The sequence below is a fragment of the Acanthochromis polyacanthus genome, chromosome 18 (genome assembly GCF_021347895.1).
Source record: "Acanthochromis polyacanthus isolate Apoly-LR-REF ecotype Palm Island chromosome 18, KAUST_Apoly_ChrSc, whole genome shotgun sequence".
NCBI classification, from domain to species: Eukaryota; Metazoa; Chordata; class Actinopteri; family Pomacentridae; genus Acanthochromis; species Acanthochromis polyacanthus.
Genome location: NC_067130.1, coordinates 30613904 through 30685388, shown reverse-complemented (window position 1 = coordinate 30685388; position 71485 = coordinate 30613904). Strand labels below are relative to the sequence as shown.

General features: G+C 40.2%; 6 protein-coding genes across 7 annotated transcripts in view; 1 reads left to right on the top strand and 5 right to left on the bottom strand.

Moving 5' to 3' along the window:
• Positions 1 to 1202, bottom strand: part of LOC127530869 (zinc-binding protein A33-like) — a 1389-nt gene extending 187 nt beyond the window's left edge. The window contains exon 1 of the mRNA XM_051938639.1: positions 1 to 1202. This exon is cut by the window's left edge and continues 187 nt beyond it. Within this exon, the coding sequence (XP_051794599.1) occupies positions 1 to 1202 (1202 nt within the window).
• A 5660-nt stretch (positions 1203 to 6862) lies between these two features.
• On the bottom strand, positions 6863 to 8251 carry LOC127530863 (nuclear factor 7, brain-like). The gene has a single exon (XM_051938632.1). The coding sequence runs from the start codon at positions 8249 to 8251 to the stop codon at positions 6863 to 6865; it is 1389 nt and encodes a 462-aa protein (XP_051794592.1).
• Positions 8252 to 11259: 3008 nt separating this feature from the next.
• LOC127530867 (nuclear factor 7, brain-like) lies at positions 11260 to 12648 on the bottom strand. Its single transcript, XM_051938636.1, has one exon. It carries the CDS (start codon positions 12646 to 12648, stop codon positions 11260 to 11262), a length of 1389 nt encoding a protein of 462 aa, XP_051794596.1.
• A 3010-nt stretch (positions 12649 to 15658) lies between these two features.
• LOC127530866 (E3 ubiquitin-protein ligase TRIM35-like) lies at positions 15659 to 17051 on the bottom strand. Its single transcript, XM_051938635.1, has one exon. It carries the CDS (start codon positions 17045 to 17047, stop codon positions 15659 to 15661), a length of 1389 nt encoding a protein of 462 aa, XP_051794595.1. The 5' UTR covers positions 17048 to 17051.
• Positions 17052 to 19916: 2865 nt separating this feature from the next.
• Positions 19917 to 21436, bottom strand: LOC127530865 (nuclear factor 7, brain-like). Its single transcript, XM_051938634.1, has one exon. The coding sequence runs from the start codon at positions 21434 to 21436 to the stop codon at positions 20048 to 20050; it is 1389 nt and encodes a 462-aa protein (XP_051794594.1). The 3' UTR covers positions 19917 to 20047.
• A 34509-nt stretch (positions 21437 to 55945) lies between these two features.
• Positions 55946 to 65127, top strand: spp1 (secreted phosphoprotein 1). 2 transcript variants are annotated; one of them, XM_022220887.2, is made up of 8 exons: positions 55946 to 56072; positions 60413 to 60484; positions 60577 to 60621; positions 60703 to 60777; positions 62047 to 62109; positions 62217 to 62351; positions 62592 to 62942; positions 63890 to 65127. In XM_022220887.2, exons 2-8 carry the CDS (start codon positions 60431 to 60433, stop codon positions 64304 to 64306), a joined length of 1140 nt encoding a protein of 379 aa, XP_022076579.2. In that variant the 5' UTR covers positions 55946 to 56072; positions 60413 to 60430; the 3' UTR covers positions 64307 to 65127. The 2 variants fall into 2 exon arrangements, with proteins under 2 accessions (XP_022076579.2, XP_022076580.2); XM_022220888.2 differs by having other exon boundaries at positions 62592 to 62936; positions 63890 to 64802.
• The last annotated feature ends 6358 nt before the right edge of the window (positions 65128 to 71485 follow it).

Genomic DNA, 71485 nt, shown 5'->3' with positions numbered 1-71485 from the left:
AACTTCTTCTTTACTGAGAGATAAGTGGGAGGAGCTGGTGGTGACCATGAAGAGTATTTACCTTCATAGAACGCTACTCTCCAAAATCCAGACTCTATCATTGCCTTCCTCTGGACAGACTCTTGTAAAACACCGAGTGACCACCATGAACTGTCTCCAATGTCGACATCCCAGCTGTGAGTCCCTGAGTTGAAGCCTTCAGAGCTCAGAACAAAGACACGAGGATAAAACCTCTCTGGATTATCAGGAAACTGCTGTTTATCTCCAAATCTCACACTGGTCAGACCTTCAGACAGGATGAGTTTTGGATGTGCAGTGTTTGGGTCCAGAATGAGAGGAGTGTAGGAGACCATGTCCTTCATGTTGTTCCAGATGTTGAAGCTCAGGTTGCCCACATGTTTGGCCTGGTCTATCAGAGCTCCTGGGTGAAGCTGTGGATCCTCCATCAGGAGGCAGCTCTGGACTCTTTCTGCTGCAGTCTTGTAGTTCAGCAGGAATGAGACGTCTTCAGCTCTCAGCTGCTCCTCTGTGGCTCTGACTGTGTCTGAAAGATCTGCTATCTTTCTGCTCAGAGCCTCCATCTTCTCCTTCATCATCCCAGTCTTCTGCTCCTCTTCCTCCCTCAGTGCAGCCATCCTGGCCTCCTCCTCCTTTATCAGAAACTGGTGAAGCTTCTCAAACTGCTCCTTAATCTGCCTCTCTGTGTGTCGGGCCTGGACCTTAATGTGTTCTGCTGTTTGATCAAACTTCACTTTGACTTTTTCAGAATCCTCCAACTTCTCCTTTAAGAGCTTCAGAGTTTCCTGAAGTTCCTTCTTGTGTTCTTTTACAACTTCATTGATGGGCCTGAATCTGTGGTTGGAGTGTATTTCTGAATCTCTGCAGATGAGACACACTGGCTGCTGGTGGTCCAGACAGAAGAGTTTGAGTTTCTCAGAGTGCAAACTGCAGAGAGACTCTGAAGATCTCTGAGCTCTCTGCTGCCGGAAGGACTCACACAGATTCTTTAAAACCAAACTAACAGGTGGTTCTTCTCTTGAACATCTTGTATTACAAACTGGACAGTCGTGTGTTGGTTTCTGTCTCCACCAGGTCTTCAGACAGTCTCTACAGAAGCTGTGGCTACAAGACAGAACAACAGGCTCTGTGAAGATGTCGTGACAGATGGGGCAGCAGAGATCCTCCTCTGATGTGGAAGCCATTTATTGTGTGAGTGAAGCTGAAAACACAGCAGACACAGAGTCCAGTGAGTCTCTAAGTTCAGTGAAACCTGCTCTGACTCTGAGTGGTGTTTTTGATCAGACTCACCTTCAGTTTGTGGAGTTTCATCAGCTGGAAGCAGCAGAGTTGTAGCTGGATTCAGTGTGAGGCAGCTGCAGCTCTGATGGTCTGAGGAAGAATCACAAAGTGTTTGCTGGTTTGTCTCAGGTGATCCAGGTGAGGGGTGGAGCTTCAACTGACCTTTGCCTTTGCTTCGCCTGTATCTCTGGGGTGTGTTTTTTTCCCAAAGAAATGATTCACATCCAAACAGGAAATGTCAGCTGATGCCATTTAAGTTGTCAAACTAATGCTGTTGGTTGGTGATGGAGACTTGTTCTGGTTTTGTGTTCAACAGTGTGAAATTAAAGGTCTGATCTGCATGGTGTCTTTGGGTTTTAATTTTGTTTTTTTCTCTTTTTTCCCCCCGAAGCAGAAAGATCGTATTGTTATGCTTAGAAATGTGTTTTTCATCTCCATGTCTTCTGAATTTTATCATTGTATCTCCCTCTGTTCATTTATTTGTACTTCCTACGTCTTTTTTCTGTTACTTCCCATTTTATTTTGAAATTATCTTTGTGTGTTGCCGGTGTTTTCATTTTACCCTTTTGTCTCTTTCCTTCCATTTTTTTTGGCCTCATTACTGTCATCTCAGTCTTGTCTCCTTAATTAGTTATCTGTGTTTACAGCCCTGTGTCTTCCACTGTCTTTGGTCTTTTGGTTCAGTTTGGGGGCAAAAACTTTGAGGTGAGGTTTAATTTCTGATTTGTCAAACTTGACAAAGTTCAAGTTAGGAGACATAAACCATAAACCAGACCGTCATCTAGATTCTCGAAGACAAAGGTTTGAGTCCCAGTCTCAGAATTCAGTTTCATTTTCTGTCATCTACTTTGGTTTTCATTTACTTTTTGGTTCAGTTTAGGCACCAAAACTACAAGGTTCAGTTTAAGAAAATAACACATTTTGATCAACACTTTGGATGTTAGAAGTTTTGTTCATGTTCAGAAAGGTGTCATGGTTTGGGTTAAAAAAATGACTTTTTCGACTTCCCCTTTCAAGCTTCTACTATGTTTTCTGGGTTACCATGGTGACCAGTCCTGCCTCATCTAAAACGATTGGTTGGCTGAAAAGAGGCGACAGTGAAGCAGTAAAATATGTGAAATGTTTTGTTGTTGAAGGAACTTTTAATAATGAAAAAAGGGGCTCCAGGTTAATTTTAAATTTTTTAGTAGATGTAAGCGTAGGCCTAACAGACACTATACATCTGTATTTAGACTTTATTTTATGAACTTACTTTTTTAAATCTCAATTTTCTTGATTTTATGTACATAGCAGTACTTTTCTATGCAACATATTTATCATAAAATATGTGTTGTTTATAATTAGTTGTCATGTTTGACAGTGGAAAAAAACACTGCATTAAAATAAGAATGAGAAAATTTCAAAAGAAACCTTTAATTTTCCAATGCAACTTCTGCCAGTTGATATGTTCCTCTACAACGACACACAAGTTTTATTTTACATGAGTTCATTTTCACATTTCAAACCTCCATCAGTTCTTTTCACATCTGAAACAAACTTCCAGAAAACTGCAGATCTGCTGGAACTCTCGGCTCCTTTAAATCAAGGATAAAAACTTATTATTTAGTGTTGCCTTTGCTTAATGACTGTCTTAATACCAGCACTGAAGTGTCACTTTTAAAGAAATTTTATTTTATTTCTCTTTTTATATTAGTTTTAATTTTATTTTTTTATTGTCATAACATTTCATGTTAATTTTATTGCTTAAAGTATGTTTTATTTCTATGATTTTAATACATGTTTTCGTTGTATACCTTTGAAATCATCTTTGTAATTTATTTCTTTTCCAATGTGTAGCACTTTGAATTGTCTTGTGTATAAATTGTGCTTTATCAATAAACTTACCTTGCCTTTAATGTCTGAGCTTTTACTTTGAAAATGTAGCATACGTCACAGAATTCTGTTTCCTCCCTGTAAATACAAGTGTTTATGGTGAACTACAGAATTGAGACTTTTTTCTTATTTCTTTTTAAATCAAAATCGATAAAATAAGATGTGAAACTGAAGCAAAAATGTGACAACAGCTCATCTGAAGTCTTTTCTTTGTCGTTTTTATTATCTGACACACAGAGTTATCCAGAAGTCCATGGAAAGAGCTGGTTACATGATTGTCGTGTATATATAAGCCATTCATTGTGTGAGTGAAGCTGAAAACACAGCAGAGTCCAGTGAGTCTCTACGTTCAGTGAAACCTGCTCTGACTCTGAGTGGTGTTTTTGCTCAGACTCACCTTCAGTTTGTGGAGTTTCAGCAGCTGGAAGCAGCAGTGTTGTAGCTGGATTCACTGTGAGGCAGCTGCAGCTGTGATGGTCTGAGGAAGAATCACAAAGTGTTTGCTGGTTTGTCTCAGGTGATCCAGTTGAGAGGCGGAGCTTCAACTGACCTTTGCCTTTGGTTCGCCTGTAACTCTGGAATGTCTTCACTTCAACGAAATGAATCATATCCAGTGGCGGTTTTTTCACGGAGGCCAAGGGAAGCCTGGCTTCCGCAAAAAATATGCAAGAAAGAAAAAATATAAATAATCTTCACCACTATGTATTTTATATTTTATATTTTTGTCATTCCTTGTTGTCAAAACACGACATCAGGCATTTCTGCTTTGTGAGCAGCAAAACAGCGCCCCTCTTGTCGAGCTCTTTTTCTGCATTACACTACGTCTCTCATGCCCTCTGCGCTGTCTGTCTGTTCAGAGGCCAGCTTCGCCTTGCCTCCCTTGGAGAAAAACAGCCCGTATTAGCCAATCAGATTGAAGCAAGGCTCATCGCTTAATGGTCGATGCATCATTAAAAAAACATAAGGGAGGCCAGATCAAATCTGGCTTCCAACCAATCACAAACTGTGATGAACAATACCCACACTAATGCAGCTGTCCCGCCAGGCGCCAGCAAGCCCACACAGCAAGTATAGCCATCAAGCTAGCCAGAGAATGGATGGTGACAGGGATGTTGAGTTTCTTGTAAAAAATGACTTCACAAAACTTCCTTTTGAAGTTCAAATACAAGTCAAAAGGGACGGTAGGCCAACTCCAAAGCTCAATCTAACTAAGTGTAGAGCTAATGGAAAAGCTCGCTCTTTTTGTGAAGCTAACTATGCCAGAAACGAGTGGCTAACGGCAAGTGCCAAGCTTAACCGGCTTTTCTGCTGGCCATGTCTACCGGCTCCCTGAACAACCCCTGGAGCACCACAGGATTCGTGGATCTTGCCAAACTCGCACGGGCACACAGGCACAGCACCGCGGCGCGTCATATTGACACCTGATGTGACACTCGCTGACTGTCTCTCACACAAGCTGTCCTCTCGTTAACCTCGTTTTTTCACTGAAATGAATGAGAAGTCGGTAGAATAAAGGTACTGTAACAGTAGGCCGATTTGTTTACATGAAAATAACAGTTAAAACACAGAATCTAATTTGTTGTTCACACTGGCTTCCTCGATAATTTTGGTCACGGGCCGCCACTGATCATATCTAAACAAGAAATCTCAGCTGATTTCACTACGTTGTTAAACTTGTTGTGTCGGTTGGTGATGGAGACTTGTTCTGGTTTTGTGTTCAACAGTCTGAAAGTAAAGGTCTGATCTACACGGTGTCTTTGGGTTTTGGTTGTTTTTTCTATTTTTCCCGCCGAAGCAGAAAGATTTTGTTGCTAAGCTTAGAAATGTGTTTTTCTTCTCCATGTCTTCTGAATTTTATGGTTATATCTCCCTCTGTTCATTTATTTGTACTTCCTACAGCCACTTTCTGTTCCTTCCTGTTTGATTTTGAAAGTAGCTTTGTGCGTTGCCTGTGTTTTTACTTTCCCTTTTTGTCCGTTACTTTCCATTTTCCATCACTTCAGTCTTGTCTCCTTAACTAGTTATCTGTGTTTATAGATCTACGTCTTCCACTGTCTCTGGTCAGTCCAATTCTCCTGCCTGGTTCTCCTGTTCCTCGTCTACTTTTGCATCTGTTTTAGTTTCCTTTCACATCCCCCAAGGGAGAAAACAAAACCAGTCTCCACAAAATTAAGTTTCTCCACAACTGGACGGCATTCTGAATTACATTTTGATGGGATTGCAGTTTTGTTTAGAAGTAAGCATAACGTGTAACCTGTGATGTGCTGGGAAGGCAGACCGTTTTCCCGTTTACACTCAATTTTTGGTTCAGTTTAGGTAAAAAACTTTGAGGTGAGGTTTCATTTCAGATCTGTCAAACCTGATAAGTTCAAATAAGGAGGCATAAACCAGCAACCACACTGTCACCTAGAAAACAAAGGTCTGAGTCCCAGTCTCAGAATTCAGTTTGGTTTTCCATCGTCTCTTCACTCACTTTTTGGTTCAGTTTAGCCACCAAAACTACGAGGTTCAGTTTTGGAAAATAACACATTTTGTTGAACACTTTGGATGTGAGAAGTTTGGCTAATGTTCAGAAAGGTGTCACGGTTTGGGTTAAAAGAAAAACAGCTAATTTTTACGAGATCTTTCAAGCTTCTGCTGTGTTTTCTGGGTTACCATGGTGACAAGTCCTGCCCCATTTAAGTATGATTGGTTGGCTGAAAAGGAGCAACAGTGAAGCAGTAAAATATGTGAAATATTTTGTTGCTGGAGGAACTTCTGATAATGGAAAAGGAGTTCCTGGATTTTAATTCTATTTTTTTCGTTGATTTAAGTGTAGGCCTAATAGACTCTGTACATCTACATTTAGACTGTATTTTACTAATTTTACTCATTAAATCTCAGTTTTCTTGATATTATGCACATAGTTATACTTATCTATGCAACGCACATACAGCACAATATGTGTTGTTTATAATATGTTAACATGTTTGGTACTAAAAATAATCACTGCACTAAAATAAGAGCTCAAAAACTTCAGAAGAAACCTTTAATTTTCCAGTGCAGCTTCTGCCAATTGACATATTCTGCTACAGCTATACACGACGTATAATTTACTTCACTTTCGAGTTCATTTTCACGTCTCAAACACCAATCAGTTCTTTTCACATCTGCAACAAACTTCCAGAAAACTGCAGGTCTGCTGAAACTCTCCGCTCTTTTAAATCAAGAATAACGACTCATTTATTCATCTTAAACATGATGTCCACCTCAAAACCTAGATGCCAACCTGAAACAATGACATCCACCTTAAATCGAGATGTTGACCTTGAACCAAGACGTCCACCTGGAAACCAAAACGTCCATCTTAAAAGCAACATGTCGACGTTAAAACCCAGACATCAATCTCAAAACAAGACGTCCACCTTAAACAGAATACGTTTTTATTGACTCAAGAATTTCAATAAAACTGAATTTAAACATTGAGAACTTGTCATAAGTGCAATAGAAGATTAATAATTACTGATGGGAAACTTTATAAGATTTGTAGAACAGTTTGTTGGACTATTTGTGGTCATTCTATATAAAAATCAACAAAATCTGACAAAGTTCCCCCCAATTCTGAAAATATTCACACTGTGAAGGTAAAATATTGTTTTTACAGAAAGAAGTAAAACAGAGAAACATTTGAATCTATTGATCCTGTTGATCTCTAACTGATCTGTTCTACTGCCACAGAGACTTTTACTGGTAAAATCTTCACTGTTTTCATGGTGTACATGTACGGAAACATCCTCTCAGTGAAAGTGTGATTGAAGGTGTGTATGTGTGTTTTAGTATCAAGATCAGAGAACGACAGTTTTCCTCTGTTACAGTCCAGATTCACTCTGATCCTCTGGAGCTTCTTCTGGACTGAGAGATCAGTGGGGGGAGCTGGTGGTGAGTCTGAATAGTATTTACCTTCATAGAACACTATTCTCCATAATCCAGACTCTATCTTTGCCTTCCTCTGGACAGACTCTTGTAAAACACCTAGTGACCACTTTGAACTGTCTCCGATGTCGACATCCCAGCTGTGAGTCCCTGAGTTGAAGCCTTCAGAGTTCAGAACACTGATGAAAAAATCAAACCTCTCTGGATTATCAGGAAGCTGCTGTTCATCTCCTCTTGTGACACTGGTCAGATCATCAGACAGGATGAGGTACGGACTTGCAGTGTTTGGGTCCAGAATGAGAGGAGTGTAGGAGACCATGTCCTTCATGTTGTTCCAGATGTTGAAGCTCAGGTTGCCCACATGTTTGGCCTGGTCTATCAGAGCTCCTGGGTGAAGCTGTGGATCCTCCATCAGGAGGCAGCTCTGGACTCTTTCTGCTGCAGTCTTGTAGTTCAGCAGGAATGAGACGTCTTCAGCTCTCAGCTGCTCCTCTGTGGCTCTGACTGTGTCTGAAAGATCTGCTATCTTTCTGCTCAGAGCCTCCATCTTCTCCTTCATCATCCCAGTCTTCTGCTCCTCTTCCTCCCTCAGTGCAGCCATCCTGGCCTCCTCCTCCTTTTTCAGAAACTGGTGAAGCTTCTCAAACTGCTCCTTAATCTGCCTCTCTGTGTGTCGGGCCTGGACCTTAATGTGTTCTGCTGTTTGATCAAACTTCACTTTGACTTTTTCAGAAACCTTCAGCTTCTCCTTTAAGGGCTTCAGAGTTTCCTGAAGTTCCTTCTTGTGTTCTTTTACAGCTTCACTGATGGGCCTGAATCTGTGGTTGGAGTGTATTTCTGAATCTCTGCAGACGACACACACTGGCTGCTGGTGGTCCAGACAGAAGAGTTTGAGTTTCTCAGAGTGCAAACTGCAGAGAGACTCTGAAGATCTCTGAGCTCTCTGCTGCCGGAAGGACTCACACAGATTCTTCAAAACCAAACTAACAGGTGGTTCTTCTCTTGAACATCTTGTACTACAAACTGGACAGTCGTGTGTTGGTTTCTGTCTCCACCAGGTCTTCAGACAGTCTCTACAGAAGCTGTGGCTACATGACAGAACAACAGGCTCTGTGAAGATGTCATGACAGATGGGACAGCAGAGATCCTCCTCTGATGTGGAAGCCATTTATTGTGTGAGTGAAGCTGAAAACACAGCAGACACAGAGTCCAGTGAGTCTCTAAGTTCAGTGAAACCTGCTCTGACTCTGAGTGGTGTTTTTGATCAGACTCACCTTCAGTTTGTGGAGTTTCAGCAGCTGGAAGCAGCAGAGTTGTAGCTGGATTCACTGTGAGGCAGCTGCAGCTCTGATGGTCTGATGAAGAATCACAAAGTGTTTGCTGGTTTGTCTCAGGTGAGCCAGGTGAGGGGTGGAGCTTCAACAGACCGTTTGCTTTGCTTCGCCTGTATCTCTGGAATGTCTTCACTTCAACGAAATGAATCATGTCTCAACAGGAAATCTCAGCTGATGCCACTAAGTTGTCAAGCGCGTGTCGGTTGGTGATGGAGACTTGTTCTGGTTTTGTGTTCAACAGTCTGAAAGTAAAGGTCTGATCTACACGGTGTCTTTGGGTTTTGGTTGTTTTTTCTATTTTTCCTGAAGAAGCAGAAAGATTTTGTTGCTAAGCTTAGAAATGTGTTTTTCTTCTCCATGTCTTCTGAATTTTATGGTTATATCTCCTTCTGTTCATTTATTTGTACTTCCTACAGCCACTTTCTGTTCCTTCCTGTTTTATTTTGAAAGTACCTTTGTGCGTTGCCTGTGTTTTTACTTTCCCTTTTGTCCGTTACTTTCCATTTTCCATCACTTCAGTCTTGTCTCCTTAACTAGTTATCTGTGTTTATAGATCTACGTCTTCCACTGTCTCTGGTCAGTCCAATTCTCCTGCCTGGTTCTCCTGTTCCTCGTCTACTTTTGCATCTGTTTTAGTTTCCTTTCACATCCCCCAAGGGAGAAAACAAAACCAGTCTCCACAAAATTAAGTTTCTCCACAACTGGACGGCATTCTGAATTACATTTTGATGGGATTGCAGTTTTGTTTAGAAGTAAGCATAATGTGTAACCTGTGATGTGGGAAGGCAGACCGTTTTCCCGTTTACACTAAATTTTTGGTTCAGTTTAGGTACAAAAATTTAGAGGTGAGGTTAATTTCAGATCTGTCAAACCTGATAAGTTCAAATAAGGAGGCATAAACCAGCAACCACACTGTCACCAAGAAAACAAAGGTCTGAGTCCCATTCTCAGAATTCAGTTTGGTTTTCCATCGTCTCTTCACTCACTTTTTGGTTCAGTTTAGCCACCAAAACTACGAGGTTCAGTTTTGGAAAATAACACATTTTGTTGAACACTTTGGATGTGAGAAGTTTGGCTAATGTTCAGAAAGGTGTCACGGTTTGGGTTAAAAGAAAAACAGCTAATTTTTACGAGATCTTTCAAGCTTCTGCTGTGTTTTCTGGGTTACCATGGTGACAAGTCCTGCCCCATTTAAGTATGATTGGTTGGCTGAAAAGGAGCAACAGTGAAGCAGTAAAATATGTGAAATATTTTGTTGCTGGAGGAACTTCTGATAATAGAAAAGGAGTTCCTGGATTTAAATTCTACTTTTTTCGTTGATTTAAGTGTAGGCCTAATAGACTCTGTACATCTACATTTAGACTGTATTTACTAATTTTACTCATTAAATCTCAGTTTTCTTGATATTATGCACATAGCAATACTTATCTATGCAACGCACATACAGCACAATATGTGTTGTTTATAATATGTTAACATGTTTGGCACTAAAAATAATCACTGCACTAAAATAAGAGCTCGAAAATTTTAGAAGAAACCTTTAATTTTCCAGTGCAGCTTCTGCCAGTTGACTTATTCTGTTACAGCTATACACGACGTATAATTTACTTCACTTTCGAGTTCATTTTCACGTCTCAAACACCAATCAGTTCTTTTCACATCTGCAACAAACTTCCAGAAAACTGCAGGTCTGCTGAAACTCTCCGCTCTTTTAAATCAAGAATAACGACTTATTTATTTATTTACTGTTGTCTATGATTAATGACTGTCTTAAAACCATCACTGCATTGTCACTTTTAAATACTTTTTTAATCTCTCTTTTTGTCTTAGTTTTAATTACTTTGTTTTTATGATCATAAAATTTCATATTGATTTTATTGCTTAAATTATGTTTTTTTCTATGATTTTAATGCATGCTTTTAATGTCTACCTTTGAAATCATCTTTGGAATTCATATCTTTACCGTTGTAAATCACTTTGAATTGCCTTGTGTGTGAACTGTGCAATAAAAATAAACTTATCTTCTCTTCAATGTCTCTGAGCTTTTACTTTGAAAGTGTAGCATACTTCACAGAATTCTGTTTCCTCCCTGTAAATACAAGTGATTATCATGAGCAATAGATTTGAGACTTTTTCTGTTTTCTTTGTAAATCAAAATCAACGAAATAAGATGTGAACCTGATGCGAAAACAAGACGACAGCTCATCTGAAGTCTTTTCTTCATCACCTTTTATTATCTGACACACACCGTTGTCCAGAACTCCACAGAAAGAGCAGGTTACATGAGATACATCATTAAAGACAGGTTCAGCTCTTCAATCTGCAGCATTACAAAAAAAACAGAACACCCAGGTGTCCACCTTAAAATGCAGACGTCCATCTTAAACATGATGTCCCCCTTAAAATCTAGATGCCAACCTGAAACAATGACATCCACCTTAAACCCAGATGTTGACCTTGAACCAAGACGTCCACCTGGAAACCAAAACGTCCATCTTAAAAGCAACATGTCGACGTTAAAACCCAGACATCAACCTCAAAACAAGACGTCCACCTTAAACAGAATACGTTTTTATTGACTCAAGAATTTCAATAAAACTGAATTTAAACATTGAGAACTTGTCATAAATGCAACAGAAGATTAATAATTACTGATGGGAAACTTTATAAGATTTGTAGAACAGTTTGTTGGACTATTTGTGGTCATTCTATATAAAAATCAACAAAATCTGACAAAGTTCCCTTCAATTCTGAAAATATTCACACTATGAAGGTAAAATATTGTTTTTACAGAAAGAAGTAAAACAGAGAAACATTTTGAATCTATTGATCCTCTTGATCTCTAACTGATCTGTTCTACTGCCACAGAGACTTTTACTGGTAAAATCTTCACTGTTTTCATGGTGCTCATGATCGGAAACATCCTCTCAGTGAAAGTGTGATTGAAGGTGTGTATGTGTGTTTTAGTATCAAGATCAGAGAACGACAGTTTTCCTCTGTTACAGTCCAGATTCACTCTGATCCTCTGGAGCTTTTTCTGGACTGAGAGATCAGTGGGGGGAGCTGGTGGTGAGTCTGAATAGTATTTACCTACATGGTAAATTATTCTCCATAATCCAGACTCTATCATTGCCTTCCTCTCGACAGACTCTTGAAAAACACCTAGTGACCACTTTGAACTGTCTCCGATGTCGACATCCCAGCTGTGAGTCCCTGAGTTGAAGCCTTCAGAGCTCAGAACACTGATGAAAAAATCAAACCTCTCTGGATTATCAGGAAGCTGCTGTTTATCTCCTCTTGTGACACTGGTCAGATCATCAGACAGGATGAGGTACGGACTTGCAGTGTTTGGGTCCAGAATGAGAGGAGTGTAGGAGACCATGTCCTTCATGTTGTTCCAGATGTTGAAGCTCAGGTTGCCCACATGTTTGGCCTGGTCTATCAGAGCTCCTGGGTGAAGCTGTGGATCCTCCATCAGGAGGCAGCTCTGGACTCTCTCTGCTGCAGTCTTGTAGTTCAGCAGGAATGAGACGTCTTCAGCTCTCAGCTGCTCCTCTGTGGCTCTGACTGTGTCTGAAAGATCTGCTATCTCTCTGCTCAGAGCCTCCATCTTCTCCTTCATCATCCCAGTCTTCTGCTCCTCTTCCTCCCTCAGTGCAGCCATCCTGGCCTCCTCCTCCTTTATCAGAAACTGGTGAAGCTTCTCAAACTGCTCCTTAATCTGCCTCTCTGTGTGTCGGGCCTGGACCTTAATGTGTTCTGCTGTTTGATCAAACTTCACTTTGACTTTTTCAGAAACCTTCAGCTTCTCCTTTAAGGGCTTCAGAGTTTCCTGAAGTTCCTTCTTGTGTTTTTTTACAGCTTCATTGATGGGCCTGAATCTGTGGTTGGAGTGTAGTTCTGAATCTCTGCAGATGAGACACACTGGCTGCTGGTGGTCCAGACAGAAGAGTTTGAGTTTCTCAGAGTGCAAACTGCAGAGAGACTCTGAAGATCTCTGAGCTCTCTGCTGCCGGAAGGACTCACACAGATTCTTCAAAACCAAACTAACAGGCGGTTCTTCTCTTGAACATCTTGTACTACAAACTGGACAGTCGTGTGTTGGTTTCTGTCTCCACCAGGTCTTCAGACAGTCTCTACAGAAGCTGTGGCTACATGACAGAACAGCAGGCTCTGTGAAGATGTCGTGACAGATGGGACAGCAGAGATCCTCCTCTGATGTGGAATCCATTTATTGTGTGAGTGAAGCTGAAAACACAGCAGACACAGAGTCCAGTGAGTCTCTAAGTTGAGTGAAACCTGCTCTGACTCTGAGTGGTGTTTTTGATCAGACTCACCTTCAGTTTGTGGAGTTTCATCAGCTGGAAGCAGCAGTGTTGTAGCTGGATTCAGTGTGAGGCAGCTGCAGCTCTGATGGTCTGAGGAAGAATCACAAAGTGTTTGCTGGTTTGTCTCAGGTGAGCCAGGTGAGGGGCGGAGCTTCAACAGACCGTTTGCTTTGCTTCGCCTGTATCTCTGGAATGTCTTCACTTCAACGAAATAAATCATGTCTCAACAGGAAATCTCAGCTGATGCCACTAAGTTGTCAAGCGCGTGTTGGTTGGTGATGGAGACTTGTTCTGGTTTTGTGTTCAACAGTCTGAAAGTAAAGGTCTGATCTCCACGGTGTCTTTGGGTTTTGGTTGTTTTTTCTATTTTTCCTGAAGAAGCAGAAAGATTTTGTTGCTAAGCTTAGAAATGTGTTTTTCTTCTCCATGTCTTCTGAATTTTATGGTTATATCTCCTTCTGTTCATTTATTTGTACTTCCTACAGCCACTTTCTGTTCCTTCCAGTTTTATTTTGAAAGTACCTTTGTGCGTTGCCTGTGTTTTTACTTTCCCTTTTTGTCCGTTACTTTCCATTTTCCATCACTTCAGTCTTGTCTCCTTAACTAGTTATCTGTGTTTATAGATCTACGTCTTCCACTGTCTCTGGTCAGTCCAATTCTCCTTCCTGGTTCTCCTGTTCCTCGTCTACTTTTGCATCTGTTTTAGTTTCCTTTCACATCCCCCAAGGGAGAAAACAAAACCAGTCTTCACAAATTAAGTTTCTCCACAACTGGACGGCATTCTGAATTACATTTTGATGGGATTGCAGTTTTGTTTAGAAGTAAGCATAATGTGTAACCTGTGATGTGGGAAGGCAGACCGTTTTCCCGTTTACACTAAATTTTTGGTTCAGTTTAGGTACAAAAATTTAGAGGTGAGGTTTCATTTCAGATCTGTCAAACCTGATAAGTTCAAATAAGGAGGCATAAACCAGCAACCACACTGTCACCAAGAAAACAAAGGTCTGAGTCCCAGTCTCAGAATTCAGTTTGGTTTTCCATCGCCTCTTCACTCACTTTGTGGTTCAGTTTAGCCACCAAAACTACGAGGTTCAGTTTTGGAAAATAACACATTTTGTTGAACACTTTGGATGTGAGAAGTTTGGCTAATGTTCAGAAAGGTGTCACGGTTTGGGTTAAAAGAAAAACAGCTAATTTTTACGAGATCTTTCAAGCTTCTGCTGTGTTTTCTGGGTTACCATGGTGACAAGTCCTGCCCCATTTAAATATGATTGGTTGGCTGAAAAGGAGCAACAGTGAAGCAGTAAAATATGTGAAATATTTTGTTGCTGGAGGAACTTCTGATAATGGAAACGGAGATCGTGGATTTTAATTCTATTTTTTTCGTTGATTTAAGTGTAGGCCTAATAGACTCTGTACATCTACATTTAGACTGTATTTTACTAATTTTACTCATTAAATCTCAGTTTTCTTGATATTATGCACATAGTTATACTTATCTATGCAACGCACATACAGCACAATATGTGTTGTTTATAATATGTTAACATGTTTGGTACTAAAAATAATCACTGCACTAAAATAAGAGCTCAAAAACTTCAGAAGAAACCTTTAATTTTCCAGTGCAGCTTCTGCCAGTTGACATATTCTGCTACAGCTATACACGACGTATAATTTACTTCACTTTCGAGTTCATTTTCACGTCTCAAACACCAATCAGTTCTTTTCACATCTGGAACAAACTTCCAGAAAACTGCAGGTCTGCTGAAACTCTCCGCTCTTTTAAATCAAGAATAACGACTTATTTATTTATTTACTGTTGCCTATGATTAATGACTGTCTTAATACCATCACTGCATTGTCACTTTTAAATACTTTTTTAATCTCTCTTTTTGTCTTAGTTTTAATTACTTTGTTTTTATGATCATAAAATTTCATATTGATTTTATTGCTTAAATTATGTTTTTTTCTATAATTTCAATGCATGCTTTTAATGTCTACCTTTGAAATCATCTTTGGAATTCACATCTTTACCGTTGTAAATCACTTTGAATTGCCTTGTGTGTGAACTGTGCAATAAAAATAAACTTATCTTCTCTTCAATGTCTCTGAGCTTTTACTTTGAAAGTGTAGCATACTTCACAGAATTCTGTTTCCTCCCTGTAAATACAAGTGATTATCATGAGCAATAGATTTGAGACTTTTTTCTGTTTTCTTTGTAGATCAAAATCAACGAAATAAGATGTGAAACTGATGCGAAAACAAGACGACAGCTCATCTGAAGTCTTTTCTTCATCACCTTTTATTATCTGACACACACCGTTGTCCAGAACTCCACAGAAAGAGCAGGTTACATGAGATACATCATTAAAGACAGGTTCAGCTCTTCAATCTGTAGCATTACAAAAACAACGGAACACCCAGGTGTCCACCTTAAAATGCAGACGTCCATCTTAAACGTGATGTCCCCCTTAAAATCTAGATGCCAACCTGAAACCATGACATCTACCTTAAACCCAGATGTTGACCTTGAACCAAGACGTCCACCTGGAAACCAAAACGTCCATCTTAAAAGCAACATGTCGACGTTAAAACCAAGACATCAACCTCAAAACAAGACGTCCACCTTAAACAGAATACGTTTTATTGACTCAAGAATTTCAATAAAACTGAATTTAAACATTGAGAACTTGTCATAAATGCAACAGAAGATTAATAATTACTGATGGGAAACTTTATAAGATTTGTAGAACAGTTTGTTGGACTATTTGTGGTCATTCTATACAAAAATCAACAAAATCTGACAAAGTTCCCCCCAATTCTGAAAATATTCACACTATGAAGGTAAAATATTGTGTTTGCAGAAAGAAGTGAGACAGAGAAACATTTTGAATCTATTGATCCTGTTGATCTCTAACTGATCTGTTCTACTGCCACAGAGACTTTTACTGGTAAAATCTTCAGTGTACTCATGGTGTTCATGTACGGAAACATCCTCTCAGTGAAAGTGTGATTGAAGGTGTGTATGTGTGTTTTAGTATCAAGATCAGAGAATGACAGTTTTCCTCTGTTACAGTCAAGATTCACTCTGATCCTCTGGAGCTTCTTCTGGACTGAGAGATCAGTGGGGGGAGCTGGTGGTGACCATGAAGAGTATTTACCTTCATAGAACGCTATTCTCCATAATCCAGACTCTATCTTTGCCTTCCTGTGGACAGACTCTTGAAAAACACCGAGTGACCACCATGAACTGTCTCCAATGTTGACATCCCAGCTTTGAGTCCCTGAGTTGAAGCCTTCAGAGTTCAGAACACAGACAGAAGGATGAAACCTCTCTGGATTATCAGGAAGCTGCTGTTTATCTCCTCTTGTGACACTGGTCAGATCATCAGACAGGATGAGGTACGGACTTGCAGTGTTTGGGTCCAGAATGAGAGGAGTGTAGGAGACCATGTCCTTCATGTTGTTCCAGATGTTGAAGCTCAGGTTGCCCACATGTTTGGCCTGGTCTATCAGAGCTCCTGGGTGAAGCTGTGGATCCTCCATCAGGAGGCAGCTCTGGACTCTTTCTGCTGCAGTCTTGTAGTTCAGCAGGAATGAGACGTCTTCAGCTCTCAGCTGCTCCTCTGTGGCTCTGACTGTGTCTGAAAGATCTGCTATCTCTCTGCTCAGAGCCTCCATCTTCTCCTTCATCATCCCAGTCTTCTGCTCCTCTTCCTCCCTCAGTGCAGCCATCCTGGCCTCCTCCTCCTTTATCAGAAACTGGTGAAGCTTCTCAAACTGCTCCTTAATCTGCCTCTCTGTGTGTCGGGCCTGGACCTTAATGTGTTCTGCTGTTTGATCAAACTTCACTTTGACTTTTTCAGAAACCTTCAGCTTCCACTTTAAGGGCTTCAGAGTTTCCTGAAGTTCCTTCTTGTGTTTATTTACAGCTTCATTGATGGGCCTGAATCTGTGGTTGGAGTGTATTTCTGAATCTCTGCAGACGACACACACTGGCTGCTGGTGGTCCAGACAGAAGAGTTTGAGTTTCTCAGAGTGCAAACTGCAGAGAGACTCTGAAGATCTCTGAGCTCTCTGCTGCCGGAAGGACTCACACAGATTCTTTAAAACCAAACTAACAGGCGGTTCTTCTCTTGAACATCTTGTACTACAAACTGGACAGTCGTGTGTTGGTTTCTGTCTCCACCAGGTCTTCAGACAGTCTCTACAGAAGCTGTGGCTACATGACAGAACAGCAGGCTCTGTGAAGATGTCGTGACAGATGGGACAGCAGAGATCCTCCTCTGATGTGGAAGCCATTTATTGTGTGACTGAAGCTGAAAACACAGCAGACACAGAGTCCAGTGAGTCTCTAAGTTGAGTGAAACCTGCTCTGACTCTGAGTGGTGTTTTTGATCAGACTCACCTTCAGTTTGTGGAGTTTCATCAGCTGGAAGCAGCAGTGTTGTAGCTGGATTCAGTGTGAGGCAGCTGCAGCTCTGATGGTCTGAGGAAGAATCACAAAGTGTTTGCTGGTTTGTCTCAGGTGAGCCAGGTGAGGGGCGGAGCTTCAACAGACCGTTTGCTTTGCTTCAACTGTAACTCTGGAATGTCTTCACTTCAACGAAATGAATCATGTCTCAACAGGAAATCTCAGCTGATGCCACTAAGTTGTCAAGCGTGTGTCGGTTGGTGATGGAGACTTGTTCTGGTTTTGTGTTCAACAGTCTGAAAGTAAAGGTCTGATCTACACGGTGTCTTTGGGTTTTGGTTGTTTTTTCTATTTTTCCTGAAGAAGCAGAAAGATTTTGTTGCTAAGCTTAGAAATGTGTTTTTCATCTCCATGTCTTCTGAATTTTATGGTTATATCTCCCTCTGTTCATTTATTTGTACTTCCTACAGCCACTTTCTGTTCCTTCCTGTTTTATTTTGAAAGTACCTTTGTGCGTTGCCTGTGTTTTTACTTTCCCTTTTTGTCCGTTACTTTCCATTTTCCATCACTTCAGTCTTGTCTCCTTAACTAGTTATCTGTGTTTATAGATCTACGTCTTCCACTGTCTCTGGTCAGTCCAATTCTCCTGCCTGGTTCTTCTGGTCCTCGTCTACTTTTGCATCTGTTTTAGTTTCCTTTCACATCCCCCAAGGGAGAAAACAAAACCAGTCTTCACAAATTAAGTTTCTCCACAACTGGACGGCATTCTGAATTACATTTTGATGGGATTGCAGTTTTGTTTAGAAGTAAGCATAATGTGTAACCTGTGATGTGGGAAGGCAGACCGTTTTCCCGTTTACACTAAATTTTTGGTTCAGTTTAGGTACAAAAACTTTGAGGTGAGGTTTCATTTCAGATCTGTCAAACCTGATAAGTTCAAATAAGGAGGCATAAACCAGCAACCACACTGTCACCTAGAAAACAAAGGTCTGAGTCCCATTCTCAGAATTCAGTTTGGTTTTCCATCGTCTCTTCACTCACTTTGTGGTTCAGTTTAGCCACCAAAACTACAAGGTTCAGTTTTGGAAAATAACACATTTTGTTGAACACTTTGGATGTGAGAAGTTTGGCTAATGTTCAGAAAGGTGTCACGGTTTGGGTTAAAAGAAAAACAGCTAATTTTTACGAGATCTTTCAAGCTTCTGCTGTGTTTTCTGGGTTACCATGGTGACAAGTCCTGCCCCATTTAAATATGATTGGTTGGCTGAAAAGGAGCAACAGTGAAGCAGTAAAATATGTGAAATATTTTGTTGCTGGAGGAACTTCTGATAATAGAAAAGGAGTTCCTGGATTTTAATTCTATTTTTTCGTTGATTTAAGTGTAGGCCTAATAGACTCTGTACATCTACATTTAGACTGTATTTTACTAATTTTACTCATTAAATCTCAGTTTTCTTGATATTATGCACATAGTTATACTTATCTATGCAACGCACATACAGCACAATATGTGTTGTTTATAATATGTTAACATGTTTGGTACTAAAAATAATCACTGCACTAAAATAAGAGCTCAAAAACTTCAGAAGAAACCTTTAATTTTCCAGTGCAGCTTCTGCCAGTTGACATATTCTGCTACAGCTATACACGACGTATAATTTACTTCACTTTCGAGTTCATTTTCACGTCTCAAACACCAATCAGTTCTTTTCACATCTGGAACAAACTTCCAGAAAACTGCAGGTCTGCTGAAACTCTCCGCTCTTTTAAATCAAGAATAACGACTTATTTATTTATTTACTGTTGTCTATGATTAATGACTGTCTTAAAACCATCACTGCATTGTCACTTTTAAATACTTTTTTAATCTCTCTTTTTGTCTTAGTTTTAATTACTTTGTTTTTATGATCATAAAATTTCATATTGATTTTATTGCTTAAATTATGTTTTTTTCTATAATTTCAATGCATGCTTTTAATGTCTACCTTTGAAATCATCTTTGTAATTCATATCTTTACCGTTGTAAATCACTTTGAATTGCCTTGTGTGTGAACTGTGCAATAAAAATAAACTTTTCTCTTCAATGTCTCTGAGCTTTTACTTTGAAAGTGTAGCATACTTCACAGAATTCTGTTTCCTCCCTGTAAATACAAGTGATTATCATGAGCAATAGATTTGAGACTTTTTTCTGTTTTCTTTGTAAATCAAAATCAACGAAATAAGATGTGAAACTGATGCGAAAACAAGATGACAGCTCATCTGAAGTCTTTTCTTCATCACCTTTTATTATCTGACACACACCGTTGTCCAGAACTCCACAGAAAGAGCAGGTTACATGAGATACATCATTAAAGACAGGTTCAGCTCTTCAATCTGCAGCATTACAAAAACAACGGAACACCCAGGTGTCCACCTTAAAATGCAGACGTCCATCTTAAACGTGATGTCCCCCTTAAAATCTAGATGCCAACCTGAAACCATGACATCTACCTTAAACCCAGATGTTGACCTTGAACCAAGACGTCCACCTGGAAACCAAAACGTCCATCTTAAAAGCAACATGTCGACGTTAAAACCAAGACATCAACCTCAAAACAAGACGTCCACCTTGAACAGAAAATGTTTTTATTGACTTTCAATAAAACTGAATTTAAACATTGAGAACTTGTCATAAATGCAACAGAAGATTAATAATTACTGATGGGAAACTTTATAAGATTTGTAGAACAGTTTGTTGGACTATTTGTGGTCATTCTATATAAAAATCAACAAAATCTGACAAAGTTCCCCCCAATTCTGAAAATATTCACACTATGAAGGTAAAATATTGTGTTTGCAGAAAGAAGTGAGACAGAGAAACATTTTGAATCTATTGATCCTCTTGATCTCTAACTGATCTGTTCTACTGCCACAGAGACTTTTACTGGTAAAATCTTCACTGTCTTCTTGGTGTTTATGTACGGAAACATCCTCTCAGTGAAAGTGTGATTGAAGGTGTGTATGTGTGTTTTAGTATCAAGATCAGAGAACGACAGTTTTCCTCTGTTACAGTCCAGATTCACTCTGATCCTCTGGACCTTTTTCTGGACTGAGAGATAAGTGGGGGGAGCTGACGGTGACCCTGAAGAGTATTTACCTTCATAGAACGCTATTCTCCATGATCCAGACTCTATCTTTGCCTTCCTCTGGACAGACTCTTGTAAAACACCTAGTGCCCACAATGAACTGTCTCCGATGTCGACATCCCAGCTGTGAGTCCCTGAGTTGAAGCCTTCAGAGCTCAGAACAAAGACACCAGGATAAAACCTCTCTGGATTATCAGGAAGCTGCTGTTCATCGCCATATCCCACACTGGTCAGATCATCAGACAGGATGAGTTTTGGATGTGCAGTGTTTGGGTCCAGAATGAGAGGAGTGTAGGAGACCATGTCCTTCATGTTGTTCCAGATGTTGAAGCTCAGGTTGCCCACATGTTTGGCCTGGTCTATCAGAGCTCCTGGGTGAAGCTGTGGATCCTCCATCAGGAGGCAGCTCTGGACTCTTTCTGCTGCAGTCTTGTAGTTCAGCAGGAATGAGACGTCTTCAGCTCTCAGCTGCTCCTCTGTGGCTCTGACTGTGTCTGAAAGATCTGCTATCTCTCTGCTCAGAGCCTCCATCTTCTCCTTCATCATCCCAGTCTTCTGCTCCTCTTCCTCCCTCAGTGCAGCCATCCTGGCCTCCTCCTCCTTTATCAGAAACTGGTGAAGCTTCTCAAACTGCTCCTTAATCTGCCTCTCTGTGTGTCGGGCCTGGACCTTAATGTGTTCTGCTGTTTGATCAAACTTCACTTTGACTTGTTCAGAAACCTTCAGCTTCTCCTTTAAGGGCTTCAGAGTTTCCTGAAGTTCCTCCTTGTGTTGTTTTGCAGCTTCACTGATGGGCCTGAATCTGTGGTTGGAGTGTATTTCTGAATCTCTGCAGACGAGACACACTGGCTGCTGGTGGTCCAGACAGAAGAGTTTGAGTTTCTCAGAGTGCAAACTGCAGAGACACTCTGAAGATCTCTGAGCTCTCTGCTGGAGGAAGGACTCACACAGATTCTTCAAAACCAAACTAACAGGTGCTTCTTCTCTTGAAGACCTCCTCTTACAAACTGGACAGTCGTGTGTTGGTTTCTGTCTCCACCAGGTCTTCAGACAGTCTCTACAGAAGCTGTGGCTACATGACAGAACAACAGGCTCTGTGAAGATGTCGTGACAGATGGGACAGTAGAGATTCTCCTCTGATGTGGAAGCCATTTATTGTGTGAGTGAAGCTGAAAACACAGCAGACACAGAGTCCAGTGAGTCTCTAAGTTCAGTGAAACCTGCTCTGACTCTGAGTGGTGTTTTTGCTCAGACTCACCTTCAGTTTGTGGAGTTTCAGCAGCTGGAAGCAGCAGTGTTGTAGCTGGATTCAGTGTGAGGCAGCTGCAGCTCTGATGGTCTGAGGAAGAATCACAAAGTGTTTGCTGGTTTGTCTCAGGTGATCCAGGTGAGGGGTGGAGCTTCAGCTGACCTCTTCTGATAAATGCCTTTACTTTACCTGTAACTCAGGGATGTTTTCATTCCAAAGAAATGAATCACATCCAAACAGGAAATCTCAGCTGATGTCTTTTAAGTCGTCAAACTAGTTGTGTCAGTTGGTGTTGGTGACTTGGTCTGGTTTTGTGTTTAACAGTCTGAAAGTAAAAGTCTAATCTACACGGTGTCTTTGGGTTTTGGTTGTTTTTTTGTTTTTGTTTTTCAGAATCAGAATGATTTTATCCTTAAATTTGATTCCTTTTGGTGTGTTTTCCTTCTCTATGTCTTCTAAATTTTATTGTGTCTCCCGCTGTTTATTTATTTGTACTTCCTACATCCACTTTTCTGTTTCTTACCATTTTATTTTGAAATTACCTGCCAGTGTTTCAACTTCCCCCTTTTTCCATTTTTTTTATTGCCATTTTATCGTCATTTCTATCACCTTTGTTCTTGCCTCCTTAATTAGTTATCCATCTTTATATAGGCCTGTGTCTTCTCCTGTCTTTGATCAGTCCTGTTTACTGACCTCATGTCCTCCTGGCTAATTCTCCTGTTCCTCATCTGCTTTTGCCTTGTACATTTAGATTTTTCCTATCCTGTTGGGAACCCTGTTTGTCGAACACCGGTTCACCGGCCTGATTCTTCCTTGTTCTCCTCTGGTTTGTGTCTTGGCTCCTTTTTTGTTTTTCTGTGGATTTTTGGACTTTCTTTCTCTGGATTGCCTTTGTCACCCTGAATCACCAGCCACCTTTCATTTGTTTTGATCTGAAACAAAGCCAGACCAACCTGAACAGACCTGAGGATAATTATACCCGAGTGTTGGCTACTGGACATATTGGACCATTGATACTCAAGCTGGTAATCCCAAAGTCTGGGTTCTCAAACACATTGGCATGTTTCAAAGATTTGCTATCTGAAACATGTTAGAGGGAGTCATGTCTGTAAGGCATTGAACAGATTTAACAGGAACAGCATCCATCTTCTCCAAGTTCCAAGAATCGATAGAAGACAACTGACAGAGTTGTGATATTTATTGTCTATATTACATTATTTACAAGAATGAGGACTCAAGTTTTAACTTCCGGGTGGACACAGGCCTCAACAACAAGGAAAATGATAGATTCATCAAAATAAATAGCCAAGATTACTTCACTTTAAGCAACAATTTAAACACAATCATTTGTCTTCCTACCTAAAACTTTAGAAAACGGTTAAACAAGAATGGCTGTCCACTCGTACAAAGTTCAGTAAGCAGATTCAGTTTTCATATCATGAACGTGAATGAGAGCGCCGCTTACTTTGGCAAGAATGAGTGGCACATGCAGTTCACGTTCACGCTCATTTGAAAAGTCAGGTTTTACGGCACAGTGGAGGGCAGCGGGGTCGGGGCAGCGTTGCAGAAATTAAACGAAGAAGAAGAAGAAGAACAGTTTACGGCAAACACCATGACGGTCCAGCATGGCTAGTCCTGCTAGTTCCCGCGATTCAGATTCAGCTACAGGCATTGCTGAAGCCAGTTTTACAGAACACTTGGGAGAGTTTTATGTACAAACAGAGCAAGACTCAGACGGAAAAAACCTCACGTTTTTGTGCAAACTGTGCCCACCAGGACTTAACAAGCAAGTACGTACGTCAGCCACATCGAGCTCAAATTTGAAACGCCACATAGAATTAAAGCATCCGAGCTATCTTGGCAAATATCTGCGACTGAATGATGAATGCAACAAATCATGAACGAAGAGAGGCCCACCGCCGAGCAAACCCACCCAAGTGAAGCTCACTGCATTTAGTAAAGAACCAGCCGTTTCCTTCGTTTCTCAACAACAAGTGGACAAGCTTGTATTGGATTACATCGTGGGAGATCTCCAGCCTTTGAGTAAGGTTGAGAAGCCATCATTCATCAAACTAGTGACTGGTTTGCAGCCATCCAGGCACGTCCCCTCAAGAAAGCAGGTACAGAAACTATTGAACAATGCATTCCAGGTGAATATTTCTGACCTAAAGAACAAACTCTCTGAAGTTGATGCCGCATGCTTATTGTTTACTCACTGCTTACTTTCTTTTGAGGATGCTAGAACGTGTTGGTTCAGTATTGCACAATGAGCAGGGTAAGCTCAACTTAAGCTAGATTGTTCAGCTGCTAGCTATTCATTTTCTTTGAACAATTATAGTAACAAAGTATTTTTTTTTATTATAAATGAATGTGAAAGGTATTTTCATTGTTTACTCAGTGTTTACTTCCTTTTGAGAGTATAAAAATCTAAGTATTGCACATTGTGCCGGGTAAGTCCAAGCTAAAGTTGACATTACAGTACATGACAAATTTTGTCTGGTTTACAGTTACTGCATTTCTTTTCCCCCTGAACCTGAATGTGCCTTGTTGTTTTTGAAGTCCTGCATAATTTGGTTCATGCTGGCTAAATAAAGGTTTCATTAAACATACATTATACCTTGACTGCACCTTGCATTTTACATTTTCTACATGTTATGATCACACATTATTTAAGAGGTAAAATCTATTCTCTATCTCAACATTATTTTTCTCCTAGATGCGGTCCACCATGACTAAAACCTCTCGCCACAAGAACAGCTTCTTCCCCTCTGCTGCATCGCTGATAAACACTGCCCGTGCCACTGCAAAACAGTGCTGTTGACTATATTAACTACTACTGCGTAGTAACTGTACATACCTTGTCTATCCATATTTCTCACATCTCCTACTTACTATTTTAGTGTATTTGCATCAAGAGCTCCATAGAAAATTCCTTGTAAGTGTAAAAACCTACTTGGCAATAAACCGCATTCTGCTTCTGATTCTGAACCAGAAGGTGAAGCTCTCGTTTGTCCATCTACGTTCCAACTCTGATTGATGGTCATGATCTCTGAGTAGTGACCAAAACACCAAGGTCACAGTTACAAGCGTCTGAAATAAGCTTCCCCCATATATGTATCAATAGGTTGAACAGCTTACACATTTGGAAGGACCCCTTGGTGGAGTTGCAATTTCTTTGCCTGGAAAGGGGCCAGATGAGAGATGTTTTGGACATCTGATTTGATTGAACTACCAAAAGTCAGAGCTCACCATTCCCAATCAAAACACGTATTTTGCTGTAGAATCTGTCTACATTTTCTTAAAGTTGGGCACAGAAGATAGTTTTTGAAGAATCTAGAAGGATAAGCCTGAGAAACAGCGATAACTGTCCTTCAGTGCTTCTGCACTGGCACACTCACACTGAAGATGTAAAACTGGAAACCCAACCCCCACAAAATGTTTCTATAAAGTACCTTTCTGAGGGGTTCATTGATTATTTTCTGTTGCAGAAGTTTCTCAAGGAATCACTTTGAACTCAAAAGGTTCCTCCACAGTGGCAATGGTGAGGAACCCCAAAAGGTACTTCTACTTGGAGTGTAAAGCAATGTGGAGATGTTTCACAATATGTGGACATTCACCTTGAAGATTGCCATTTCAAGATCTTTCTGCATGTCTTTCGTAAATGGACTTTTTCTTCAGTCTATCTATAATTGAATTTTTTTTCTGTGTAGTGTTAAAATACAATAAACAAGAAAACACACTTTTAAAAATGGCAGGTGTTAAATGTTGGACGAACACAAGTGTACATTAAAATGATGATATTCACTGCTACGAAACTCCTCATGAAAGCTCAAGAACCTTTAAAAAGTAATACTTCTCCAGCAGGGAGTCAAGCTCTTCCTCAAATTGAGATACATGTAAAAGATAAGATCAGGGATGGCTGGTATGAATGGGCTAACAGGGCTAAGCCCTCCCAGGCCAACACAAAAAAGATGAGAAAATTATTTTTCAAATAACTTACAACAGATTTTTTTAAGTTTAGGTGAAAACAACCAATCAGCAACAGCACCAATCAGTCAAAAGAAAAACATAGAATATCTCTAAATGGGCTTCTTTTTTACAGCCCCAGCAGATACAGTCCGCTTTCATTCATTTCATTCTTGTAAGTGATTGACAGGTGTCATGTTCCGCCCCCGTGATTTACTGATCATTTGGGCTAACTTCAGCCAGCCCACAGGCCACTGACTTTTGACCAATAGCAGCGAGTTAACACAGCGGTGGCTTTCATTCATTTCATTCTTGGAAGTGATTGACAGGTGTCATGTCATGCCCCCGTGATTTACTGATCATTTGGGCTAACTTCAGTCAGCCCACAGGCCTTTGACGCAACGAGAAAAGGTTAAGCTGTGGCGGGCGTTAGCATGAATGAGGTGGATTATTTGCTTTCTTGTCCATTTTCCTCAATGTCTTTGGAGGAAAAGCTGGAAGTTAAGAGACTGAGATCACATCGGCCTTCGATGTGAGCTTCTTTTCAAATAAGGTAGGCCCATGTTGACCTGTTAAAGGACTGTGACACCTTGTTTTTGCTGAGGTCATCTGTTGTGCTGAAGGCGTGTTTTGCACTACATGTTGCCAAACAGTTGTAATAAGACAGTTGCAGCAGGCTATCTGTGGGCAGTCGTTGCAGTTGGAACACATTTTGTAGTGATGTGTGTGTGTGTGTGTGTGTGTGTGTGTGTGTGTGTGTGTGTGTGTGTGTGTGTGTGTGTGTGTGTGTGTGTGTGTGTGTGTGTGTGTGTGTGTGTGAGTGAGAGAGTGAGAGAGTGAGAGAGAGTGTTGATGTAGAGCACTAAAAAAGTATAGTGTACCTGTAATTGATGTAACTGTGTGTATCATAGGTGATGTTGCTTTTGCAGCTGTGTTAACCATTTAATCGGTATTATGCATTTGTTAGCCCACCCAACAAATTTCACCACCAGCCGCCACTGGATAAGATTAAACACTATTAGTCCTGAGCTAAATTTTTTGTCAGATATTGCTCAGAAAACAAAATGTACTACAACTGGGTTTCTCCAATCATTCTAATCATGTGGTCAAAATGAAGCTTTAGAATTCAGCTGTTTACCAGCTCAAAAGATGTTTTGACATCTAGATTGAAGGTGGGCTACATTTTTATGATACGTGAACATATTGTTGATGTCTCCATATAACAATTTTTCAAACAGCCTTTCTCTGAAGACATTTTAATTTAGCTTGGAAAATCCAAACTGAATCTCCATGTAATCTCCTATCTCCATGTTAGGAGATACAGGAGAGTCAGTTTGGCGTTGGGCGAACTGAATCGCGTTTCCCTCCCGGGAAAGTTTGGTACGACCAATCATAGCACGGGAGGCGGGAGTTAATGCTGCGTCATCTTCAGCACCTGGACTACCCATAAAACACCTGCGCACCTCCCGTAACAAACACAAACATTAACAAAGTTATTCCTAACACTGCTAATCATTCGGAAGGAGTCTTTTGTTGCGTAGCCTTTTCAAAAATAAGTGTTGTACTTGAGAGTACCCCATGTATTTGCAGATTTTTGTGACAAAAACGGTAGTAATCATTCACCGCGACACTTTCTCGGCTGCAGGCCATTGTTGTTTGGACTTCATGGACTTCAAGGTCGATTTGTTTGTGCGTCACACCCGTGTTGTGCTGATTGGTTCTTTCTCGTTCAAGCTGCATTCGTTAGCCCCTCCTTTTTGAAATCGTCTCCTGTCATCACAATGCCAGACTGCCTTTATTTGTATTTATATTAATACATAAATAAAGTCAGTCTGGATTTTCCAGGCAAATTTTAATTTGCAGTTAGGACCCACTGCATAAAAGCTGTCATTTATTAACCATTGAAAAAATAGCATTTAAAAGCAGCAAATCCCACAGTGCACAATGGAACTCTGATCTCACCATATCAGCTGCAATGCTTTTGCCATTATAATCCTCAGAATCACATTTGCCACAGTGAAAATCCACATTTACGGCCTCACAGCGGTCAGCTTTAAGTGCAGATATTACAAATAAATCTGCTTTATTAGAAATTAATGAATTAGTGGGGTCAGGGGCTGGTAGTAAACCTTCTGTAAATATTAAAGAGGTTCAGGGTCACTTTGGAAAGTAAAGATGTCTGAGAGGCAAATGTTTATGGGGACTGAGTGCATGAGGCAACAGTCTATACATAGCTTTTAAATGAGGGAAAGCACAAAGTGTTTTCTTTTTCTGGTTTAGTCAAGTCATTTATGGAAGTGTGTCCATTGGGTACATTACGGCAAAAACACTGGATGATGTTTTTTTCCCAGTGGAAAATGACTAACATTTGCTGTAAGTTCTCTTGCATATATTAAATAAACTCCCTATAAGACTATTTCTGCCTCAGAAAATATTCCTCGTCCGTCATCTCTACATGGATCATGGAGCGTCTGAGTGAGTCTGTCGTACATGTCGACAAGTTTTCAAGGAATCACAGACCTGATTCTTATGTTCCCTTAAAATTAAATTGAAAATGTAATTTAGTTATGTAGAAGCCTAATTTTGAGTAGACAGGGTTGGTGGAATCATATGAGAACATGAATTTACCCACAAATGGACACGCTTGTTCCACTTTGGGTTCAGTCATCAAGCTTTGGCTTCAGATGTGAAGGGTCATTTTGCATTGGAATAAACATAATTTCTGACCTGTCATGTGGTGGGAAAAGCAGCTAGTTTTGAAACTGCAACAAAGTCCAAGTTATGAGGTAAAAGAGCAAGATGGAGTCATAGACCAGTGACCAGACTTTCACCCAGAAGACCAGAGTTCATGTCCGGATGAGGCTTCCTTTTCTGTTGATGCTTCCACTCACACGGCACTAAAACTACCTAGTTGAATGTAGGAGGATGTGACGCTTTCACATGCCCCCTCAAAATTAAGTTTCAATACAACTGGACAGCATTCTCAATTACATTTTGAAGGGAACCTTTTTGAAATAAGCGAGGTGTCCTTCCAATTTTATGGTGTTCGCCTCTGGAACGACCTGCTGAAGGACCTCAGGGCCGCAGAGAACGTTCATGTTTTTAAGAGCAGGCTCAAGACCCACCTTTTTAGTCTAGCTTTCAGCTGATATCTATTTTTAGCCTAGTTTTAAATTTATTTATTTACTTACCTACTTATTTTGTTTATTAGTTTTATAAAGTTATATTACTGTATTATAACTATTATTGCTATTCCTGTGTTTTACCTTACATTTTACCCTGATTTTAACTTGTTTTGCTTAGCTCAAGTCTTTTCCCTTTCCCAGTGTTTCCTCAGAGGGAGCCCTCTGTATCGAGAGCTGTGGTTGCCTGGGTGCCTTGAGCACATGAGTGGAGTCTGGGCGTCCCTCCCACGCCTCCACTGGGTGCCATGTCATGCCCTGGCTGCCATGGCTGACCTGCTGCCATGGCTGACCTGCTGCTCTCGGTGCATAAGGCTCCTCAGGTGGTGTTTCCTCCTCTGGTTCATTTGTACCCAGCCCTATGTCAACTATTTTAATGTCTGTTGCTCCACTGCATGTTTGCGGGGTGGGCTGGGGGCGGGCGTGGATAGTGGGGAGGTATGAGCGTTCCTGTACTGTGTGGGATCGGGAGTAGGGGGGGTTCAATGGTCGGATGGTGAGGCATTGTTTTTAACCGGTAAAGGACTTTGTGTTGCAATTTTCTTGCATGAAAAGCGCTATATAAATAAAGTTTGATTTGATGAAGCGTAATTTGTAATCTGTGCTGTGGTTGCAGCACATTTTCCGGTTTTCACTCAATGTTTGGTTCAGTTTAGGCACAAAAACTTTGAGGTGAGGTTTAGGATTGAAACACTTGCACAATTTTGCACCTTGTCTCTTCTATCTGCATGATTTTCACATCATTTTGCTTGTTCTTTTGCATATTAGTTTCCTTTTTTCCCCTAAATTTAACTCCCCCAAATTGTCGAATATCTGTATTTATCTAACCAAACACAACCCAGCTGAAAATTTGCTTCTCACAAAATGTAAGCAATAATGCAGTTTCGCTGTACAGGAAAATAATCTTATGGAGACTGAGTTGTGGTGACTCAAGAGGCAAAGCTAAATACTGCAGAAATTAGATATTTTGGGGAACAATAAAGAAAGAAGATTGTTGAAGTCTTTAGGATATATCCACTGGGGACCACGCATGCTCATATTTTCATAGTTAAGTTCTTTCTGTCTGATGCAAAGTGATTGACCATCCAAGATGTGGATTGTTCAACATAGCAATCATTTAGCAGGGCTGAAATGACACAAATATACTGAAGTATACGTAAAAAATACTGCTAATCAGGCTACATATATGTAAAACATGTTTAAAACCAGTCTAAATGTAGGCAGAAATATGTCATACAGTATCTATCCGTAATGCAAGATGGTGTGGAGAAACAGACGAAAACATCTAACAAAAACTGTAAATGCAGCATCTTTAAGTCTTCATCCACGTGACAGGAAGTCTGCTGTAACCTCAACATGTACACAACCTTTCATACAGCCAAGTCATCGTAGGTCTGCCGTCTTTTTGCCCGATTTTCCGTAACACACTGACTTGGAGGGACCACAAAGGAGGGGTTTTCCAACAGTAGCTGCCATAGTTTACACAGCAGGTTTGGAGAACAATAGTTGGGAACCAGCGGCCGACGGAGAGAGTCCCACAATGATACTGTGTCATGACATGAGGCCGGGTTGTTGTTTTAAGGAGACTAAACTGTATCGGAGTTGTTTTTTTCAGGACAGAACAAAGACGCAGGTTCAGCACGTTTACCAGAGGAGGTAATACGTTGCAATTTAGCCTAAAAAGAGACTCACTCTAGACTTCTTGACCTACAAATCATGGAATCTGTGCTTTAGGTATTTTTATGGTGTGTAAATGCTCCCCTATAGCATGTATGTAAACTGCAAATTAAAGGCCTCACAATGGAGTACAACTTCATGAAACTACTGCAACTGTGTTCAGAGGCTGAGATTTCCATCCTCTCTTCGTGCTTTGTTCTTGTGTTTTTCCTCATCTTTTCTCTCTCCAGTGAGTAACTGTCTGGTCCGATCAGAGTCTGACCACAACATGACCACAACCGTCCATCTTCACAGACAAAAATACCCCATGCAGCCTCTTTGCAGCCCCACCCTCAGACAAATATAGCTCAGACTACACAGGCGCTTGTGGGGAACGAGTGTTTTAGCCAAAACTATACAGCACTTCCATATAGGCCCAAATAGACCCACAGATGTAATGAAAACAGGTAACTTTATCTAGCAGCTACATGCAGTGCAAGTGGATGCAATGTGCAATGTTTGGATCAAATATTCACAAGCAGCAATAAAAACACACAGTTACATAACCAGAAGCATTTGTTTGGTTGGCCTCAGGAGCGCCATAACATATTAACCAGCATATTTCTTCATTTTAATGACACCACAGCGTCGTTTCCCCTCTTCTTGTGCAGCAGAACAATGTCAGAGCTCGACTTTATGGTCGCTTTTACCACCTTGCTTGTTAAATATTATTGGTGAGCAGAATACCCCGAAAACACAGACCAACACCCTGCAGCACAGCAGCCAGCGCGACCAGAAAACACTGGCCTGGCACACGGTGGGTGAAGCCTGAAGCCGAATGTCATTCAGAGGAGGTTTTCTTGGCGGTACAACTGCTCAGTGTGCTTTCTGGCACCAGCGCCGCCCACAGCAGCAGTCTCTACTCGATGGTAAGAGCCCTTCTCAACCAAATCCAAGTTTTCCACCCAGGAGTTCCTGAACACACCAACCTGCCAGAGCTGACTGAAGGCTGCCACTCTGCTCTAAAACACTGCTATAAGCTGCAGTGATGGGCAGGTAATAAGTGACATTAGCAGTCTGGAAATCAAACGTGTGAAGACCAAGCACATAAATCTCCTCCTTTAACCCTTGCAGACAGCTGCAGCAACCTACACTACTTTTCAGCCTGTAGGTGTCTGTTTAGACATAGCATACACTTACAGTAGATCGGATCTATTCATTACATGCTTGCACATTATTGTCCTTGTAGCATAGGCTAAGTCATGGGCACAGAGGTCCATGGAGACTCCTGTGGACTTGAGGGGGTGATTAAATTTACATTAGATGGATTCCTGCAAACCCCTGTGCACTCATGGATGAGGAAAGTATAACAAAAGCCTTAGGTTGTGGCTTGTGAGAGATGAGCAAGGTTAAAGACATTTATTGAAAAAAAAAAAAATATATATATATATATATATACATATATATATATAATGTAACATAAGTAAAAATGACAGGAAATGTGGCGTCTAGACACTGACGCACTAGAGGCCCACCACATAAAACTGTCAGAAAGCTAAAGACGATTACAAACCAAAGTATTGCACATGTGAAAATGTTGACTTGAAATACAAATAAATACCAAAAAATGCAACAAATACCTGTATTTAACCTTTCAGCAGCTGGTGCTGCTCTCTGTGAGGAAAACTGACTATAAAAAACACATTTAGCACTCCTGCCATTAAAAACTTGCTTCAAAAAGCTCAAATTTTACTCCCCCGGTGTTCCTAACTCCATGGCTGCACCATTTCTTCTGTGGTGTATTTTCCCACAACCATGTCTAAACTGTTTATTAAGACCTCTAATAAAAACCAAAAACCTCAGCCCACTGGTGGCGCCACACAAGAGGTCAAAAGATCACCAGAGGACATGATGATTCATAAATGCTTGTATGAAATTCTGTTTTATTTAGTCAACATTTAAAGGAAAAGTCAATTGAAGTGAACATGGACACCTGCACAAATACTATGGACATCCATCCAAATGTCAAAACGTGTCCTTAAAAGATGACCTGCCAGTACCATTTAGGTCAAAGCATCACTAAAGTTGAGATATTTCAGTTTGAAGCAAAGTTGTGGCACCAAGAGACAGACACCATATCTAGTTGGTAAATTACACAGGTAGACCTGTTAACTGCGTATGAATTGAATATATTTTAGGGTGCTGATGGGTGGTTTGCAGCATAACGTTAGATGTAGTTGTTAGCTGTAGCAGCCCAACTGTCAAAATCCATCCATTCTCTATACACCGCTTTATCCTCACTAGGGTCGCGGGGGGTGCTGGAGCATATGCCAGCTGACTTGGGCGAAGGCAGGGGACACCCTGGACAGGTCACCAGTCTGTCACAGGGCTACATATGCAGACAAACAATCACACTCACATTCACACCTACGGGCAATTTAGAGTGATCAATTAACCTCAGCATATTTTTGGACTGTGGGAGGAAGCCGGAGTGCCCGGAGAAAACCCACACATGCACAGGGAGAACATGCAAACTCCATGCAGAAAGATCCCAGGTCCACCCCGGGATTTGAACCAGGGATCTTCTTGCTGCAAGGCAAAAGTGCTAACCAATATTCCACTGTACAGCCCAACTGTCAAAATATTCAGTAAAAACATCCTCGAATGGCAGCAACCGCTCTGCTTGAAGACACATTTGGTCACCAACACGTCACAGCTTCCCCGCAGTGACCTTTAATAATTAGAAACTCCACTGTGAAGTGGCAGCTGGATGTTCTCCCGCGTCTAAGTCATCCAAACGGTGCAGAACCAGAACACTGGTCCACCCAGTCTGGGATCTATTGGTCCATGTTGGTGGTCCAGTTCTTCAGTTCAGATCATCTAAGCAGAAGATGTCATAATTGTTTTCCGTTACATCCTTTTGGTCGATTGAAACCTTTAGGGGCTCCTTTATTATCCCCAGTGTGACTTGTTAGTTTCTCAACATCACAGAGTGAAGTTACTAATGAACTTGTCCGTGATGGATGCCAAGACTCACCACATCTAAACCATTTGACCAACCCGGAAAAATAGAACGCTGTTCTTTGGCAGAGGTCACACTGTGCAATGATTGGATCATGGACTGTGAAGATGGTTTCTCATTGAAACTCCTTTTATTTATATTTGCACTTCAACCTGCTTTGAGAAGGACTTACAGGGAATTTTTCCCATGAAGAAATAGATGAGCTGAGGAACTCCCTGCTGTCGACTCACAAAATATCATCAGTTATGGCTTCTTTTCCGCCTTTTGCACCTTTATACCAACATCATGGCGGACTCATTTCACATCTAATTTGATTCATTTCAGCAGAATTTCTGTAATCCATGATTTAAAATAAGTTGTAATCTGATTTTTATGAAGCTTTATTGTATCAAATTAAGGATAAAATATGAGTCAGGGGTGCAAAAGCTACACTAGATACATAAAAAGTAACTTTAAGGTGAAGCTGAAACAGAGCAAAATAAATGCCAAGCTTTAGAGAAATCATAATCCTCATCCATAAGAGCCACCCCTGTAGAACCACATTCAGGGCAGGAGGAAGTACCTAGTGCAGGGTAGACACGTCTGAGTGGCCTTGAAGAACATGCTGGCTAAGTTTGATTAGTTAAATTCTTAGAAAACAGCAGGCTGGTTGTGGAAAGAAACTAAATAATGACAAAGGAACTTACTGGAGTGGACAGGGGAACAGAGTAAAGGCAGATGGTTGATCAGGCAAAAAAACAAATCCAAAAAGCCACAGAAATCAAACTATAAATGTCAGGAGATCATGAGGGCAAAACCGACACAGGCATAAAAAGAGAAACAGAAAACACAGAAAAGTGAAAAGAAAACACACAGCATAGTTAAATAAACCCAGAAAACTCAAATCCAGCAGCCATGACATCTCTAGATCGTCATCTACAACGTAATATTGAACTGTTGTAGCAAAAACAGTCAAGATGCAACAGTATTTGTCTTTGTGATTTATTAAAAGATAAGAATAGTAACAATAATTAATAAACAAGAGGAATACAGAGGGAATATTTAAAGCTAAAAGGGCACAGTTCATAACATAACAAAATAAGAGAAAGCTACTCGGAGTCTGGTCTGTCATGAGGCTGATTAACAGTCAAGTTCATCCAAGTACAAATGAAATCTTACTGCAGCAACACCCATCAAGTACTACTTGTTGTTTTGGTGCATTCAATGTCAGCATCATGGGCAGAAATGTTGGCTCCTACACCCCAATAAAAATAGAAAGGCTAAATAAGGAGCTGTTTATGAAAAAGTTCATGCCACCTTACACCTGGTCTGAGTTCTTGCAGCAGAAAGGCACCAAAAGGTGACTTAGAAAGCTAATCTGTCACCATAACAACCACATCCCAATGCAACATCCCATATGAAGGGTTTGGAAGCAGAGTGGTTTAGCCCTCTTTCTGTAGTTTTTGAGAAAAATGAGTTCAAAGTTTTGTGTTTTCAAGAATGGCCTAACTTTGGAAGCACCACTGTGATGCTATATTTGGGTTGTGGGTTCGACAACTTTTCCGCTAAAATCTAGACCATAAAATATCACAAAAATTATATAGAACTCATTTTCTGTTGGTTCCACCACTCTGCTTCTAACTCCCTTATATAGTTCTGACACTATTGATTTTGTAAACAAAATAATGGACTTTAAAGGATTAATTAAAGGACTAATAATTGTCACAGAATTGTTGACTTGTATTGGTGTTCTTCGTATTTATTTTGCTCTCTCTCTGGTGGTTACCACCTTTAAAAAACAGACTCTGCCTCGTTCCTGCTTAAACACTCTGAAATGACATTAACATTCAAGTTTAATTTGTGCACACAAACACAGACCCTCATAAGATTTTTAATGAGACACACAGAAAGCCTCATGTGATATCATTTCACTGTGTTTTGCAAAGAGTAATCTGGTTAATTGTGTTTGTTTTAATGATAGCTTGGACTTAATATCCATCTATGGGAGCAGGATTAGCAGCTGGGTCTCATCCCATTTTGATCTAATCCTGCAGGCCTGCAGCAAACTCAGCCACAAACTGTAAGGAACTGAAAAATAATGTCTGTGGTGCTCGCTAATGAGTGAGGAACAAACTCTAAAATGACTAGTATTAAAAATAATGGTTAGGCTGCCTGCTAATTGGTGACATAAGTCTGTAAGCCAGCAGCCAGAGAAACCACACAATGGCCTTGATCCTGGTTAATGACGGAGAGTAGATTTAAAAAGGAAAGAAGAAATGTTAGTGTTTGTGATAAAAATGACAATATACAGATTCTGGGTGTCATAAAAGCTTGTATAACAGTTTACATTTATTTAACAAGGAATACAATGAATTCTCAACAGCTCTGCTAATCTACGGAGCGATTTAGCCCTTTTTAGCTTGTAGTTTGACTTTTACTGCAATCTCTGATTCAGTCTCACTATCTTATCATTGGTGTTAAAACAAATTAGCACTGATAAATCCCACTGTGTGCTACCTGTCCTGCAACAAATAAAAGATTAATCGACTTTCTGATAAGAAAGCAAGAAACACATCCACCCAGTAGTAGGTGGAGACCAAATTAAAGCTACAGTGAGGGTGACTTGTTCTCAGATGAACACAAACATGACTCCAGTGTGTGCAATAATAATGTTTCTCTCCATTTGTGATGCATCTGCAGCTAGCAAATTATCCATAAAAAACGCCTCATAGTTCATTCATGCAAGCAGTTTATTATGACTTATATTTGCATTTCATTCACACAAAGAGAATGTCAAAGAGGATTAGAAACAAAGCTAAACAACTAGGAAAAGAGGAATTGTTGTGATGTAGTTATAGAGACATAAAGACACAAAGTCGGTGTAGGGAGAATGTTGGGGTGGAAGGATGGGTCAACAAAACGTTGGACATTTACATGGGAGACCAGTGTTTGCTTTCTATTTCAAACCTTTTATATGCAAAACCAAAAGAATACTATGGAAGCACCTCCAATTTAACATAATTCTCCCCTTTATTTTGCTTGTTAGTATGTGTTTTTGAGTGTTAAATGGGATCACTGTTGCTACTTGTGGTGGTTGTGGGACAAACACCCTCTATATGTTTTAAAATTCCAAAATGGCTAACTCTAGTTCTAGCCTGGTCATCTAAATTAGCCACACTAGGTGCAGTTTAATCTTCTTTTGTCATGTTGTGGAAGTTTAGTGAGGTCAGGACAATGAGGAGGCAGACTCAGAGAGACACACTGGAGATGACTTTGATTGTGATTAAGGTTTACTTACATCAGGAGAAGACACCGACGGAGCAGCAGTACATGGAAGCAATGCCAGCATGAGACCTGCAGAGGTAACAGAGGAACAGGGACTAAAGGTGGCAACTTGCTCTAACCTGTAGGACAGTCTGGGATGATGTCAGTTAACAGCTGCAAGGAAATACCTTTGTAAAGGGAAAGAGTAATTTTTCCGTCACAGTCACGTTTGTAGCTTGTAGATTAAGAAGCGCTCATTGCTAATACACAAATTTCAGTAACTCCCAGCAATGATGGCTTTGACAAATTTCTGCAAGTTACACATATTTGTCCTCCATATGTAGGATACAACAGTCAGAAATTCCATAAGGGTAGTGTTTTATCCTTCCAGCTACTTGCCTCTGCATTTGTCAGATTTTTCAATGTTCTTCACCCAATGACCAAAAATTAATTAATAAAGTTTAAAAATTCAAGTTTTTGCTTTGCTTCAAATTTTGTGGATTATATGGTAGGAGCAGTGGAATTGAAACTAGAGCTGAAATGATTTCTCAAGAGGACCCTCAAGCTGCTATTTAAAATAAAATAAAATTTAAAAAAAACATTAATTTCTTTTGGACTTTGAAATGTGAGCACTGATGCTTTTCTTTGTTTTATGTGTTTATACACTACCTTTTAAAAGTTTGGGGTCACTTAGAAATGTCCTTATTTTTGAAAGAAAAGCATTTTTTTTTCAAAAAAGATAACATTGAATTAATCAGAAATACAGTCCAGCCACTGTTCATGTGGTAAATGACTATTATAGCTGGAAACAACTGATTTTTAATGGAATATCTCCATAGGGGTACAGAGCAACATTTCCAGCAACCATCACTCCTGTGTTCTAATGCTACATTGTGTTAGCTAATGGAGTTGAAAGGCTCATTGATGATTAGAAAACCCTTGTTCAGTTATTTTAGCACACGAATAAAATTGTGAGTTTTCATGGAAAACATGAAATTGTCTGGGTGAGCCCAAACTTTTGAACAGTACATAGTGTATATCTTTGTTATTAATCCAGAACATGATTGCTGTAGGAATGTAGTAATGTTAGGCTAATGCAAACTTTAATTAAATTGTTCAAGAAGGTTTATGAGAATGCATAAACCTCATAATGACAGACTTTGTTAAAGCCTGTTGTAGTGAAATATATTTTATCCATGTGATGTTTAGATGACAAGAGCAAAAAAATAAATCAACCTATAGAGTCACTTTTTGAAGCAGCGACGTGTTAAAAAACAGCACAAACGTTAGTCACTATTGGGTGTTGCACAATGCCTACATCTGTATCTGTGGAAAATTAAAGCGACGCTAAACCAGCCCCACCCAAACTATATCCAGAATACTATGAATTACATCCTTAGACAAAGTAAACAAAATACATAATATCTCGTCTGAAACTGGAGCCAAACCAAGCAGAGCTCCGAGCGCAGATCTGTCCTGTGTTGACGGTAATTATTGCAGACACGAGAGCGTAATGCGTCAGTCATCAAGTGGAATACGGAGCTTTACATGTGGGCAAACTTTGGTGTGTTCTACAGTCCCCCGACTCCTTCAGCGCACACAGAAACGTTCTCCGTGGGCATAATTAGAAGAGGAATGTCTGAGAGAGGAGCTCAGGGTGGTTCCTCAACAACCTTTTTCAGACAGGAAGCTCGACATATAGTTCAGGCCTGTAATTCTGACACTGCTCTGCTCTGCGTCTCATTGCACGACACTGACGCAGAAACCGGTGTAAAAAACAGAACACAGAAAATACACTCCTTAAATTTGCACTTTCTGATGGGGTTCGCTTTCTTTGAAGCTAAAAATCTGCATTTAGCTACGGCCCTCTCTGGGCTTCAAGAAAAAAAAAGCAAAACAGGCTTCTGCATTGAGAGGCCTGTCATTACATGTGACCATGAAGTAAGGAGTCTAAATGTTAGATCTCCTGGGTCGGATTCTAAGAGAGAAGTGGTGCAAAATCTAAAATGAAAACCTAATAAGAGCATTGAAGGATAATTTTAACTTTGACAGAGCCATTTGATGGAAGATTTGCAGCAGGATATGATTCATGAAGGTGATGATGTGACACATTTAGAGTCTGAGACGTGAGGAAGGTTCAGATCATGAACAGAATAAAAATCATGCAATACAGTAGAAATATAAATAAACGTGTCCACACGAGTGTTTCCTTCCATCTGTTTTTAGGCACAGGTTCAATTTGCACCTAGAAAAGGCTAAAAAAAAATAGTGCAAGAAATATAAAATTCTGTTCCACTTAGTGGTTTTGCAGGTCTACTGGCAGCTTTAACAACTCAAGCATAAAAAACAAGATATTCCATCCTGCAGCTCCACTCTTAAACTAACTTTGCCATCAAGCCCAAGGATCCATCAGAATCCAATCAGGCCTTAGGCAAAAAGACAAAAGATGAATATCTAATCCTACCTATTTTTCAAATCAATAATAAAACATTGTCTTGACTTGATTAAATCTGGATTTCGTTCATGATAATTCAAGGCCTATTGCTTCTGTTACAGCGAGAGTGTTTATAGAAAGTGGAAGCTGTCTACAGTTTAGCCGTCTTGAGACCAACCACTCCTTTTTTGCCCAGCTTATAAGATGTAAAAGTGTCTAAAAATAAGGCATGATCTTTTCCCAGTAAGCAAGTAAAAAAAACAAAAGTAAACCATGACAGAAAGCGGAAATTAATTCTCACATTCTCGTCCAATTCGCTGGTCGTCTGGGTGAAAGTCTGGTCACTAGTTTGCCATCAACCATCCCTCCCACCTCATCACGAGGACTTGGTTGCTGTTTCAGACTTTTCCCACCACATCACAAACCAAACTACGTTCCCTTCAAGCTATATTTTAGAATCCAGTTTAGCTGTATAGGGTTGGTATATGAGAACTCAAACGTCAGAGTCAGTTGACAATCAGTCTTTACCGTGTCAGGTCTTCACTACAAAGGTCATCTAGTGTCTCATTGCACCTCAACTGTGACTAATGAGAATGTTGATGACATTTTTATAATGCATCTGCCCCAAAACTGCAAGAAAATTAAGTATTTTACCCAAAACAGCAATAGAAAGGTGTAACTGGAGTGACCACAAGCTTCTGGAACCCTGTTTGTTAGGGCCGACACACAAATTCAAGACACAGCAAGAGACTTTGTTGTTGTTGACCAGATTATGAATCTGCAGGAGCATAATTTATGCATCATCACCTGCCTCTTGTACACCATTTCTTGCTTAACCCAAACAAGAGCACTTCCATTGGTGAGAACACATCTGACAAAGGTCATTTTCTCATATGTTAAAATAATCTAGTTTGGCAGTTGTCCGGAGTGCAGGTATGGTTGCCGTCTACCGGACCAGTACAAGTGGGCACAGCTACTGTGGTAATAGATTACTATTCCCTACAAGTCTCCAATACTGCAGGAAGACGTACACAGGAAGAAGTTGTATAATGCCAGAGTTAAAAGTTAAATCCTTGTGTTGACTGTTTCTTGAAATAGTGGACAACAGCAGTTTCATGTCCCTCATCTTTAAAGATTAGCTGTTTGCAAGCTCTTTCAGTGAGGGTATTAATTGGGCAAGAAATTAACTTTTTTGTTGGTTTTAAGATGCTGCAAGATGTTATATTAAATGGAGACAGGAAAGGAGAAACCAGTGCTGAATTAGTGCACATGATGGCTGGGACTTTGCCCCATTTATACTCAGTTGTCGGTGACAACGGTTCAGAAGTGATTGTCCAAGTAGAGTTCCTGAAAGAGGCTTGGAGGGAAGATAAATCTGTTTGGATGTTGAGTTCAAATACCAAAAGTCCTCCTCTAGAACCACCGCGGCTAATGTCTGGGTGCGTGACACCAGAGAAACCTTCAGAGATCTTGGGGAGTCCAGCAAAAGACTACAGCATGTTTGGTTCTAGGACTTCAGTGGACATAATGCGAGTGCTTCATCATAGCATCCCAAAAAATAGCCAATTATGAGAGAAGGTCAAACCAAATTGGCTCAAATGTACAAGAAATATGTGTTATCTGAGCTAAGATCATCAAGGAGGCTTTGACTGTATTTTCCCGTAACTTGGTAGAGATTCAAACTGTCCAAATTCTGCTTTTTCATGCAAGACTCTGACTGTGTTGCATCACTCACTCTTCTGCTCGGATAACCTTCTTACTATGAGGAATCCCAGAGAGTTCTACAGCACTAGTTACATCCAGAGCCAGTGCAAATCAGTGAAAATTGCTTCATGCAGCGTGCACACAGCTGTCCTGGTCTATATGCGGACTGTACAGTTGGGTCTGGCAGGAAATTCAGAGGCCTGGTTCCAGAAAAAAAAGCAGCATCTGTAATTACTGACAGACAACCTGCCGTAATGCCAGAGTGAATCTGGAGTAGAGAAAAGTGCTCAGAGAAAGAGGAAAGATGGAAGTGGTTACAGTAGTTACAGTAGCTGAAAATGAAAGCGAGGCTAAAACTACATGTGGGTGAAAAAAAATACTACAGCAACACAAACAAAGAGCTGAAAATAAACCTGAAATCTCATCCTCCAAACCTCAAAACTGTAATGTGCTATCATCTAAATCTTCAAGATTAGGTTTCTATAGCAAGTCTCTGTAAATGCCAGACCGTTTATAATCTGTCCATATGAAGAAGGTTTGCAGCATCACCAGTTATTGTATGTCTCATGTCATTAAAAAGGGTAGAATCGACCTTTCTTGAACTTGATCCATGAGGTTCTATGGAGGACAACGTCTGTCTATTGGTTGGGCAGTTGGTCCACTTACTTTAGTCCAAGAAATCTCAAGAGCTTTTGAATAAATTACCATGAAATTATTGTTCAGACAATTGTTGTCCTCAGAGGAGCATCACCATGAGATTCATATTGGTGGTTTCAAGGGGGATGTTATCCAGTTGTGGGTTGGTCTATCATGAAACTTGGAAAACGCATTGGTCAATCTGAATTTTCACTCTGGTTCCAACACACAATATTATTGGTTTTTGACTAAATACCGATGAAAGGTTTTTGGACAGATTTTGAGCCAAAATCTTTACACAGTTGTCTAGCAAAAGCTTTGATATCTCACTTTCAGATATTTCAATTTCCACAACTTTGATCAGAAGCTGCAGCTTTTTCCATGTAAATTCTCAAACGTTGGTTTAAATCCTGTAATTCCCTTCAAATTAAAAACACCTAAACACCAGTCACATTTCCCCACATCACAATCACTGAAGAGCAACACAGGATCCTTCACCAAACCAGCATCTCCACAACCACTGTCATCCAGGGAAGTTTGTTTTCTTTGGTCTGAACCAAGTTGACTTTATGGCTGCTGCCATATTTAGGCTCCCAACACCATCAATAACCAAACCAGGGCTTGTCAACAGAAGTCACATGATGCTCTAGTGGAGCTGTAATTGGACGGAGTTTGGTGAACTGTGATTATCAGGTTGGAGTTTTTGGCAACAGCAGAGTCATAATGAAAGCTTCTACAACTTTATCTCAGTAAGCTGGACTTAGAGAAGACACAGCTAAACACTAGCTTTGAATTTCCCTTCAGAGATAAATAAAGTTATTGTATTATTGAATAGCATCTGTCTAAACTTCATTAACCAGAGTGTTAGTGGGTGTTCACTTCAGTTTGTTCTCTGCTTTTGCCTAAAAGGACATTTTTTTTTAGCATCTACCTTCATATTCAACCGTTCATTTTTGTCACAGTACATTTCAGCTGCAAATACAGAACTTTGATAGTTGCAGTATTAGTAGCTGCTCTTCTAATACAACCTGAGACACTGCCAATTTTGTCTGCTGATTACTTCATGCATGATTTGAAGCTCTGGGATCAAATTGTTGTTTATTTTTTGGTATTGTGTTAGTAAATGGCACAAACAGCGTGGTCATTAATTGGCAGTTTGTTTGGGTTAAATCTCACCAGTGGGTACTTCCAAACATATGTTTTTGCATGAGATTAGAATTCGTTTACTTGTTATTGCAGATGGTTTATCGCCACCCACACTTTTTAAAACTCTTTTTATTTCTATTTTTTTTTAAATAATTTACCATTTTTAAACCGATTTTCCCCATTTTTGTTAAATTTCAGACAATAAGTGTTTTGAAACAGTATTAATTTACATGTTAAACGTAAAAAACAAACAAAAACAAACAAATAACAGGGCAAAACCCTAAACAACATTCATATTAAAAATCTATATTTTTACAAATGGTAATTAATTCTTTGACCATTAAATTACTCTCTTTTATTGTATTAGATCTACTAAAATAGTATTATTTGCCATTACTTTAACAAGTTTCAACAGTTTTTGAACATTTCAGTATTACACAGTCTTTAATGTGTTTTTCTGGCACCCCTGCTGCCAGATTTTCACTGTTTTGTTACTGAATTTTATTTTATTTCATTTCTTTAAAGAAAAAAGTACACTATCTGGATCATTCCTTATAATACGAACCAAATCTGAAAAAAAAAAAAAAACTATTCCCATCTGATCCCCACAGAATCAGCTGATCTTTAGATATAGTATGATCACAAAACACCTCCATAGTACCAACACTTGTTTCTATGACTCCATGTCACAAACATTCAACTGCTGCAGGTTTGCTGTTGAAACTATATTATATCCCATAATATTGATGCTCAAAGTTAGTTATAGAAAGATTCTCCCAGTGAATTGTGACACCTGAAGTGGATGTAAAATTGATTTGGCTGAAAGTTTTAAGAGGCGTCAAATGTTGCCCTAATCTCTATCTTATGAAAGCACAAAATACGAAGAGTACTTTAAGGACCTGTAACTTGGGCTCACTCATATTACGAAGCCAACATTTTTTACATTTCTTCATTAAACACACTAAAGTTATTGTGATTTTTTTTTTTATTAAAAAAAGCTAATTCCAAGGGGTTCAACTTCATGGTCTGCCTTAAACTTCACATGGTTTGGTAAAGACAGAAACCTTTATTTTCAACATAACTGGTCTAATTAGGTGTGGAGAAAAAATAAAACTGTCATGAAAAAAGCTGAACCTCTTCTAAAACCATTGTTGTTATAAATAGCAGGTGCTAAAAGTTGACCAGTATTAGTCAGGGCCAGCTGGTTATATAACACACACACACACACACACACAACGAGAGTCATGTGATTCCAAACATGCTGCTGTTTCCAGGAAGTGAGGTGCTGCAGCCAAACCAGATACAGGAAGTGAACAGCTCCCGAGTCACCGTGGAAACTGGGGGCGGAGGCTAAGAATACTGCAGACCTGTGTGTGTGTGTTTCATTTATTTGTGAATCTGTGGTCGGTATGAAAAGAATCTCATCAGGAAGCCATAAAAAGACTTTTTATTTTTCTGTTTGTCAGAAAACACGTCTTACTTCCAGCCGTTTTTTCCACTGCTCCTCACATTGGTTCATTTTATATTTTATTTGGAACAGGAAAACAATGTAAAATCAAAAACAACACCTTCAGATGAACTGATTCTTGGGCTTTGAGTCTTTTCTTAATTTCTCCAGCAAATTAACTGTATTATTCTTACTGAGTTCTGTTTGTGCTGCACAGATCCAACAGTGGGTTATTATATGTGGCGAACAGGCAGCTCCAGCCACATAAAGCCAGAGCCTGTTTCACAGCGTATTTATTTCCTGCCTCAACAACCGCGGCTTATCCAGACTTTGTTTATGAAAGATGCAAAATTCAGGCAGGAGAGATCCAAACTGTGGTCGCTTTCACCATCAGTCAGTAAAACAGAAACGAATTAGGTCTGAAGCACTTGTTGTTGTTTGGCTAAGTTATGTGAGTGAAATGATCTGGCTTCGTTTTGACTCCTGGGGTTTTTTTCTTTTTGGCACAAACGGTGTTTTGTGAGAACTGAGGGAGCTAAGTCATTGCTTCTGTTATTGCTTTGAGCACATTTGTTTGTTTCTTTCATTATATTATACTGACTTGGCAGACGGTTTTGTCTGAGGCAAATTACAGTAAGAGCTTTCAAACCACACAGCAGAATGAGACAGATACTCCAAACTGGGACTTTTAGTAACCTAAAAGCACAATTTTTCATCTGTAAACACTTGACGTAAGGTAGTGCTTGATCAGATTGTTGGGATGGAGAGTGGAAAAGTGGGCTTTTAGTTTATAGTAGAAGATGTTTAGTGATTCTGCTATTGTGATATCAATAGAGAAGCAACTCCACCTTCGTCTGAGATGTTCTGTTAGTGATGGGATGGATAAAAGTAGAGGAGAACATTGCTCAGGTCCAGGTTTGGAGGTAGGATGGGGACGGTTCTTTCAATGCTTTTTAGGTTGGAAATAGAGTTTCGAGAAGCAATAACACTCCAAAGTAGTAAATGCAGAAGATAAATGGCTTAGGAGAACTTTGGAAGGTTTTTATAGAAGATAGGAAAGATGATTCTGGATCATCTGCTGAGGTCTAATGACAGACAAGAAGGTTTCCACAAGGTGAGGGTTGCTGTAATCACGCAAGGGACAAGCACATAGGATGGACGTTTACCTGAATGTGATAGTGCGATGGTGATTGTCTTTCTTGATTTCAAGTTGCAAGACATTTAACAAGAGGTTGCTCTGATGTTGTCTAACCACACCTTAATGGCTGGGATGGAAGGCTTCTTCAAATGTGTGAAAATTCATGCTTTTTCTGCAAGAACAGGAGAGGACATGATAAGAAGTGGAAGTGATGTGTCTGGTCAAAAGTGATAAATTATTGGGTCTGGTACCTACAAAATCCCATTTATGTTCCAACAGTCACTAACGCAATGTTTGATCTGATTCATATGTTCGTGTTTTTGGGCCAAAAACATGAGAAACCAAAAAATCTCGTCTCCAAGTTGTTGAACATCTACAAAATATTGATGTTGAGGAAGTTGACATTTTGCGGTTTTGCTTTAGGGTGGTGTTTGGGTACTATTGTTAGCTGAATTATTGCAGGAAATCTGAAACTGAACACCTTCCTCCTGTGACAATAATGGCCTTTTTGAAGTTGCACCTGGAATTCTTGACTTTTTCCAAGTTGTAGGTCGAAGTATGAAGCTGAGGGCAGATCTTCCCGTTCATCTAGAGGTTCGAATACGTACATTATCTGATTTACCAAGATGGGAATGGACAAATATGTTAGATGCGTTATTTAGCTCATGTTGCTCAGATGACTTTTGATTTCAATTTTACTAGATTTTCACCTGTGAAGTCACCAACTACAATAAAAATAACCTCACCTGAGGCTACTTTGCTGCCAGCTGTTTTTGATAACTGGCCTTTTCGATTTGGTGCGGAAACATGAAAGTTTATGTTCATGCAGGATTTCGCTGATCAGTCAGTCTTCATAACTGTTAATATAACTTCCTTCAGACTGTCAGGACTGAAGACAAGATTCATCGAGTGGTTTCTCCAATTTTTTTTTTGGCATTCCCGGTCTGTTGTGCTAGATTCAAGCAGACACAGTCGACATGAAAACTCCAAACAGGAAGTCCTATTTCACTGCTAAAAATAATGTAAAAATCAAAGTTTTTCATTGACAGCATCACAATCACTACCTTCTAAATATTAATTATGTGACTTTTTCTATGGGTTTTTAAAAGAACTTTCATCATTATGTCTTACTGTCATTGCACACCCTTGAAGAACAGTCACTTTGCATTCCACTGCACATACTGTATGAACATGTGACAAATAACTGCTTAAATCTTTTTTTTATTGCAATAGTCACAGTGAAGAGTGATAGGAAATGGGGAGAAGAGTAGGGGGAAGACATGCAGCCAAGGGCCGCGGGCAGGAATTGAACCCGGGCCACTGCATCGGAGACCAGCCCCTGTACATGGGTCACCCGCTTAACCCAATGAGCTATACGGACGCCCAAATCTTTTTAAATCTTAATGTGTCCATATGAGATTTTTATGAACACAGAAAGACAGTCAACGCTATGGATTGAAGCACTTCTATGTTGAAACTGCATTGTACTGACGATAGTCTCAAAACAGAGATTCAGACTCTGAATGTTTCACGCACCACAAACCTGAGAAACCAATCCCATATCATTATTCTACTTCGGAATCATTTCTAAATGTTTGCTGCTGAATTAATCCGATATTGTACCTTGCCCCTGTGAGCATATAGGAGCGAATGGTGCAGGGACTTCAAAGATCTGCACATTCTAACAGGAGCTGTGGTATATGATATTGGAAAAACTAATAAAAATGCAATTATGACACAAAGGGAAGAGTTTTTAGAGGTTTAAACTGAAGAGGAGCTTCATTGGGATGCTGCTGTCACTTTGCTAGACTGGATAAAGTCGCAGAATAGTAGAACTGCAGCACAAAGAAGTCAGTTTGAGGTCTTTTGTGGAAATTTTAAAAAACACACACACAGTCTGGGAAAGTCCTTATGATAGCGGGTTTCACACTCTTCTCATTTATTTCTTGTTCCACTGTCTGCCAGCCAGTGTTCCAGCACATTTATGGCCTGCAGAGTGTGTGTTTGTGCGTGTGCGTGTGTGTGTGTGTGTGTGTGTGTGTGTGTGTGTGTGTGTGTGTGTGTGTGTGTGTGTGTGTGTGTGTGTGTGTGTGTGTGTGTGTGTGTGTGCACGAGCTCTGAGTGTGTGTATGTTGTTGACATATACACACTCACACACTGTGAAAGTGGAGTTGTTACATCTCCACCAGCAGCCAGACCACATCAGATCCATTAACACTCTCGTATATATATATATATATATTTATAATAACACAACTTGATGGACTGGTGTTCTATTAAAGATTCATGAACATACAAATATCCTGCGGTCGCTATTAAAAGAAATATTTCCACACTGTGGCGACCGCAGAGATGGAGGCCCCTCACATGCTTTTTACAATAAGCTGCAAGGACAAAATGACCAATGACATCAACCTTGCAATGTGTGTGTGTTTGTGTGTGCTTAATTCTGTACACTTTGTGCAAATGAGAACAATCAGATGCAAGAATGGAAAGATTCTAATTATATGCTGCACTCATTTTTCTTGCATTTTGTGTGTTTCAGCATCATATTAAGTGATTTTTCCAGTAATTTATGCCTTAATTGCAAGTGTCCTTTCTTGTCTTAATAAAAGACCAAAACTTGTTCATTTGAGTTTTTTTCTGTTCATATAATAAATAAAAATCTAATATTGATTCTCTTTTGCTCTGTTTTAGGTCTCTACTACCTTGTAGAGGAAATATCTGGCTCATAAGCTGTATAAAAAATGGATGTAGCCTGAAGTCACCGATTTGAACCTGCATTCTTTTTAACAGCCAGTAGGGGGCAACTGTTCTGGTTGCAAGAAGAAGTCTATGAGAAAACAAATTCACTTCTCACTCAATTTGTTATCTCAGTAAACATTTTCTTTTTGAATTTATGGTCTCAGTTGGTAGTTTAAAAAATATTTCAATACAGAATGATGTTCATTTTGTAAATTATGGTCCCATTTAGAGTAAAAGAGATGCTAAAGAGGGGCACCTTCATCACATCCATTTAAAAAATTACACCAAGACGATGAACGCAAATGCCAACTTCAAGGCCTCAAAATAGTAGTTGACAAATCTGTGTCTTTTATATATAACCAACGCCTGCAACAATACTATGTGACATAGAAAACCCTTTTTTTAAATAAAGGTACAAAATACAAGGTTTTGCATATATATATATATATATATATATATATATATATATATATATATACATATACATATACATATACACTGTTCAAAAGGTTGGGATCACCCAGGCAATTCCATGTTTTCCATTAAAAAAGTCACACTTTTATCCATGTCCTAACATAACTGCACAACGGTCTTCTCGTCATCAATGAGCCTTTCAGCACCATTAGCTAACACAATGTAGCATTAGAACACAGGAGTGATGGTTGCTGGAAATGTTCCTCTGTACCACTATGGAGACATTCCATTAAAAATCAGTCGTTTCCAGCTAGAATAGTCATTTACCACATTAACAATGTCTAATAGACATGGTGGAGTAATCATGTTCGAAGCAGAGAATTATGTCTCATAGTTGGCGTCCACTGGATCCATGACTTTAATGCTTCCTATTTATTGTCTATGTAAGCCGCCATGCAATGCTTTCTGGTAGCACTGTAACCCATTTCAGGAAATAGGACATTGGACATCCACTCCTTATTTGCATAAAGTTGAGGTCACCATCAATTTATGCATTCATGGGCATATTATTGATACCTTAACTTTTAAACTAACTGCTGTTGACCTAAAATGAAGCTAAATTCCACAACTTAAGGCCTTTTTTTTGTGCCTCAAATGTTTTCAGAAACACTTTTTGGTGAACTCTGCTGACTTGGGCGAAGGCAGGAGATACCCTGGACAGGTCGCCAGTCTGTCGCAGGGCTACATATACAGACACACAATCACACTCACATTCACACCTACGGGCAATTTAGAGTAACCAATTAACCTCAGCACATTTTTGGACTGTGGGAGGAAGCCGGAGTGCCCGCCGAAAACCCACGCATGCACAGGGAGAACATGCAAACTCCATGCAGAAAGATCCCAGGCCGGGATTTGAACCGTGGATCTTCTTGCTTAGTGCTAACCACTACGCTGCTGTGCAGCCCGCCGTGTTTGTGTTCTAATCTGTTCTAATTCTATATGTTGGCCGCCAGTGCAGCCATGAGTGCATGTTAGCGCATGCGAGTCCCTCTCGTTGAAACTGTTGGCTCTCTATGACGAACAGTTAAGGACAGGACGAGTGAGGTTGATGTTAAATAAATTGAACACAACACATTATGGCCAGGGCTGCTCAGTGGAGTAGTGGTTAGCACTTTTGCCTTGCAGCAAGAAGATCCCCGGTTCAAATCCCGGCCTGGGCCTGGGATCTTTCTGCATGGAGTTTGCATGTTCTCCCTGAGCATGTGTGGGTTTTCTCCGGGTACTCCGGCTTCCTCCCACAGTCCAAAAACATGCTGAGGTTAATTGAGTACTCTAAATTGCCCGTAGGTGTGAATGTGAGTGTGATTGTGTGTCTGTATATGTAGCCCTGTGACAGACTGGCGACCTGTCCAGGGTGTCCCCTGCCTTCGCCTGAGTCAGCTGGGATAGGCTCCAGCACCCCCCGCGACCCTAATGAGGATAAAGCGGTGTATAGAGGATGGATGGATGGCCATTTAGTGTATTTTACAGTCCTAGTGTGGGCAAAAGGTTGTGACAGTGTTACTTTTTGTCGGCTCTCAGGGGTACAACCTTTGCCATTGAAAAGGAAAGTGAAAAGAGAAGGCTTATTTTGTTCTGGAATGCTGGTCTTCTATTGATCTCCAGTCATTCTGAATGTTGCATATAGAACGTTTAAAATATCAACAATAATTAATTGTTAATTTTTATTCAAGCCTTGAATTTTACCAATTTGCAAAGTCCAGTTCCTGTCATTTTTATTACATGTTGTTTGTCTTTTTATTGTATTTTGCCTCTTTTTGTTATTTCCTTATCGTGTGCTTTATAGGTTCTTAAAAATGGAGACAATAAATGTAATAAACAGGTTGAGGTCAGTGTGTTATTTTGTGGTCCTATTGTGGGTTCGATCATGAATCAGTTTTTATAGGTGGAGCAGCAGACTCTTGGTGTAAATGCATGTGATTAATGCACCAACAGATAAAAGGTTAGAAAGAAACAAGTCATGAATAAATGCATGCAAAAGACACACTGATCGTGCATGAACATGTGTAAAGCATCCATCTCATTTACACATGTTCATGCACGATGAGACGGCAAAAGGTACAAACTCATATACACGAGTTATAAAAAACTTTAGTTCCTTTTTTGGGACACTTTAATTGAACTATGAAACGACAGTTTGTGCTTTTCCATATAAACATTTCACACCACCAGTTCACACCATGGAGATTTGTTTTTGTTCTTCGTGTTGGAAACCGTAGGAGGCTTCATGGGAGACTGAGTGTCCCAGACCAGTCTATCCTCCGCTCATCACGTTTGATGTTTTTACTGTAAAGATGTTTTTCTCTTCTGTGTTGCTGTAGAACTTTGTCTGAGTTGGCATTCTGCATTTTGTTTGGGGTTACTGGTTTCTTCTTTATTACTTTACTGCTGCTTAATTTTCTGACCTGCTGTGTTTAGTTCTACTCGTAACCGCTCAATGTACTCTCACTGGTCGGTGCCATGGAGAGGACTGTTAATTGAGCCATCCTTCAAGTCTTCAACAAACCATCAAGTAGAAAAAGCTTGCAATTTTCATCAAGACACAAAAACTTCATCATGCAACCATTTTTTGCGCAGACGATACGGCAAGAGTTTGATACAAATGCTAATGCTAGTTGTAAAAAATGATGTCTTGAACACCATCCATCCATTTTCTTCTACTTATCCAGAGTTCGGTTGCAAGGGCAGCAGGTGAAACAGGTTATTCAAGACATCCCTATTCCAAGCTACGCTTTCCAGTTCTTCCTGGGGTATCCCAAGGTGTTCCCACGCCAGATGAGATATATAATCTCTCTAGTAAGTTTTCAATCTACCCTAGCATCTCTTTCCAGCTGGATGTGACTGGAAAACCACCAAAAGAAGTCTCCCAGGAGGCATCTTAATCAGATGTCCGACAATGAAACATAAACAGAAGACAAGAAATGATCTCAGACACAAACATTTCTGTTCTGGAGACTCTATCCAGTGTGTTCTGACACATTTATCCCAGACATGTCTCATTCTGCTTCATTCCTATTTTAATCCTTTTCCTGCAAACGTCAGATTACACACACACTGACGCAAACACTCAGGCCATGTTCACTCCTGACAGTACCATGGTTGATCTAATTATGAGAGGGCAGCAGTAAGTTTGTTAATCCACAGCTGGCATTCTGATTTGTTTCCACATGTATCTTGAATCAACACATCTTATTGATTATAACTTCCCATGCATAATTTTTGTTTGTAGATCTGCACATAGAGCTTGTGGTTGGATCATAATAGAACATAGACTGCATATAAAAGATTGATGTCAAACACTGGCTTGTGGACTACTGTTCTGAAGCCATAACTTTGAAGTTTGGTAGATGCCATCTTGGTCTTTTGAAACCAAACGTAACATGTGAGTGGTGAATCTGACTGGAGAGCCCAAGGACACTACACAAACCTAAAACCACCCTAAAACATACCTGCTTTACTGTCTTTTTTACTCTAAATGGGACCATAACTTACCATGTGAACACCATGCTGTATTGAAGGAGGCTTCAAACTAGCAATTGAGCCCATGAGCTCATTGGGAAAATGTTCACTCAGGTAGCAAATCAAATGGAAAGTAGGTTCATTTATTCATACTTCTATACAATCATACTTCTTTTTACAACCAGGAGAGCAGCCCTCTGCTGGCTATTAAAAATAATGCAGGTTTTAGTCCTTTCTGCATTAATTCACTTTTAAGATACAACCATCGTTTATATGCAGTCAATGCAAAAGATGAGCGTTCACACCAGTGTGGACAAGCTTATTGTGTCCTTCTTTAAATCAACCGTGTAGCTTCAGTTATCAAAGAAAAATTACAGGTTTAGACTGATGACGGTACTCCTCATACTGTATATAAACATGCAGTTACATCAGCTATATTCTTTGACAACAAATTAATAGAAGATGTTCTTTGGAAAACAAATTTTAAAAAAAGAATCAATAAGTAGTCAGTCTGTTGCCCAGATCCAAGGTTGTACAAGGTATTGCAGTTTACTGACAAATACACATCAACTCTTTGATTGAGACACCTTTAAATGCAAAACAGTTAAAGATCTATAACCCTCAATTATCAATACGAGGGTCATACGAGGGCGCTGCTGCTGCGTTTCTCATGCGACATACCTCAGTTTTGTTGGCAGAAGACGAAAGCTTTGATTCGAGCCGTCGTCTAATTGTACGTTTGTGACTGAGGCCTCACAGCTCATCAAACTGTCAGAGTTCAACATGTCTGTACCACCAGAGCCTCCGTATGTGTGTGTTAACCTAAAGAATAAGGGTAAGGGTGGTGACGGAAAAAAACATGTGTACTTAAATGTCTGCATCTGTTCATGTATCTGAAAACGTGTATTTGTGGTTCATGTGTCAGTGCACTATTATGCAAACGTATAGGTGATATATGTACATAAGTACCGAGTGAGTATGTCAGTTTGTCAGACATCAACACACACAGACTCAGACATTTTACTGTAATTGCAGACTGAATCTGGGAGAAACTTCCCCGCCAAAGTCAATCAGGTTTAATGATTCTTTCGTCTCAATGAGTGTACAAATATTCAAAGAATGTTCGTCCGTCTGGATACAGCCCACCTGCTGCCAGCTCATTTTTTTATACATATTACATACAGTTAATGTGTCCGTCTTTGTAAAAGTGGAATTTGTTTGATGAAAACCAAAAAAAATCTACTTTTGATTAAACGAAAAAACGGTCAAATCAGAATCAGTTAAAGCCATTAGCAATATCTAATCCTAGGTTTCCACTGTAGTAGTCCTAAAACATTGTAGGAGTGTGACTGCTAAGCTTAAATGAAGCAAAAATATGTCATGAAACTAAAATGTATTAGTGTGGATGTCGTCTTAATCCGGTTGATTAACACTGTTAGTGACAAAAAAGTTCAAATTAAATAGAAGTTTATTAAGAACATGTTTCGGAAAAATGGTTAGCACCTCATGAATCTTTTACCTTTTTACAGCATTGTCAGTGGTTCATTCTGAAATATCTGAACAACTACTGGACACACTAGGCCTGGTCAGTATTAACTTTATCGTTTTAATAGCAACTTGTCCAATGGAATGCTTGATAGTTTAACTTAAATGCATCAGAGCAACCATCCATAAGAGAATGTATAGGAAACACTACTTCCAGTACCATGATGAAAACCCTCCATGGCTCTCTACACCCAATCTTATTCATTGTATGTGGAGCCCCATGAGCATTCCCTGTAGTTTCATTGGAGGCCTCCTAAGACCCATTGATCCATGTCCAACTGGACCTCTCGAATACTTCTTCCACATCCACAGGGCTATCCTGGTGAAGGCCATTTCCAGGAAGAACCAATGGTTGTCCTGGTGAAACTGACTTCAAGTCACTACTTCTATCCATCCCTACTCTCACCCAACCGATCAAGACAGATGGTTGTCTTCCTTGAACCTGGTTCTGTTGGAGGCTTTTTTCCCCATTCCCTGTCCCTGAGTTTTATTCATTCCTTCCCACCATCACTCATAGGAAATTCAAAGGCAACTTTGGATTGTTGGGTTTTCTGTTCTCTTTTTGTAATTCGTACGGTCTGTACCTTACTATGCTAAGGGTTAGGCTCAATGAATCTTTGCTAAATAAATGAAATTGAACTGAAAAATTGAATTAAACGTTGTGTGTCCCCCACCACCTTTACCAAAAAGACATTCTGAGAGCTGACAGACTTTATGTTGGAATTCATGTCCATTGTTACCCCGTCCAGGACAAACGCTCCTAACCTTTACCTTAGTGCAGTGCAGTTTTTTTTTTCTGGTATCAAGGTGGGATGATTCAATTAACCTTATTTAATATTATTTATGTGTGGGAACTTGTCTATCATTGTTAACATTAAAATTAGATCCTGGGTACCTCAATAAATAGGCTAAAGTAGTTCAAGTCAATGCAGCAGGGTTTGTATTATGTTGTTCAGTAGTTTTCAACACTTGTGTCCACAACTCTTTAAAGTAGGTTTTATTGAGGAGTCTATGTAAGGGTTTCCCTTAAATCCACAGCTGAACCCAAGTCATACACACTTTAACCTATTTCTTTATTTACGTATAAAAACAGAAAACAACCACAGACAGGGAGAAATTTGGGGTTCAAAACTGACATTAAAAAAAGATTATATTCAACATTACAAAAGTAACTTTGTGCAAAAAAATTAATCAAAAATGCATCTAAAAAGAGCATTTACGATTTCAGTAACAGAAGTAGAGCACAAATATTGACCAAAAAATGAACACTGTTCAAGGGGGTTATCACTCTCATTGTGATTTTATTGGCAACCCAGATTCTTCCTTGTCTGCACCAGATCTGTTTCTATACCGTCGATGCACTTTTCAGTGACAACAATGCAAAAAAAATCTTTAAAATATGTGTGAACATTTTCCGATTGGTCATATCTACTTGGTTGTATGTGATTGAATGGGGGTTGTTTGCGATGTTTAAATGCATCCGTATGGAAACAATAGCTATGGAGAAATGGTTCTGCACAAAGTCCTGCCAGAAAATTAGCAGTTACTGAATGTAACTTCTGTTTTATCAGCTTCACTATTAGTTGTGTGGACTGTAGCCACCTCATGTCACCACTTAACTCTTGTCCCTGCGCTGGTTCAAAATTTCCCATAAATGCTCAGTTTGGGTGAAATCTGGTGACTTAAAGACCATAACATGTAATTAACACCATTTTTACACTGACTGAAGCATCCATTGACCTGTTGTGACCTATGGATGGAGGACATGTTGTCCTGGAAGAGGCCATGTGAATAGAAATGTTCCATCACAGGGAAAAATAATCACTTGATTTGCAGAGATCCCTACCTCTAATAGTGCTGGATCCTCTGACTGTAGGGGTAAAGAGTTCATGTTTTTACTTTGATTTGTCTGTAACTGCCATAAAGAAAGTTTTGGTGAAATTACACAGCCTAAACTTATTGCAGAAAGGTGAGGAGAGAATGACGGTCAGGACGTCAAAATAATCCAGTTTTTAATCATCAGTTTAGCACATTTTCTCTGCTTTCTTTAGTCTGGTCTGGTTGCTGCACTGAAAGCTATTCATACACACAGACAAAAAAAACTCCCCCTGTTGTTTGACAGATTACGACAAATCAGTCTGGTGTCGCAGACAAATTCTCAATTATCCAGCGAGACCTCAGTCAGATGATTTTCTCCTTGTGTCTGTGAGGAAGCTGAATCACTGTCATACCACCTACCGCTACATGCTGCTGTTTTTTTTTTACATTTTCTTTCCCAGAGCAAGTCACTACATGTCCTTAAATTAGCTTCACACACGGTGAGTGTGTCTGAGTGTGTGAAGGAGGAAAAAAATGTACAAAAAAAAGTGCCTCACATGCTTCTGTCTGGGCCGTAAACGTCTGCACGTCTTCATCCGTGGATTTGTCTTTGCATTGTGTGTCTGTTGTGTGTCTGTTGAGTGTGTGTTTTGCCCACCGCCGACCACAGGAAGAGTGGGAGCACAGCAAGGGGAGGTGGACCACGGAGCGGTTAACCTCATGACATCACGAGCCGCCGTGTCATTGGCTGCCATCGGAGGCTGGAAGGTTTATAAGCCAACCAGGAGCAGAGCTGTCAGCAGCAGCATCACCGAGCAGCAAACAGCATCCAGGGAAACCCAGGAGATAAACTAAAAGACTAAAAAACCACGTCTGTGCGTTCCTGCTCAACTCCTGAAGCTTCCTCCGACTGCAAAACAGGTCAGAATGAACTCACTGAATGTTTCATTTAGTCTTTATTTAATGGTGTTTTTGTGCATCCCTTATGAAAGGTTCATGTTTGTACAATCTGCAAAATAAATGTGCATTTTTAAGCTTTAATTGAGAAACTTGCAGTGTGAAAAGCTCAAAAACTGGCTTAAGAACCTTAATGCACCTTTGTTCTCAGACTGTTTTTTCCCATTTTGGCACTGCTTTCTTTAAAAAAAAAGCACATAAAGACCCGGTTTCTTTACACTTTGGTGAGGAAAATCGTGGCTTTCCTGCTTATAGTTCTGACCACAAACCCCATCCATCAACTTTTAGGGTAAACTTGAGCAGCAGACCTCAAAACTACACCTCACTCATGTTCTCGTGTCCAAATCTCTGCAGTCAGGGTCCAAAATAGACTTTAGGTAGCAGCAGATTGAAGGTTTTTAGGAATTACATGTTTACCTTTAGCCATGCAGAACAGGTTCTCAGTGGGTTTGTTCTTGCAACTTTGGACAAAAAGCATCTTTAACTGCAGAAATGTCTCAAGAAATGCACAATTTTGAGGATTTTGCTTTTAAAACTCTCTCAAAACATTTTAGACTTGAAATCAAATGACAAAAATCTGCTAGTTTGGATATTATTTAAACTCCAATCCAAAACAAGTCAACTTTTTAAAGCATTTTCAAGAGATAAATGTCATTTTTTAGTAGATTCTTCGACGACAGTTAGATTTCTAATAAACTGCAGCTTCATCCTGACGTCCTCATTAAACATTATCAGAAATGAAAACTCGCATTAAACCCACAGGAGGGTTTGGTTATCCGCTGTAAACTCTCTGCAGTTTATTACAGCCAATTATGAGTTCTTTTTTTAGGACTTTACAGCCGGCCCGTGATTGGTCAGAGGTAAAACGGGGGCGTTTGATTGGCCGATTAGTGTCACAGTGTCACCAGGGGTAGGAAGAGGAAGCTGTGGGCAGCAGGAAACTAACCTCTGGATTATGTGTCACATCATCAGGACAAACGCTGACTAACCACACCAACAACACACAAACGCTGAATCTGTTTTTTTATTGTCAGCTCCAGCAGGGTTTTCACATTAGACTGAAACTCGAGGCAGACATTTTTCTCTCTTCTGCCTCAGACTGAATTTCAATTATCTGTTCTACTAATGAAAGAAAGTGAGTGATGCACATTTGAATGCTGCTCAGAATTCAAATATAATATGACTACATTTGCGGTCTTTTGTCACCTGCAGCTGTCAAAGATTTCTGCTCTTTTCAGGCAGTTTGAATGCAACAACTCAAGCTGAGTGATTACAATGTTCTGTTTGACCTGTAAGTTAGAGGCCTTGGTCCACGATTAAAACTATCTGGCACAATTGGAGGCATCTTGGTGAATGTGGCTGCAAACCTTTGTCTTCATATGTGTCCAGACTATAAGACTTGGATGCAAAAGTCAAGTTTTCAAATGCTGTGAGAAGCTTGAAATGATCAGTCAGCTTCATAAATGGTACATTAAATAGAAAAAACACTAAGTCAAATAAATGTCAAGGTAGGTTATTTGAGCATTTTTGAGATCTTAGGTGGAATTAGGCTTTCTTGGTTTCTTCTCTCTCTTGACTAAACTCCATGATGTTGAGGTAGCAGCTCTGTGGAAACCATATCATCTTTAGCATTACTTTTTGTCACTGAAAACTGTTTTTTTTTTATGATGCTGACTGTATGTTTTGGCTTCTTGTCCTTCTGCAGAATGAATTAGGGCCTAATCAGATGGTATTGCATGACAGAAAGTGCAAAAAAAACACTTTATATAAGCAATTTTTTGGGGGGAAATGACATTTTTAAAAACGTCCAGTGTTTCTCAAAGCGATTATTGGTTGAAGCGTGCCGTTGAGGTACTAGAAGTTCAGCAAAATTGTTGAATTTCAACAGTTTTTAGAACAACACAAGGAAAAGCCAGCAACTTCACAGTAAGGACAAAGAACTAGGAAGTACGCTCTCCCAGCATTGAAATGCTTTTGTACATTACACCCAAATGAACCACAAAGTGTTGCTTTTGCATTTTGGTTTTTCTTTGCATGAACAAAATAGATGTAACCTGTTAAATATTTAGCTTTAGAGATGTTGGTTGACATGTTTTGACCTGTTTCCTCTCCTTACGCCAAGCTAAGCTAATCCCCTGCTAGCATTAGCTTCAGATTTAGCAGACAAATAAGGGCGTGGTATCAAACTTCCTGTTTAGTCTTTGCAAGAAAACGAATAAGCAGATTTCCCTTCAACCACTACAGCAACACTGCAAACCCCAAACCTTAATCTAACATTAAGCCTAAAACCAACTCTTAAACCTCAAATATAAAAGACTAAAATGTCCTCAAGGTCTCAAACGAAGGCGTCACAAACACCAGAACACACATACACACAGCTACACTTCCTGTTGCTGTAATTGTGAGGTTGTTTTAACACTAAAAACAAGAACTTAATGCTCAAATGGCCCCACAGAGATAAAGACAGGAATCAAAACTCTCAAGGACGAACAAGAAGATAAACATACGAAAATACACCCGTATACAGTCATCTGGGCGTCTGTCATGTTTTAGCTGCGCTGTGGCTTTCCAGTTATAACCCTGTGAATTACACAGTATATGAAGAGTCCGTCATTAAAGACAGAAGCAGCCACTCAGACTGATCCGCCCACAGAGCACAAAAAGAAAAGCAGAGGGGGGAAAGAAAGCAAGAAATATATGTTTAAAGCTTCTGCCAACAAGGTTTGATGTCTGCAGTGAAGCGATAGAAGTATAATCTGACGTAGCTGATGCCTATCAATCTCATCAACATATCAAAATGAGAAACATGAGCTGTAGTTCAAATGAGATTAATTCACATTTACTAGCTTGCAATTCTCACCAGAGTTTAAGTTGTGTATTAATCCAAAAGTGAAAATAGTCCCCAACAAATGCACAGTTTACTCCTTTTTGGATATTTTGCATTAAAAACTACAGTGTCCAGCTGCTTTAGACAGTGATTTGGACTTTTTATGATAAACTAAACTATATAATTGTGACCCAGTTTTATAGATGTATGTCAAAGGGTGTCACAAATGGGAAGCCACTCAAACTGTAGCTTAATTAGGATTAATTCTACATCTACCAACTTGCAATTTTCTCTAGAGTTTATAATGTGTAGTAATCCACAGCTGAAAATAGCCCCCAACAAATGCACATGTTACTCCTGTTTGGTTATTTTACATTAACAACTGCAACGTCCAACTTTTTTTAGACAGTTGTTTGGCTTTTTATGAAATATGAAAGTATATAATTAAGATCCACTTTTAAAAGGTGTCACAAAGCGATGCCCAACACGTTGTTGGCGAGATTAAAGGTAAAGATCTCTGCAAAAATGAAAAGTAGCATAATGTCTGGCTACCTTTTTGCAATTCTAATACACTGGTACTTGTTTGAGGAAAAATTCTGAAACATCATGCAGAATTTGAGATGATTTTTTTGCTGATTTCTGTCTGAAAAAATAACCTAAAAACTAAAAACAATGGTGCATTGAGCTTGCAACGATTGGTGTAGTAGAATAAGTAATCCTAAGCTAAAAGAAGCTAAGCTAAGCGAACATGGACTTAAATGATTCCTAACCATTGAAATTCACATTATACCACTGCTGGATACAATTGAGGCATTGAAGCGGAAAGACAAGAAAACAAAAGTACAATAAATATAAAAAAAGACATAGTAAAGACTATTTACACCTTTATGGAACCTTCTGAATGTAGAATGTTCATAAATCCTTACATTCGACTGATGCAAACATAAATTCCAGTCAGACTGTAGTATCTCTGAACGATGCCAGTTTCAGCCAAACAGCCACAAACTGATTCTACCTCTTTCTGAATCACACCTGTCATTTTCTCACATCTTTTGGAACAGAATCGGCCAGAAACCTCCGGACTCATACTTTAAGAAACCACATTGCAGAACGATGTGATTATCCCAGTGTGATGACAGAGAAAATGTTTTACTGTATCCAAGCTGAATCATCAAAAGGCACATAAGTGCTCCTCGGGGCCTGTAATTGAGGCCTTAATGACTTCCTGTGACATACCGAGGCCAGCTAGCAGTCATGTGACCGAGTGGCTTCCATTTTTAGGAAGGAATCCAGCTGCTGATTGACGGAGTTTGACATGTCATTGTGTTTCCTGTGAAGTTATGGCCTTCGGACGAGCGTTGAGGCGCCGGGAGAGCTCTGCGTGTCACGATTATGTCCCATTGTTTTATTGTGTTGCGCTGCGATGTTTTATTGTGCGACTTCAACCTGCGTGTTTCTGGTTTTGTCTCCCGTCCAGGCACCAAACTGTGACACAATGAAAGTGGCCGTTGTTTTTGTTCTGCTCTTCGCCACAGTTCTCTGCCGGCCGGTGAGTCATTTTGGTTTGACTTTCACTCCGTGTTTGCATTGGTTTTGGCTACATTCTTCTCATTTTGTGTGTATGTTTTTGTACGTTTTCAGGCGAGAAAAGTCTCTGACAGCAGTTCAGAGAGCTCTGAAGAAGTGGTGAGTATCTGGAGGGATGTTTGAGGGTTGGAGGTTGGGAAACAAAAAGAGAGACTTCTATAATGTTTGTTTTGTCCACAGGTGAGGCGACCAGCACCTCCGGCTCTCAGGAAACAGGCTCTGGAGGCTCCTCAGCCTCGTGCAGCAGTTGTAGAGGTAAGACGACTACTTTGATTTATCCATTTAAGGTTCCCTTCCTGCATCTTTTCTTCATTTTCTTATGACAGTAATGTCTCTCATCTGGTTCTCTTCTTGTCTGCAATGTTAGCCACTTATTTTTTACAAACTATTCGTCCAGATGTTGTTTCTGACAACCAAAAAACTCAACCTGAGATGAAGTCTCAGTCTCTTTAGTGTTCTGAAAGGGTTTTTGATATTGTGTCTTTATGCATCCTGTATTACAGATAAAAGTACTGCAGTATAATGTTACTTAAGTATAAGTACACAGGTATAATCGGGCAAAATGTAGCTAAAGTATCAAAAGTACACGGTGCAAAAAAGTGCATCCTGTTATTGTTACAACATTCACATTCTAGAATTAGATCAGAATTCTTGAGGTCGTGGTTTCACTGCTGTAGCTGGTTAAGTTTTAAACACTGTTCTGATCTAGTTCTAATAATTGCTGCTCTTTACAATTACCCCCAAAAAAGTGACAAATTCATGAAGTCTGTTTTGATTACCAACAATCCAAACCTTGAAATTATTCAAATTAATCTATAAAATTAAACAAAAGAAACTGGAACCTTCATTCTCCAATAAAAAGTGGTTCAGCGTCACATGAGAGTAGAACTTCTGAGAACAAAGTATCATATTTTATGAGAAACTTTTTTTGCTTGTAAAAGTCTTAAATGGTTTATAACTGGAAACTGGCAAAAGTACAAGTGAAATTTCTGTATCTGGAACCTCCTAACTGGTGTTAGGAGGTGCCAGGATACAATTAAAAGGAAAAACATGGAGTCAGGAAGCTCTGATTATTTGTTCTGACCATTACAGCACAACTTACTTGTGGAGGTAGTGGCTCAAAGTTCCTTCTTACAATTACCTGTCACTTTAAAACTGTAAATAAATGCTGAAATCCTACAGGATTGTTTGGATAGTTAGAGTGTACCTCAGCAGAGCCTCTTTTTTGCTGCGAAAATTGTTGCTTTATCCAATTAGTAAAGTCACCCGACAGTTACCTACAAGCCACCTAATGAGTCAAACCTCATTTTCATAATTACACAACAATTTGATTTATTAAAAACCAAGAAAAACTTCAAAACATTTCTTTTATGTGACTAGAATTCAGCTAAGAAACAAAGATCCCAAGACTAAATAATCACCTCTGACTGGAATTTTCTTAAGGCTTGAATAAAGTGGCAAAAAAAGAAGCAGCAAAGTGTAAAAAGAGGATTAATCTAATTTATGACATCTCTGATGTTGCAGAAGGTTGCAGCAGCAGCAGCAGCCGGATCAGATGAGAGCGCAGAGAGTTCGGACGAGGACGAGGTGAGAGATCAGCAGTTAGAATCACATTATTCATAATTAATCAGGACCACTAATTGTGTTAAACAGATGTGTGGAAGTTTTACAACTTTTAATGATTTTTGGAGCAGGCGGCAGCTGAGGAAGCTCCAACTGAGGTCAGCTCTGACAGCACAGATACAGCTTCAACCTCAGATACAGCTTCAGTCAGCAGCAAGACCAGCGAAGACAGCGATGATGACGACGATGATGAAGCAGAGGAGAGCGTGAGTACAGATTTATCTGCTTCAAGTGTCTTTTCAGTTACCTTTTAGAATAATACAGCTTTTTAATCTCACGTTTCTTCGATTTTTTTTTAGGGTGAAACATAAGCTAACAGTGAAAAACTTGTAGTTTTGATCTTTGTACCAATCAAAATTGAGTAAATTGGATTGCCAGAGATGACAGCAGCACACAGGACTAATCTCCTTTTCACCCATCGCCCATTTGACCCTCTGTGTCTCCAGGAAACCGAGGAGGAAGAGGAGGATGAGGAATCCAGCAACAGCTCAGAGTCGGGTGAATCCTCCACTGCTGCTCCGGCCACCATCATCCCCGTCATTGTGACCGACGAGCCCCTGCCTGAAACCACCGCTGAGCCCCTCGAGCCTACCATCGTCACTGACCCGGCCCGAGGAGACAACCTGGGAGGCTACCCCAGCGACTACAAGTCCATCGTCTATGTGGAGGACAAATCCTACCACAAGCTCCCCGCCCCGTACAAGTCCTACGAGTTTGTCGGTGCAGGAAAGAAGATGGCCTATGACATGACCGATGGCAACGAGGTGGAGAAGTCTCTCAAGGTGTACAAGGTACAGGTCAGTTTAGGCTGATAGTCCTAAGAAACCCAATCTGCTGTTAAGATCCTGAAGGATGCAAATACGTTAAACTGTTGCTTCCTGGTTGTCTTTACTTAAGCATCGGCACATGTGGGTTCTATTTTAAATCTGGTGAACCAGAGGTGCTCCTTAAAAACATAACTAGTCTGAAATGCTTTGTTCTCTTGTTCTGTCTCTTCCTTGATTCTTCTTGACTTTATGTCAACACTCCTTTCTCTCCATTAAACAGACACTTCCTGCTTTTTCATCTGCTCCTTTCAAGACTTATTCTTCAACATACTTCTAGCTTCATGCTTCTTGTTCCTGCTGCTACACTTCAGCTGATAACCTTCACTTTATCTCCTTTCAGTATGTAAACTTCAGCTGACTGTCCAACTTTTCTCAGTACTTTCACTTAAACTGTGCTTCAAGGTCTTTCAGTGCTTTAGCTATAGGTGCAAATGTATTTTTCTATTAAAGTTAGAACTGAAACTACTGCCGCCAATTTTTTAAGTGCATTTTTTTCAGCATATTTTCAACGATTGGAAACGAAACTATGCCTTTCCATCTTAAATAATACTAATTTAATGTTTAGCATGTTGGGATCCAAACTCACCCGTGCATATCAAACTATAGAGTCAATTTGAATGATATATTTGGTATTATTTGGGATTAAAACCCGAGCAAAGGCATCTTGGACCTTATTTCTTGTAATTTCTCCGGCCCCACCAAAGAGCACCTGCTGTCAGGGCCATCAAGTTCCTTAATCCTCCTTAACCAACCTGATGTATTGCTACCTTTTATAAAACGCAGAAATGGGAAACTCAACCTGATGTAAACACAACTGTAGACAAACAAGCTCCACTCATTACTTCAGCTTTGTATGCACTGTGGACTTACAGACAAACAAAATAAACTAATATTCTCATCTTTTCTATGACCTCCAGGCTCTTCAGGTCCACTCTGACCTCCTGGAGGAAGACACCAGCACCCCTGAGGTGGAGAGCCAGGGACTGGACACCTCCTCCGGCACATCTCAGGACATCAGCCCCCGCCAGGCCGCCCTGCCAGAGGAGGAGGAGAGCGCCAGCACCAGCGAGGCCACCACCAGCGAGAGCGAGAGCAGCAGCACCCCAGAGGAAGAGGAAGAGGAGGAGAGCGCCAGCACCGCCAGCGACAGCAACAGCACCAGCCAGGAGTCCGAGGACGAGGAGAGCCAGAGCAGCGAGGAGGCCACGGCCACGCCTGGAGCCGCCGACAGCGACTCGGATGAGAGCGACAGCGCCGAGAGCGACTCGGACGAGGAGGCGGCGGCGGGAACCGACGCCACTACCGACATACCCGCCGTCATCACCGCCAAATAAGCCCCGCCCACCTAGGAAGTGGAGTTGTGTCACATAAAGAGCTGCATCCAGGTGCAAAGACCCCCCAACCTTCACTTTATTCCACGGACGAGAAAGTTTTATTGATTCTAATGTGTTCAACCGACATCTCCGGGATCGTTTGTGCATCTTTCACGAAGCAGAAATGTTTTCCTCTGGGTGTTATTTAAATAAACCGATAACTCCTTCATCCTGTGGTACAGTAGTCCTGGTGAAGCCCATGTTTGATCCCGCAGGGGAAAATGAGGTTGATGCAACTTTATAGGATGTTGAAAAACGACGACTGCTACCTGTAACAAGAGGCTCCTGACCTCCTGACCTCCCCTCCGTTACTGCAGGGCACAAGGTCAAAACTGGAAAACAACCACAAAGTTGACTCCTGATATCTACACTAGCACAACAATGCATGCAACCATTAATAATAACTGCAAACCTACAATGTTTTTTTGTGCTTAGTAAATAAAGACAGAGAAATGCAGAGTTTTTTTTTTAAATACTTGTAATCATTTTGAGCATAATACAATTTAAACTTGACATGAAGCCACACACCTGCTGCCAGTGTGGCTTAGCTTACTTGCTCGCTAATATTAAAATCTGCTGGTGTGGATAAAAGGAAAACTCAGAACCATCCGGTACAGGGTTCAATCAGGTGTAGATGCAGCACACGCATACATACAACACAGTCCTGTTTGATTTGCACAGTTCCTACCTACACTACATGTTGTTTGTCCCATGTTGTTTACTGTAATGTATCATATTGTACCATTTCTAAAATATTAATAAAGTTCTTTTTCATAAAAAGAGATGCTGGTTGTTTCTGACAAAGATTTATCTGAGAAGATATAAGGAGACATGGTTAAATACAGTAAGAAAGGTATAGGAGAGTCAATGATATGTCACTACTTGTAGTTATTTTGGCCACTGCAATTTAAGTGGTCACTGGAAAACCTGAAAAAGTTTGGTGAATTCGCCCAAAATAAGGTCTAAAAAGTGTTTTGCCTTACTTCTACAACAGGGTTGTACAATAGGGTCTTTGAGTCAGTGCAACAACCTGATTGGCTAGATGATTACCAGTTCAGCTGTTATAAAGCAGATTATAGGGTTTGAGGGGGAATGACTGGACATGTCCCTACATGTGACTGCTCTTTCCCTTATGGTAAATGGTGTGTATTTATACAGCGCTTTTACTATACCTGCAGAAGCTGCCATGCAAGGCCCTAACGACCCATCACGAGGAGGTGTCAAGGGACATGAGCACGACGGGCCGAGGATCAAACCGGCAACCCTCCGGTTGCAAGACGGCCACTTTACCCACTGAGCCATACCGCCCTTACAACCCCTCAGGAATTGCTTAAAATGAATGAAAATAGATTAAAATAGACACTGTGAGGAACTAAAATGTGTTCTTGAACCTGAGCCACCCAGTATTTCAAGTAATGGTCTCAGGAAATACAATAATTTTCCAAAAATGAGATCAGAAATAATAAGAATACTCACTGTTTTACATAGACTGTAAATAAAAGATGGATGCATTCTTTCTAACAGCCAGCAGGGGGCAACTCCTCTGGTTGCTAAAAGAAGTCCTATTGCATACAAGCCAATGAGAAAATTACCCAACTTCTTATTTAATTTTTTGCTTTCTTGATAAATTTATGGTCTCAAATGCTTCTTTCGAGACTTTTTAAAGATAGCATGATGTTTACTTAGTCGATTTTGGTCCCATTTACAGTAAAATAGATGATAAAGCATGGCATCTTCTAAGGCAGTGCTACCTTGTGATTGGCAAGTCACTACAGAATCACCACACATAGTGTCCTTGAGTTCCCCAGTTAGATCCACCTCTTATCCATAGATTCATTTTCACAGGAATAAGACAGTAATCGGCAAATTCTTAACTCAAGGCTTCAAAATGCTTCTCTACAAACCAATCTGATAGTCTTTACTATATCTGTGGGATGCATATGAAACTGAAGCACGGCTGTTGTATGAAAAGCTGCAAGCAAGTAGAGAGCATAGGCAAGTCAGGGCCAGATGCAGCCTGATGGGGCAAAAATAGCCTCCATCCTTGAGCGTCCCGTCTCCACTACTAGATGTGCACTGTGCTGGTTTCTGGTGATGGTGGGATACTTCAAGAGGTTTTGGCGTAACTTCCCTCCTCTTGTGCATCCTCTTTCTAGTTTGTTCAACCCAAAGGTAGACTTGAAAGATCATCCAGTTTGTTCCTTTACTCGTGAGTTTAACAAACATCATATCAACTGTTCCACGACTAAAAAAGAAACACTGATGCTGCCATTTGTTGGATCTGGTCGTCGATTATACTGACCCCAACCCACTCATGTTCATTTCTTGCACATACAATCACAAATGTCTCATGCGTTGGGCTCTAATGGTTCAGAACTACAGCTTAGAAAGACATCACTAGAAGGGCTCAGAGAACCTGTTTGCCCTTTAAAGGATGTGAGACTGAAAAACTGCTGTATATTTTATTCCTTTCTTTGATAATGACCTGGATTATTTACAGTCAGTCCTGTACCCTTGTTACGACAGTTGAGACATTTCAGTATTAAGGGTTTAGTCAGGGATAGTTTGATTGTAGAACCTTTTTGTTCGTACATCATTGTTAGTTCTTCTGTATTTCTGGTTATTGTAGTTAGGGCTGTACAGTGGATTAGTGGTTAGCACTTTTGCCTTGCAGCGAGAAGATCCCTGGTTCGTGTCCTGGCCTTCCTGGGATCTTTCTGCATGGAGTTTGGATGTTCTCCCTGTCCATGTGGAGGTTTTCTCCGGGCACTCTGGCTTCCTCCCACAGTCCAAATACATGCTGAAGTTAATGATTCTAAAATGTCCATAAGTGTGAGAGTGATTGTTTGTCTCTATATTTATCCCCATGATAGACTGCTAACCTGTCCAGATGTCCCCCTGCCTTCATCCTAAGTCAGCTGGGATAGGCTCCAGCCCCCCGCAACCCTAATGAAGATTAAGCAGTGTAGAGATGATGGATGGATGGATGGATGGATGGATGGATGGATGGATAATGTAGTTAGTTTTTTGGTCTCGTAGTCGTTTTTGTAGTTTAGACTTCAAGAGTAAGTCCACTTGTGGTTGTATTAACTTCTTTTCATTTGACTAGAACCCTTCCCCCCAGTTCCTCGCTTTTGTGTTAAAATATCCCCATTTCACTCTGGTAAACTGTGTCCATCTGCATTTTTGTTATTCCTAGCTCACCCCAGACATCTAGGTTGTATCACCAGTCTTTCATCCTAATCAAGGCTATTCACCTCCTCCATTTTCATACTGTATTTCACTGTGCATTCAATCCCCAATCATATTTGTAAAAACCCCATCAGTAAACCATTTAACAACTCCTTAATAAAAAATCCTTAAAAGTTCTGCATGTCCTTTCATCTCGAAATCCAACTTTAACTCCATGAATATGTTGTGTAAGGCTGTATCTGTGGAAAACTCTGCTGCAGAGTGTATGCTTACACCATATATTACATCATTACACATTAAAAAGGTGTTTGATTATGCTTTTAATACTGAAAACAATTCATTAGTATCAACTAATCTTTACATTTTAGATCCAAACCTACACTGTGTATGTAAGTCTGGTGCTGGTACAGTGTGTCCCCGCCAGTTCCCTTTATGGACAGAAACATTCAACACAAGCAGTAACACAATGGTATTTAGTCGTACCTAGGTTTTGTCTAGACTTCGCCTCTCCGTTTGTTTATGTCTTCTCTTCTGTCGAGCACAGTATAGACACATAAATCCAGACTGATTACAGGCTTCGTTCCGTCAGCGCCCCCAGACTGCAGCAGAGAAGAAGCCCCTCAGGTGGAAAGACGAGACAGATATAAAACGCGTTGAGACTGATGCCGCACTTGTCACAGCTTGAGCTTCCAATCTAAGAAACGGAATGTCAAGGGATTTCAAGGAATATAGTACAGCGGTAAAAGACAGACGTCTGATTGAGTGTTTCATTTTAGTCCACATATTGGTTTAAGTATGTGAGGCTTGAACGCTACATTTACACCAGCCGGCCATAACAGTTAAACCACTAAGAGGCGAAAGAAATATCATCTTGCTACAATACGATGAACATCCATGAGCCTGTCGCTGCTTTTACTGGACGCTGTTGATCCTCAGGGCCAGTAACCCCCTGATTAACTTACTCAGCTGTCAGGGAATCACTGGACCAGCTCTCCATCCTACGGGTCCGGTTCTACTGCCCCCTGAGATCTTACTCAGAGGGATGCTGCAGAACTGTTAAGCTGGTAGACGAGGAAAATTCACCTAGCTGTCTCACTGCCTTCATCCAGATGCCTATCCCTGCTTCCTCTGATAATCAATTTAACCGAGTAGCCACTTCGGTAAAGTTAAACTTAATCACCAGACACGCCTGTTAACGGCAGCTTTTCCTCTCATAGATCTTGCACTTGTTAAGTTGCTAGGTTAATTCAGAGGTTATGGACATATAGACAACCTCTAGGATATGTTTATACTGGGCCAACCTGGCCCCCATGACTAGGTAACCTTTCAGAAACTCTACTATTGTTATGCACGCTGTAATCTGACTTTTTACATCCAGAGCTAGATGTTTAAGTATTCATTCAGGGATAAAAATAGCACTTGCAATTTGTTGTCTTTAATTCCAGAATAAATGTTTATTATATTTTAGCAAGGGCATAGCAATAGCTCTTAATCATCAGACAGTTAATCAGACATCACTATTCTTTCAATTGTTTAACACGACTCATTAGTGGAACTATGCTTTCATAAAAGAGAAGCAATAATCACCCAGATTACATAATTTGGAGGGAGAGCAGTCACGGTGTGGCCACACCCGGCTGCACACCTGAGACCCACCGGGGCCCAGGGGGAAGTGGACGGGGGTCCGGACCAGATTTAGATCTGCATATATCCATTTTTGTTGTTTGGTCCAGTATTCCTCACATGGAAAATAGAGTTCAGTAATGTTCTATCAGTCAGTGTTATATCCAGATCACAGTTCAGTAATCCTCCAACACTGCAGAAAACGCAGTACTTTGGTCCATAATTCCATCAGAACAGTTATTCCTTTGCAGATCATGTTGAATCCCCGTCCGAGTTACGTGGTAAAATCCCCTTAGCTCAGGGCATTTCTACCCTGGTTTGCATCAAGTGACTATCACCCAACGACTCCCAACTTGCATCTCGATCAGATGTAATTTATAGTTTACTGTATCTTTACCCCCTCCCAACTCGCACACTTGCCCCATACACTGACCGCATGATCACCTCCACTTTTAAGGAACTGAAACTGTCTGCTTTGGACTGTCCAGACAGCCCATCTTGCGCCCCCTGATCTCTCCTGTCTGCAACTCAGCACAGGCTCCTGATCAGGAAATGGAAAAGCGGATGTCAGCCTCTCACTGTCGCTGGCATCCCATTGTGCAATCTTTTGGACAATGTGTAAAACTCTCTTATCTTAACAGTAGTCAAATCAAAACTCTTAAAAGCATTCCCATTTCATAACGCGTACACACGTGGACAAAATTGTTGGTACCCCTCAGTTAAAGAAGGAAAAACTCAATTCTCACTGAAATCACTTGAAACTCACAAAAGTAACAATAAATAAAAATTTATTGGAAATTAAATAATCAAAATCAGCCATCACTTTTGAATTGTTGATTAACATAATTATTTAAAAAAACAAACTAATGAAATAGGGCTGGACAAAAATGATGGTACCCATAACTTCATATTTTGTTGCACAACCTTTTGAGGCAATCACTGCAATTAAACGATTTCTGTATTTGTCAATGAGCGTTCTGCAGCTGTCAACAGGTATTTTGGCCCACTCCTCATGAGCAAACAGCTCCAGTTGTCTCAGGTTTGATGGGTGTCTTCTCCAAATGGCATGTTTCAGCTCCTTCCACATATGTTCAATGGGATTCAGATCTGGGCTCATAGAAGGCCACTTTAGAATAGTCCAACGCTTTTCTCTCAGCCATTCTTGGGTGTTTTTGGCTGTGTGTTTTGGATCGTTGTCCTGTTGGAAGACCCATGACCTGCGACTGAGACCAAGCTTTCTGACACTAGGCAGCACATTTCTCTCCAGAATGCCTTGATAGTCTTCAGATTTCATCATACCTTGCACACTTTCAAGACACCCTGTGCCAGATGCAGCAAAGCAGCCCCAAAACATTACTGAGCCTCCTCCATGTTTCACCGTAGGGACAGTGTTCTTTTCTTCGTATGCTTGGTTTTTGAGTCTATGAACATAGAGTTGATGTGCCTTACCAAAAAGCTCCAGTTTGGTCTCATCTGTCCAAAGGACATTCTCCCAGAAGCTTTGTGGCTTGTCAACATGCATTTTTGCAAATTCCAGTCTGGCTTTTTTATGAGTTTTTTTCAGCAGTGGTGTCCTCCTTGGTCGTCTCCCATGAAGTCCACTTTGGCTCAAACAACGACGAATGGTGCCATCTGACACTGATGTACCTTGGCCTTGGAGTTCACCTTTAATTTCTTTGGAGGTTGCTCTGGGCTCTTTGGATACAATTCCAACCATCCGTCTCTTCAATTTGTCATCAATTTTCCTCTTGCGGCCACGTCCAGGGAGGTTGGCTACTGTCCCGTGGGTCTTGAACTTCTGAATAATATGAGCCACTGTTGTCACAGGAACTTCAAGCTGTTTAGAGATGGTCTTATAGCCTTTACCTTTAAGATGTTTGTCTATCATTTTTTTTCGGATGTCCTGGGACAATTCTCTCCTTCGCTTTCTGTTGTCCATGTTCAGTGTGGTACACACCTTTTCACCAAACAGCAGGGTGACTACTTGTCTCCCTTTAAATAGGCAGACTGACTGATTATGAGTTTGGAAACACCTGTGATGTCAATTAAATGACATACCTGAGTTAATCATGTCACTCTGGTCAAATAGTTTTCAATCTTTTATAGAGGTACCATCATTTTTGTCCAGGCCTGTTTCATTAGTTTGTTTTTTTAAATAATTATGTTAATCAACAATTCAAAAGTAATGGCTGTTTTTGATTATTTAATTTTCAATAAATTTTTATTTATTGTTACTTTTGTGAGTTTCAAGTGATTTCAGTGAGAATTGTGGGTTTTTCCTTCTTTAACTGAGGGGTACCAACAATTTTGTCCACGTGTGTAAGT

Excerpts from the sequence above, each read along its gene's own strand:
- LOC127530867 (XM_051938636.1), bottom strand. The coding sequence starts at position 12,648 with ATGGATTCCACATCAGAGGAGGATCTCTGCTGTCCCATCTGTCACGAC.
- LOC127530865 (XM_051938634.1), bottom strand. The coding sequence starts at position 21,436 with ATGGCTTCCACATCAGAGGAGAATCTCTACTGTCCCATCTGTCACGAC.
- LOC127530863 (XM_051938632.1), bottom strand. The coding sequence starts at position 8,251 with ATGGCTTCCACATCAGAGGAGGATCTCTGCTGTCCCATCTGTCATGAC.
- LOC127530866 (XM_051938635.1), bottom strand. The coding sequence starts at position 17,047 with ATGGCTTCCACATCAGAGGAGGATCTCTGCTGTCCCATCTGTCACGAC.
- spp1 (XM_022220887.2), top strand. The coding sequence starts at position 60,431 with ATGAAAGTGGCCGTTGTTTTTGTTCTGCTCTTCGCCACAGTTCTCTGC. Across the intron at positions 60,485-60,576 it reads CCACAGTTCTCTGCCGGCCG|GCGAGAAAAGTCTCTGACAG; the intron begins GTGAGTCATTTT and ends GTACGTTTTCAG. Across the intron at positions 62,943-63,889 it reads TCAAGGTGTACAAGGTACAG|GCTCTTCAGGTCCACTCTGA; the intron begins GTCAGTTTAGGC and ends TATGACCTCCAG.